The sequence below is a fragment of the Triticum dicoccoides genome, chromosome 2A (assembly GCF_002162155.2).
Source record: "Triticum dicoccoides isolate Atlit2015 ecotype Zavitan chromosome 2A, WEW_v2.0, whole genome shotgun sequence".
NCBI classification, from domain to species: domain Eukaryota; kingdom Viridiplantae; phylum Streptophyta; class Magnoliopsida; order Poales; family Poaceae; genus Triticum; species Triticum dicoccoides.
Window position 1 is genome coordinate 712,321,693 of NC_041382.1, and position 72,089 is coordinate 712,393,781.

The following is a 72,089-nucleotide window of genomic DNA, read 5'->3' on the forward strand; positions in this document are numbered from 1 at the left end:
GACAAGGGCTAGGGTTAGGGTTTCATGGTGGCGGGCTCTCGGTCGGGCCTTCGGGCGCTGTATAAAGGCCCCAGGCCAGGGAGTCCTGGCCGGGTACGGCCCGAAATCGGTTTCCGTTTTTTTTTATAAAACCGCTCGGAAGAAAAATAAAAAGAAATACTAAACGGACTCCAAAAATCATGAAATAAATTTTGCCGGGTTTCTAAAATCAAGCCCGATAAAGTGAACATTTATCTGGGCCCAAACTACAACTTTGAAAAACGCACATTTTTCCTAAATTCAAATAAAAATACCGAAAAACTGCGAAATAAAACTTATTTGATTTTTTATTAAATCCTCAATACTTCTATATTTTGGGAAAGTCATTTTATTCCTGCTCTCATATTTTTGTAATAGAAATAATTGGTGATAAAATAAATAAAATCAAATGATCCTGTTTACATAATTTGAGAAAACTCAAATACGTAAATAACGAAATCCCCAACTCTCTTCGTGGGTCCTTGAGTTGCTTAGGATTTTCTAGGATCAAAACCAAAAGCAAAATAAAATATGATATGCATGATGACCTAATGTATAACATTCCAAATTGAAAATTTGGGATGTTACAAACCTACCCCCCTTAAGATGAATCTCGCCCTCGAGATTCGGGTTGGCTAGAAAATAGGTGAGGGTGGTCTTTGAGCAAATCTTCCTCTTGCTCCCAGGTGGCTTCATCCTCCGTGTGGTGGCTCCACTGAACTTTGCAAAACTTGATAACCTTGCTACGAGTAACTCGGCTGGCAAACTCGAGGATCTTGACTGGTTTCTCCTCATAGGTCAAATTGTTATCCAACTGAATTGCTTCTAATGGTACTGTGTCTCTCAAAGGTATGTCAGCCATCTCCGCGTGACACTTCTTTAACTGAGAAACGTGGAATACATCATGCACTCCGTCCAATCCTTCTGGCAATTCCAACTTGTAGGCTACTTCTCCCATACGCTCCAGAACTCGATATGGCCCTACAAATCGTGGCGCTAACTTCCCCTTAACTCCAAAACGCTTAATCCCTCGAAATGGGGATACTCGAAGATAAGCTCTATCTCCGACTTCGTAAACTGTCTCCTTGCGTTTAGAATCTGCGTAGCTCTTCTGTCTGGACTGGGCTACCTTGAGCCTATCGCGAATCAACTTCACCTTCTGTTCAGACTCCTTAATCAGATCTGGTCCAAACAACTGGCGGTCTCCAACTTCGTCCCATGACAACGGTGTCCTGCACCTCCTTCCGTACAAAGCTTCGAAAGGTGCCATCTTCAAACTGGTCTGATAGCTATTATTGTAAGAAAACTCTGCATATGGCAAATTATCGTCCCAACTAGATCCATAATCTAGCGCACAAGCTCTCAGCATATCCTCCAAAATCTGATTGACTCTCTCAGTCTGTCCATCTGTCTGCGGGTGAAAAGCTGTACTAAATTCTAGTCTAGTACCCAAAGTCTCATGCAACTGCTTCCAGAACTTTGAGGTAAACTGGGTTCCTCTATCCGATACGATACTCCTCGGAACTCCATGCAAACATACAATCCTGGTCATGTATATCTTTGCCAACTTAGCACTGGTGTAAGTGGTCTTTACTGGGATGAAATGTGCTACCTTCGTCAATCGATCGACTACAACCCAAATCGAGTCATAGCCTGAACGAGTCCTTGGAAATCCCGTGATAAAATCCATGCCTAGCTTATCCCACTTCCATTCAGGTATCGGCAATGGTTGCAACAATCCTGCTGGCTTCTGATGCTCTGCTTTTACTCTCTGACATACATCACAAACTGCTACATAATCCGCAATATCCTTTTTCATTCCGGTCCACCAGAAAATATCCTTCAAATCCAAATACATCTTGGTATTTCCTGGGTGAATCGAATACGGTGAATCATGGGCCTCTTGCAGAATCAACTTTCTAATCTCCGGGTCATTGGGCACATAAACACGATCTTTAAACCATAGGGTGTCGTGCTCACCCTCTCGGAATCCTTTAGCTTTTCCTTTGCTCAGTTTCTCCTTTATAGCGGCAATCTCTTTGTCAGTTTTCTGAGCTTCTCTGATTCTATCCATCAAAGTTGACTAAATTTCCAATGCTGCTACATAGCCTCTCGGAACTACTTCCAAACATAGTTCACGAAGATTTTCTGCTAACTCCTTGGGTATTTCTCCCGTCATTAATCTATTGACATGGCTCTTACGGCTTAATGCATCAGCTACTACATTAGCTTTTCCGGGATGATAATGCAATTTCATATCATAATCCTTGATGAGCTCCAACCATCTCCTTTGTCTGAGGTTCAACTCCTTCTGCGTGAAAATGTACTTCAAACTCTTGTGATCCGCGTACACCTCACAATGATTTCTGATGAGGAAATGTCTCCATGTCTTCAATGCATGCACTACGGCTGCTAACTCCAAATCATGTGTAGCATAATTCAACTCATGGGGCTTCAGTTGTCGTGAAGCATATGAAACAACTCTTCCTTCCTGCATAAGCACTGCTCCCAGTCCTCGACGTGAAGCGTCGCAATACACCTCATAATCCTTGGTCTGATCTGGCAAAATCAACACTGGTGAGGTAACCAAACGTTTCTTCAACTCCTGGAAACTTGCCTCACACTCCTTTGTCCATTTGAACTTATTATCCTTCTTCAGCAACTCCGTCATAGGTTTTGCAATCTTTGAGAAATTCTCAATAAATCTCCGGTAGTATCCTGCGAGTCCAAGAAAACTCTGAATCTCTCCAACTGTTGTTGGTGCTTCCCACTTGGTCACGGTTTCAACTTTAGCGGGATCTACTGCTATACCTTCTCCAGATATAACGTGTCCAAGGAATCCTACTTCCTTCAACCAAAATTCACATTTGCTGAACTTGGCATATAATTGATGTTCTCTGAGCTTTCCAAGTACCAAACGCAAATGCTCCTTATGCTCCTCTTCATTCTTCGAATAAACCAGGATATCATCAATGAACACTACGACGAACTTATCCAAAAACTCCATAAACACTTTGTTCATCATGTTCATAAAATAGGCAGGCGCGTTAGTCAGTCCAAATGACATAACGGTATACTCATACAGTCCATATCTTGTGGTGAATGCTGTCTTAGGTATATCCTATTCTCGAATCTTCAACTGGTGGTAACCTGATCGCAAATCAATCTTGGAAAACACTTTAGCTCCTTGCAATCGATCAAACAGATCATTGATCATTGGTAGCGGGTACTTGTTCTTGATTGTTACTTCATTCAATCCTCGATAGTCAACAACCATCCTTAACGATCCATCCTTCTTCTCCACTAGAAGTACTGGTGATCCCCAAGGCGAAGAACTTGGGCGAATATATCCCTTATCCAGTAACTCCTTAATCTGCTTCTTAATTTCCACCAAATCTTTTGCTGGCATCCTATATGGTCTCTTTGATATTGGCCCAGTGCCTGGCAAAAGCTCAATCAAAAACTCAATGTCTCTATCCAATGGCATGCCTGGCAACTCTTCGGGAAATACATCAGGAAAATCCTTTACCACTGGTACTTCCTCCTGCACAACTCCTGTTAGGCAATTCACTTGTGTCCTTTTTGGTACATGCCGGGATACATACTTGATCCTTCTCCCTTCTGGTGTGGTAAGCAAAATTGACTTACTAGCACACTCAATATTCCCTTTATACTTTGATAACCAATCCATGCCTAATATCACATCCAATCCTTGAGATTCCAATACTATTAGGTCTGAGGGAAAAACATAGTTACCAATCCTTAATGGTAACCGATCACACCATAGACTTGCCACATACTCTGCTCCTGGCGAGATTACTAACATGGGTGACCTAAGGGCTTGGGTTGGTAGGTTATACTTATCCACAAATCCCCTTGAGATGTATGAATGCGATGCTCCAGTATCAAAAAGAATGAGTGCAGTAAATGACTTAACCAAAAACTTACCTATTACTGCATCGGGCTGAGCTTCAACCCCCTCCACGCTAACGTGGTTCACCAGTCCCCTGTTGAAAGGGTTCGGTTTCTTCCCAGAACTTCCATTGCCATTTTGGCCTTCAGGGCATTCGTTTGCAAAATGCCCTGGCTTCGAACACTTATAGCAAGTGACATGACTCAAGTCCTTCTTGGCTGGGGTCGATGGGGTGCTGCGGTTCTGTCCATTACTTCCTCCATTCCCATTACCATTCTTGGTGCCATTGTGTTGTGCGAGCTACCTACTCCATGGGTATGCTGAAAATGTCCTCCTGGTCTAGGGGTAAAACGAGGCTTCTGCTGAGCTCCTGAGCTATACTTTCCTTGTCCATACTTCCTCTTGCGGTTCTCAATTTGCTGCTGCTTCCCTTCAATCATAAGAGCACGATCTACCAACTCCTGGTAGTTGTTGAAGGTGGCTACCATCAACTGCATGCTCAACTCATCATTCAATCCTTCCAGGAATTTCTCCTGCTTAGCTGCATCCGTAGCAACGTTATCTGGGGCATAACGTGCTAGCTTACTAAACTCCTCCACATACTGGCCAACTGTCCGTCCTCCTTGGCGCAAGTTACGAAACTCACGCTTCTTCATGGCCATTGCTCCTGCTGAAACATGGGCAGTACGAAAAGCCTGCTGAAACTGGTCCCATGTGACAGTGTTGACTGGGAAAGTCGCTGTGAAATTCTCCCACCAAGATGCTGCGGGTCCTTCTAACTGATGTGCGGCAAACTTCACCTTCTCCACATCTGTGCATCCTGCTGTGGTCAACTCCCTAGCTATCTTGCGGAGCCAATCATCTGCTACTATCGGCTCGGTGCTACTGGAAAACACCGGCGGATTCAGCCTAAGAAAATGGGCTAAGTGGTCAACAGGTGGTGGTGGTGGTGGGTTGTTGTTGTTGTTCCCCTGATTCTGATTCTGAACTAGCAACTACATCAGGGTGTTCTGCTGCTGGATCAACTGGGTGAGCTCCGGCGGAAAGGCAAATCCGGGGTCACGTCTCGGAGGCATCTGAGGGTTTAGAAAAGATGAGATATAAGAATAGAGGGGGTCTAAAGTGAAAACACTACCCATATGCACATGAGGCAAAAGCACACAATTCACTTCAATCAATCAAACAAAGGCATACAATCGATCTAGCTATCGCAAAAGTGCTCGGACTACTATATTTACATGGTGGACTACTACTACTGATGAGGTGGTCTACTATAAATATTCTACGGTTGTAGACTCCATGATATCTGCTCCTGCTTCATCAACATAGTCATCGTCACTACTATCTTGTTCCGAGTCGGTGGCGTCAATGATGATGTAGTCTTCCGGGCTAATCTCCTTGGGTTCTTCATCTTCATCTATTGGTGTCGGGCCTCCCATAAGTATTCCAATCTTCTTTGTTAGGTCGGCATTCTTATCCACCAATACTTCAATTTCTTCTTCATAATCTTCACGTGTAGCCTTGAGTTCTTCCTCTAGTTCCTTGATTCTAGTCTTAGCCTTCTTCAGATCTATCATGTCGGTGCACATTTGATTCTCCTGTCGTCGAATGTGCTGGTTTAACTCCTGGATAAAAGTTGCTATTGATCTATCTTTCCTGGTGCTAATCATCTCCCAGTGTTCATCTCGGCGCCCACAAATCTGGTAGATAGTATCCTTGAGATCCTTGCGGTAGACTTCTCCAATGCGTCCCATGGCGATGTGAGCTGCCATGCTCTTTCCTAGACTCCAAGTTGGGGCATCAAAAGAAAACTCTATGGGCTCAGTGACTGGCATGAACGTCCTTCCTGGAACTTGAACTTGTCTCATCCAGCGCTCTTCTTCAGGTAAAGTGGCGTTGTAGGTTCCCGTGAAGCTTGGTATTCCTATGTTCAGGTATCTAGTGACTTCCTTCAAGTGGCGTCCAAAGGGTGTATCTTCATCTGGTTGGGTGAACTTGTTCCTTGCATCCGCCATCCTAAAGAGTAGAAAAGATGAGAAGTCAGACGAGAAGAGAGTGATCTAGTGATCTAGGTCTTTTAGGTTAGTGGTCGTGTCCTACAGTCAGCGTGTGCTCTGATACCATCTCTGTAGCGACCAGACCTCAAACAGTCTGATCTCTGTGCTCCGGTGTCATCCCTGGATCAGTAATGCTAACACCACACAGTACTCGGAGGATTTATAGCAGAGTAGCAATCACACACTTCTTCCATCGAGTGTCTCAAAAGAGAACTTATTACAATAAATATGGCTTAAGGCCATCTAGTGACGATAACAGCGGAAGGCTTGGAAGATAAGTGAGTCCATCAACTCCAATGGCATCACTGAGTATAGAACCACGACCTAAAACTCCTTAATCGTTGTTTGGAAAGTCTGCAACATTAACGTTGCAGCCCGAAAACGGGTCAACACATGGAATATGCTGGCAAGATAACACATAGAGAGTAATGGAATGCAACAACTATACTATATGCATATTTGGCTGGTGGAAGGCTCTATGGTTATTGTTTTTGCGTAAAGCCAATTTTTCCCTACTCCAAAGGAATAAAATTAATTACTATCATGGTGGTTGTGAAACATTGAGAATGGTTGACAGCATCCTCAATCCCAATTAAGTAACATCATTAAAACCCATCAAAATTAATTTAGGGTAACATGTTGAGATTCACATGAAAATCCAAGTACTAGATACTCAAAACGTCCATAACCGGGGACACGGCTAATCATGATTAGTTTATTACACTCTGCAGAGGTTTGCGCACTTTCCCCACAAGACTCGATCGCCTCCGTTTGGTTTCTCGCACTACAGGGTGTTTGAGAAACGGATGACCGAGACATAGTCTTTCAGAAGCGCTAGCACCTTACGATCGGGTAGACCGTACCACCTACATCCCCTACATCTGCTAGTCTACCACTGTAAGAGTTCGCACAACTTAGTCAACTATGCCAGAGCCCATAATGGCTTGTGGCTGCACACGGAAGTTTCTAGTATGAATAATCTCATGATCCCTTTGAGCCTGGGTGGCGGTCCAATAAAACAGGCAAGTCCTGGAATATCCAGGTGCCTCAATCCACCCAGATGTGTGTTTAAGTTGCCACCTTAGATAAACCATTAATTAACAAACTCACATCTGTCATGGATATCACTCACCCAATCCACGTCTACTAGCATAACATGGCATATTAAGCAAACGTAGAAGTAACTCTCAAAGGTTTGATAATAAACAGGTAATAGGTACTACCTCATCTACTTCCCATCCCACAATTTAATTAGATCCAAACCATGCAATGTGTGAGGATTGATCTAATGCAATAAAACTGGGTAGTAGGAAAAGGTATGATCAAAGTGTTACTTGCCTTGCTGATGATCCGCGAAACCTAGAGATTCAACGTAACAGGCGGCGCACTCCGGGTATTCTATCGCAGACAAACAACAAGCATACAACAAGTACTCATCTAATGCACAGGTAAAACTCAAATAGAAGATCTAACCAGAAAGTTCAACTTAAGAACCCTGGTTGGCAAAAATAATCAAATCGAACGAAGCAAAAGAAATCAAACGGCGAAAGAAAACAACTTCTTTCTAGTAATATGGATCTAGGGCAAATTTTACTGTAGCAAAAACATGTTTAATTTGATTATTCGGAAAGAGGGTTTCGAGACGAAACTCCAGGCGCTTGAATCGCCTGATTCCGATAAACGAGCGAAAAGTTATACTAAAATGAAAATCGGATCAGAAAATAACCGCGGAAAATCCGACGAAAAAGGAAAACGATGAACAGATTTTTTTTAAAAACTGCACGGAAAATGAGGCGGCGGCGGCGAACCTCGGGCGGCGCGGTCCGGCGACGGCGGCGGCGGCGGACAGGGGCTAGGGTTAGGGTGTCGTGGTGGCGGGCTCTCGGCCGGGCCTTCGGGCGCTATATAAAGGCCCCAGGCCGGGGAGTCCTGGCCGGGTACGGCCCGAAGTCGGTTTCCGTTTTTTTTATAAAACTGCTCGGAAGAAAAATAAAAAGAAATACTAAACGGACTCCAAAAATCACGAAATAAATTTTGCCGGGTTTTTAAAATCAAGCCCGATAAAGTGAACATTTATCTGGGCCCAAACTACAACTTTGAAAAACGCGCATTTTTCCTAAATTCAAATAAAATACCGAAAAACTCCGAAATAAAACTTATTTGATTTTTTTATTAAATCCTGAATATTTCTATATTTTAGGAAAGTCATTTTATTCCCGCTCTCATATTTTTGTAATAGAAATAATTGATGATAAAATAAATAAAATCAAATGATCCTGTTTACATAATTTGAGAAAACTCAAATACGTAAATAACGAAATCCCCAACTCTCTCCATGGGTCCTTGAGTTGTTTAGGATTTTCTAGGATCAAAACCAAAAGCAAAATAAAATATGATATGCATGATGACCTAATGTATAACATTCCAAATTGAAAATTTGGGATGTTACAGGTGCTTCCAGGACGTAATTCTTCTGTGCAGCAATGAGGATAATCCTCAAGTTACGGACCCAGTCCGTGTAATTGCTACCATCATCTTTCAACTTTGCTTTCTCAAGGAACGCATTAAAATTCAATGGAACAACAGCACGAGCCATCTATCTACAATCAAGCATAAACAAGCAAGATATTATCAGGTACTAAGTTTCATGATAAAATTAGGTTCAATTAATTTACTTAAAGAACTCCCACTTAGATAGATATCCCGCTAATCCTCTAAGTGATTATGTGATCTAAATCAACTAAACCATGTCCGATCATCACGTGAGATGGAGTAGTTTCATTGGTGAACATAACTATGTTGATCATATCTACTATATGATTCACGCTCGACCTTTCGGTCTCCGTGTTCCGAGACCATATCTGTATATGCTTGGCTCGTCAAGTATAACCTGAGTATTCCGCGTGTGCAACTGTTTTGCACCCGTTGTATTTGAACGTAGAGCCTATCACACCCGATCATCACGTGGTGGCTCAGCACGAAGAACTTTCGCAACGACGCATACTCAGGGAGAACACTTCTTGATAATTAGTGAGAGATCATCTTATAATGCTACCGTCAATCAAAGCAAGATAAGATGCATAAAAGATAAACATCACATGCAATCAATATAAGTGATATGATATGGCCATCATCATCTTGTGCTTGTGATCTCCATCTTCGAAGCACCGTCGTGATCACCATCGTCACCGGCGCGACACCTTGATCTCCATCGTAGCATCGTTGTCGTCTCGCCAATCTTATGCTTCCATGACTATCGCTACCGCTTAGTGATAAAGTAAAGCATTACAGCGCGATTGCATTGCATACAATAAAGCGACAACCATATGGCTCCTGCCAGTTGCTGATAACTCGGTTACAAAACATGATCATCTCATACAATAAAATTTAGCATCATGTCTTGACCATATCACATCACAACATGCCCTGCAAAAACAAGTTAGACGTCCTCTACTTTGTTGTTGCAAGTTTTACGTGGCTGCTACGGGCTTAAGCAAGAACCAATCTTACCTACGCATCAAAACCACAACGATAGTTTGTCAAGTTGGTGCTGTTTTAACCTTCGCAAGGACCGGGCGTAGCCACACTCGATTCAACTAAAGTTGGGGAAACTGTCACCCGCAAGCCACCTATGTGCAAAGCACGTCGGGAGAACCGGTCTCGTGTAAGCGTACGCGTAATGTCGGTCCGGGCCGCTTCGTCCAACAATACCGCCGAACCAAAGTATGACATGCTGGTAAGCAGTATGACTTATATCGCCCACAACTCACTTGTGTTCTACTCGTGCATATAACATCAACATATAAAACCTAGGCTCGGATGCCACTGTTGGGGAACGTAGTAATTTCAAAAAATTTCCTACGCACACGCAAGATCATGGTGATGCATAGCAACGAGAGGGGGAGAGTGTGATCTACGTACCCTTGTAGATCGACAACGGAAGCGTATGGTTGATGTAGTCGTACGTCTCCACGGCCCGACCGATCAAGCACCGAAACTACGGCACCTCCGAGTTCTAGCACACGTTCAGCTCGATGACGATCCCCGGACTCCGATCCAGCAAAGTGTCGGGGAAGAGTTCCGTCAGCACGACGGCATGGTAACGATCTTGATGTACTACCGTCGCAGGGCTTCGCCTAAGCACCGCTATAATATTATCGAGGACTATGGTGGAAGGGGGCACCGCACACGGCTAAGAATATGATCACGTCGATCAACTTGTGTGTCAAGGGGTGCCCCTGCCCCCGTATATAAAGGATCAAGGGGAGGAGGCCGGCCGGCCTCTATGGCGCGCCAAGGAGGAGTCCTCCTCCTAGTAGGAGTAGGACTCCTACTAGGAGGGGGAAAGAAGTGGGGAGGGAGAGGGAAAGGGGGGCGCCGCCCCCCTCTCCTAGTCCAATTCGGACCAGGGGGGAGGAGGCGCACGGCCCACCTTTGGCTGCCCCTCTCTCTCTCCACTAAGTCCCATATGGCCCATTACTTCTCCCGGGGGGGTTCCGGTAACCCTACAGCTCTCCGGTTTTCTCCAAAATCATCCGGAACACTTTCGGTGTCTGAATATAGCCGTCCAATATATCAATCTTTATGTCTCGACCATTTCGAGACTCCTCGTCATGTCCGTGATCACATCCGGGACTCCAAACTAACTTTGGTACATCAAAAATCATAAACTCATAATATAACTGTCATCGAAACCTTAAGCATGCGGACCCTACGGGTTCGAGAACAATGTAGACATGACCGAGACACATCTCCGGTCAATAACCAATAGCGGAACCTGGATGCTCATGTTGGCTCCTACATATTCTACGAAGATCTTTATTGGTCAGACCGCATAACAACATACGTTGTTCCCTTTGTCATCGGTATGTTACTTGCCCGAGATTCGATCATCGGTATCTCAATACCTAGTTCAATCTCGTTACTGGCAAGTCTCTTTACTTGTTCCGTAATACATCATCTCACAACTAACTCATTAGTTGCAATGCTTGCAAGGCTTATGTGATGTGTATTACCGAGAGGGCCTAGAGATACCTCTCCGACAATCGGAGTGACAAATCCTAATCTCGAAACACGCCAACCCAACATGTACCTTTGGAGACACCTGTAGAGCACCTTTATAATCACCCATTTACGTTGTGATGTTTGGTAGCACACAAAGTGTTCCTCCGGCAAACGGGAGTTGCATAATCTCATAGTCATAGGAACATGTATAAGTCATGAAGAAAGCAATAGCAACATACTAAACGATCGGGTGCTAAGCTAATGGAATGGGTCATGTCAATCAGATCATTCACCTAATGATGTGATCCCGTTAATCAAATAACAACTCCTTGTTCATGGTTAGGAAACATAACCATCTTTGATTAACGAGCTAGTCAAGTAGAGGCATACTAGTGACACTCTGTTTGTCTATGTATTCACACATGTATTATGTTTCCGGTTAATACAATTCTAGCATGAATAATAAACATTTATCATGATATAAGGAAATAAATAATAACTCTATTATTGCCTCTAGGGCATATTTCCTTCACACAGAACCCCACGCCGACGACTCCATCATGGCCGTCGGCGCTGGTTTCTCGAGCCAAGGAGAAGGTGATCTCCTCCCTCCGCCATCAATCCTAGCCTACCCGATCCCACAACATCTATCAGTCTTCGGGCACTGTATGCGGCGACGACACAGCACGAACATCACCTACCCCAGAAAATTGACATTGCCGGCCCGAGCGCACATGTACATCCTCGAGTGTCTGCCACCAGAAATCCACGTCACATCATCACCGAGCGTCCAATGACTGACGCCGATCTAATCAATCTCAGGTATGTCAATAGTACTATTCCATACAGTTTAAAGTAAAACTTTGTGCTTTGAGAAAGAAAGAATTTGATAAAAGTAGTTGCCATGAAGAAACTCTATAAGCTGTGGATGATTTTTTTTGCATGTTACATATCTGTTTGTTTTGGTTGATATGAATCACTTCATTGAAGAAAGGATATAACTCACTATGTTGAAAGATTGTTCAGATTCACGGTGCATGTGATTGTTGCATCAGCTAAAAGAAGCTTTTCAAATTTAAAATTATTGAAGAACCATTTGGGATAAACAATGAACTAAAAGAGCTTAAATGGTTAGGTAACATTATGCATCAATAACAAACTATTGGATGATATTGACATTCACACAATCACAAGTGATTTTTCATCGAAGAATCTTACAAGAAAATTTGAAGATATGCATATTATGTTTATAACAAGGGGCCCCAAATTATACTTTCGCCCCGGGCCCCCAAAATCTCAGGACCGGCCCTGATGGCATGGCAACTACTCGCATACAATAATGGACCCTAGTTTTTTAGTACCCGCGAGAACCCAAAGCTTGGCGTCGTCGATGATAGTCCGAAGGAGGACCGGGGGTGGTGCACTCTTGCGACGGAAGACCCGAGCGTTACGCTTGTTCCAGACTGTCTAAGAAACCAACAATGTAAGGGAGGCCAAGGCTCGTCGATCTTGGTTTTGCAAGCTGGTTCGCTTGTCCCACCATTCCAAAATGGATCCATCCAAGTGCCAAGAAGAGGTGTCCATGTGAGTAAGACCGAATTCAAGGATGACCGAGTTCCATAGCCGAATAGTGTAGCGGCATTTGAAGAAGAGGTGCGCGCCCGTCTCGCCTTCAGTCCTGCAGAGCGGGCAGAGTCCACAGTTTTCCCATCCGCGTCGCTCTAATTTGTCGGCAGTCCAAATCCGGTCTTGGATAGCCAACCAAGCAAATAATTTGATCTTGGGAGGGGCCCAAGCCTTCCAAATCATGAAGTCCATAGGCGAGAGCGTCAAGCCGAGGAACTGTGCCTTGTATGTAGTGGCCGCCGAGTAGATCCCGTTATTGGCATGTTTCCAGATAATGTCATCGTCAGCTTGTGTGTCCAGGTGTAGATCATGCACCAGCATCCATAACGTGAAGAATTGACGGATGTGGGCAACGGAAGCGATGATGTTGTGGCTGATTTTAAGAATCCAAGCATTTCCATCGAGGGCTTCACGCACTTTCCAATTCTTATGCGTGCAGGCATCATATATTAAAGGAGCAATGTCCTTCGGTTTCCGCCCAAGAAGCCATGGGGAGTCCCAAAAAGGTGTTTTGGCTCCATTGCCTAAAATGATGGTCGTTGAGGCATAGAAGAAGTCCATATCGTCCTCCGTGCAGGGGTTCCCAAGCCCCACCAAAGCTTGTTCGGCGCCTTCCATTCATACCAAGGCCATCTAAGACGTAAGGCCCGAGCAAACTTGTCAGTGTCTAGAACCCCAAGGCCTCCGTACTCCTTGGGGCGACAGACCACCTTCCAATTCACTTTACATTTGGCACCGATCGTCTTATCTGAACCAGACCAGAGAAAGGCCCTCTCCAATTTGTTGATGTTGTGAAGAGAGCGCGGTGGCACGATGAGAGGCGTGATGGTATACACTGCCTGGGAGGCAATGACTGATTTGACAAGTGTCGTGTGCCCGATGGTGGTGATGTTTTGTCCGTCCCAAGTGACAAGTTTGCCGGCCGCCTTGTCCTCAAGGTATTGGAAATCTACAGACTTGAGCTGCCAGACTAAGAGTGGGAGTCCCATGTATTTCATCGGGAAGGTGGCTCTGGACACCGGTACACCACGGAAGACATGATCCAAGTCAACGTTGGAGCATCAGATGGGCACAACCGAGCTTTTGTGAAAGTTGGTGCATAGACTGTTGGGTAACGTAGTAATTTCAAAAAAAATCCTACGCACACGCAAGATCATGGTGATGCATAGCAACGAGAGGGGAGAGTGTTGTCCACGTACCTTGGTAGACCGAAAGCGGAAGCGTTAGCACAATGCGGTTGATGTAGTAGTACATCTTCACGGCCCAACCGATCAAGCACTGAAACTATGGCACCTCCGAGTTCTAGTACACGTTCAGCTCGATGACGATCCCCGGACTCTGATCCAGTAGAATGTCGGGGAAGAGTTCTGTCAGCACGATGGCGTGGTGACGATCTTGATGTTCTACTGTCGCAGGGCTTCGCCTAAGCACCACTACAATATTTCAATGACTATGGTGGAGGGGGGCACCGCACACAGCTAAGAGATCAATAATCAACTATTGTGTCTAGAGGTGCCCCCTGCCCCTGTATATACAGGAGCAAGGGGAGAGGTGGCCGGCCTAGGAGGAGGGCGCGCCAAGGGGGGAGTCCTACTCCCACCGGGAGTAGGACTCCTCCTTCCCTTGTTGGAGTAGGAGAGAAGGAAAGAGGGGGAGAGGAACAAGGAAAAGTGGGCTGCACCCCTTGTCCAATTCGGACCAGAGGGGGGCGCGCGCCTCCTTCCTTTTGGCTTCTCTCCTCTATTCCCGTATGGCCCAATAAAGCCCATATACTCCCCGGCGAATTCCCGTAACTCTCCCGTACTCCGAAAAATACCCGAATCACTCGGAACCTTTCCGATGTCCGAATATAGTCGTCCAATATATCGATCTTTACGTCTCGACCATTTCAAGACTCCTCGTCATGTCCCCATTCTCATCCGGGACTCCGAACTCCTTCGGTACATCAAAACTCATAAACTCATAATATAACTGTCATCGAAACCTTAAGCGTGCGGACCCTATGGGTTCGAGAATAATGTAGACATGACCGAGACACGTCTCCTGTCAATAACCAATAGTGGAAACTAGATGCTCATATTGGCTCCCACATATTCTACGAAGATCTTTATCGGTCAGACCGCATAACAACATACGTTGTTCCCTTTGTCATCAGTATGTCACTTACCCGAGATTTGATCGTCGGCATCTCAATACCTAGTTCAATCTCGTTACCGGCAAGTCTCTTTACTCATTCCGTAATACATCATCCTGCAACTAACTCATTAGTTGCAATGCTTGCGAGGCTTATAGTGATGTGCATTACCGAGTGGGCCCATAGATACCTCTCCGACAATTGGAGTGACAAATCCTAATCTCGAAATACGCCAACCCAACAAGTACCTTCGGAGACACCTATAGAGCACCTTTATAATCACCCAGTTACGTTGTGACGTTTGGTGGCATACAAAGTGTTCCTCCGGTAAACGGGAGTTGCATAATCTCATAGTCATAGGAACATGTATAAGTCATGAAGAAAGCAATAGCAACAAACTGAACGATCAAGTGCTAAGCTAACGGAGTGGGTCATGTCAATCACATCATTCTCCTAATGATGTGACCCCGTTAATCAAATGACAACTCATGTCTATGGTTAGAAAACATAACCATCTTTGATTAACGAGCTAGTCAAGTAGAGGCATACTAGTAACACTCTGTTTGTCTATGTATTCACACATGTATTATGTTTCCAGTTAATACAATTCTAGCATGAATAATAAACATTTATCATGATATAAGGAAATAAATAATAACTTTATCATTGCCTCTAGGGCATATTTCCTTCAGTCTCCCACTTGCACTAGAGTCAATAATCTAGTTCACATCACCATGTGATTTAATACCAATAGTTCACATCACCATGTGATTGACACCCATAGTTCACATCGACATGTGACCAACACCCAAAGGGTTTACTAGAGTCAATAATCTAGTTCACATCGCTATGTGATTAACACCCAAAGAGTACTATGGTGTGATCATGTTTTGCTTGTGAGAGAAGTCTAGTCAACGGGTCTGCCATATTCAGATCCATATGCATTTTGCAAATTTCTATGTCAACAATGCTCTGCACGGAGCTACTCTAGATAATTGCTCCCACTTTCAATATGTATCCATATTGAGACTTAGAGTCATTTGGATTAGTGTCAAAACTTGCATCGACGTAACCCTTTACGCCGAACCTTTTGTCACCTCCATAATCGAGAAACATATCCTTATTCCACTAAGGATAATTTTGACCAATGTCCAGTGATCTACTCCTAGATCACTATTGTACTCCCTTGCCAAACTCAGGGCAGGGTATACAATAGGTCTGGTACACAGCATGGCATACTTTATATAACCTATGGCTGAGGCATAGGGAATGACTTCCATTCTCTCTCTATCTTCTGCCGTGGTCGGGCTTTGAGTCTTACTCAATTTCACACCTTGTAACACATGCAAGAACTCTTTCTTTGACTATTCCATTTTGAACTACTTGAAAAACTTGTCAAGGTGTGTACTCGTTGAAAACTTATCAAGCGTTTTGATCTATCTCTATAGATCTTGATGCTCAATATATAAGCAGCTTCACCGAGGTCTTTCTTTGAAAAACTCCTTTCAAACACTCCTTTATGATTTGCAGAATAATTCTACATTGTTTCCGATCAACAATATGTCATACACATATACTTATCAAAAATGCTGTAGTGCTCCCACTCACTTTCTTGTAAATACAGGCTTCACCGCAAGTCTGTATAAAACTATATGCTTTGATTAACTTATCAAAGCGTATATTCCAACTCCGAGATGCTTGCACCAGTCCATAGATGGATCGCTGGAGCTTGCATATTTTGTTAGTACCTTTAGGATTGACAAAACCTTCTGGTTGCATCATATACAACTCTTCTTTAATAAATCCATTAAGGAATGCAGTTTTGTTTATCCATTTGCCAGATTTCATAAAATGCGGCAATTGCTAACATGATTCGGACAGACTTAGGGATAGATACGAGTGAGAAACTCTCATCATAGTCAACACCTTGAACTTGTCGAAAACCTTTTGCGACAATTCTAGCTTTGTAGATAGTAACACTACTATCAGCGTCCGTCTTCCTCTTGAAGATCCATTTAATCTCAATGACTCGCCGATCATTGGCAAGTCAATCAAAGTCCATACTTTGTTCTCATACATGGATCTCATCTCAGATTTCATGGCCTCAAACCATTTCGCGGAATCTGGGCTCATCATCGCTTCCTCATAGTTCGCAAGTTCGTCATGGTCAAGTAACATGACCTCCAGAACAGGATTACCGTACCACTCTGGTGCAGGTCTCACTCGGGTTGATCTACGAAGTTCTGTAGTAACTTGATCTGAAGTTTTATGATCATCATCATTAACTTCCTCTCTTGTTGGTGTAGACATCACTGGAACTGATTTCTGTGATGAACTATTTTCCAATTCGGGAGAAGGTACAATTACCTTATCAAGATCCATTTTTCTCCCACTCACTTCTTTCGAGAGAAACTCCTTCTCTAGAAAGGATCCATTCTCAGCAACAAATATCTTGCCTTCGGATCTGTGATAGAAGGTGTACCCAACAGTTTCTTTTGGGTATCCTATGAAGATTTACTTCTCCGATTTGGGTTCGAGCTTATCATGTTGAGAACTTTTTCACATAAGCATCGCAGTCCCAAATTTTAAGAAACGACAGCTGATGTTTCTCGCCAAACCATAGTTCATATGGTGTCATCTCCACGGATTTAGATGGTGCCCTATTTAATGTGAATGTAGCCATCTCTAATGCATAACCCCAAAATGATAGTGAAGACATCATAGATCGCACTATATCTAATAAAGTACGATTATGACATTCGGACCCACCATTACACTGTGGTGTTCCAGGTGGCGTGAGTAGTGAAACTATTTCACATTGTTTTAACTGAAGGCCAAACTCGTAACTCAAATATTTTACTTCTGCGATCATATCGTAGAAACTTTTATTTTTGTTACGATGATTCAACACTTCACTCTGAAATTCTTTGAACTTTTCAAATGTTTTAGACTTGTGTTTCATCAAGTAGATATACTCATATCTGCTTAAATCATCTGTGAAGATCAGAAAATAATGATACCTGCCATGAGCCTCAATATTCATCGGACCACATACATCAGTATGTATGATTTCCAACAAATCTGTTGCTCGCTCCAATGTTCCGGAGAACGGAGTCTTAGTCATCTTGCCCATGAGGCATGGTTAGCAAGCATCAACTGATTCATAATCAAGTGATTCCAAAAGCCCATCAGCATGGATTTTCTTCATACGCTTTACACCGATATGACCTAAACGGCAGTGCCACAAATAAGTTGCACTATCATTATTAACTTTGCATCTTTTGGCTTCAATTTTATGAAAATGTGTATTACCACGATCGAGATCCAACAAACCATTTTTATTGGGTGTATGACCATAGAAGGTTTTATTCATGTAAACAGAACAACAATTATTCTCTAACTTACATGAATAACCGTATTGCAATAAACATGATCCAATCATATTCATGCTCAACGCAAACACTAAATAACATTTATTTTAGGTTTAACACTAATCCCGAAAGTATAGGGAGTGTGCGATGATGATCATATCAATCTTGGAACCATTTCCAATACACATCGTCACTTCACCCATAACTAGTCTATGTTCATTCTGCAACTCCCGTTTCGAGTTACTATTCTTAGCAACTGAACTAGTATCAAATACTGAGGGGTTGCTATAAACACTGGTAAAGTACACATCAATAACATGTATATCAAATATACCTATGTTCACTTTGCCATCCTTCTTATCCGCCAATTACTTGGGGTAGTTCCGCTTCCAATGACCAGTCCTTTTGCAGTAGAATCACTCAGTTTCAGGCTTAGGTCCAGACTTGGTTTTTTTTCACTTGAGCAGCAACTTGTTTGCCGTTCTTCTTGAAGTTCCCCTTTCTTCCCTTTGCCCTTTTCTTGAAACTAGTGGTCTTGTTAATCATCAACACTTGATGCTCTTTCTTGATTTCTACCTTCATTGATTTCATCATCATGAAAAGCTCGGGAATCATTTTCATCATCCCTTGCATACTATAGTTCATCACGAAGTTCTACTAACTTGGTGATGGTGACTAGAGAATTCTATCAATCACTATTTTATCTGGAAGATTAACTCCCACTTGATTCAAGCGATTGTAGTACCCAGACAATCTGAACACATGCTCACTGCTTGAGCTATTCTCCTCCATCTTTTAGCTATAGAACTTGTTGGAGAATTCATATCTCTCAACTCGGGTATTTGCTTGAAATATTAACTTCAACTCCTGGAACATCCATATGATCCATGACGTTCAAAACGTCTTTGAAGTCCCGATTCTAAGCCGTTAAGCATGGTGCACTAAACTATCAAGTAGTCATCATATTGAGCTAGCCAAACGTTCATGACGTCTGCATCTGCTCCTACAATAGGTCTGTCACCTAGCGGTGCATTAAGGACATAATTCTTCTGTGCAGCAATGAGGATAAACCTCAGATCACTGATCCAATCCGCATCATTGCTACTAACATCTTTCAACTTAGTTTTCTCTAGGAACATATCAAAAATAAAACAGGGGAGCTAAACGCGAGCTATTGATCTACAACATAGATATGCTAATACTACCAGGACTAAGTTCATGATAAATTTAAGTTCAATTAATCATATTACTTAAGAACTCCCACTTAGAAAGACATCCCTCTAATCTTCTAAGTGATCACGTGATCCAAATCAACTAAACCATAACCGATCATCACGTGAAATGGAGTAGTTTTCAATGGTGAACATCACTATGTTGATCATATCTACTATATGATTCACGCTCGACCTTTTAGTCTCAGTGTTCCGAGGCCATATCTGCATATGCTAGGCTCGTCAAGTTTAACTTGAGTATTCTGCGTGTGCAAAAATGGCTTGCACCCGTTGTAGATGGACGTAGATCTTATCACACCTGATCATCACGTGGTGTCTGGGCACGACGAATTTTGGCAACAGTGCATACTCAGGGAGAACACTTTTATCTTGAAATTTAGTGAGATATCATCTTATAAAGCTACCGTCAATTAAAGCAAGATAAGATGCATAAAAGATAAACATCACATGCAATCAAAATATGTGACATGATATGGCCATCATCATCTTGTGCCTTTGATCTCCATCTCCAAAACATCATCATGATTTCCATCGTCACCGGCATGACACCATGATCTCCATCATCTTGATCTATATCAATGTGACGTCACATGGTCGTCTCGCCAACTACTTCTCTTGCAACTATTGCTATCGCATAGCGATAATTGTAAAGCAATTATTTGGCGCTTGCATCTTATGCAATAAAGAGACAACCATAAAGCTTCTGCCAGTTGCCGATAACTTCAACAAAACATGATCATCTTATACAACAACTTATATCTCATCACGTCTTGACCATGTCACATCACAACATGCCCTACAAAAACAAGTTAGACGTCCTCTATTTTGTTGATGCAAGTTTTACGTGGCTGCTACGGGCTGAGCAAGAACCGTTCTTACCTACGCATCAAAACCACAACGATAGTTTGTCAAGTTGGTGTTGTTTTAACCTTCGCAAGGACCGGGCGTAGCCACACTCGGTTCAACTAAAGTTGGAGAAACTGACACCCGCTAGTCACCTGTGTGCATAGCACGGCGGTAAAACCAGTCTCGCGTAAGCGTACGCGTAATGTCGGCCCGGGACGCTTCATCCAACAATACCACCGAACCAAAGTGTGACATGCTGGTAAGCAGTATGACTTATATCGCCCACAACTCACTTGTGTTCTACTCGTGCATATTACATCAACGCATAAAACCAGGCTCAGATGCCACTGTTGGGTAACGTAGTAATTTCAAAAAAATTCCTACGCACACGCAAGATCATGGTGATGCATAGCAACGAGAGGGGAGAGTGTTGTCCACGTACCCTCGTAGACCGAAAGTGGAAGCGTTAGCACAACGCGGTTGATATAGTCGTACGTCTTCACGGCCCGACCGATCAAGCACCGAAACTACGGCACCTCTGAGTTGTAGCACACGTTCAGCTCGATGACGATCCCCGGACTCTGATCCGGCAGAATGTCGGGGAAGAGTTCCGTCAGCATGACGGCGTGGTGACAATCTTGATGTTCTACTGTCGCAGGGCTTCGCCTAAGCACCACTACAATATTATCAAGGACTATGGTGGAGGGGGGCACCACACACGGCTAAGAGATCAATGATCAACTGTTGTGTCTAGAGGTGCCCCCTGCCCCTGTATATAAAGGAGCAAGGGGAGAGGTGGCCGGCCTAGGAGGAGGGCGCGCCAAGGGGGGAGTCCTACTCCCACTGGGAGTAGGACTCCTGCTTCCCTTGTTGGAGTAGGAGAGAAGGAAAGAGGGGGAGAGGAACAAGGAAAAGTGGGTTGCACCCCTTGTCCAATTCTGACCAGAGGGGGGGCGCGCGCCTCCTTCCTTTTGGCCTCTCTCCTCTATTCCCGTATGGCCCAATAAGGCCCATATACTCCCCGGCAAATTCCCGTAACTCTTCGGTACTCCGAAAAATATGCGAATCACTCGGAACCTTTCCGATGTCCGAATATAGTCGTCCAATATATTGATCTTTACATCTCGACCATTTCAAGACTTCTCGTCATGTCCCCGATCTCATCCGGGACTCGGAACTCCTTCGGTACATCAAAACTCATAAACTCATAATATAACTGTCATCGAAACCTTAAGCGTGCGGACCCTACGGGTTCGAGAACAATGTAGACATGACCGAGACACGTCTCCTGTCAATAAGCAATAGCGGAACCTGGATGCTCATATTGGCTCCCACATATTCTACGAAGATCTTTATCGGTCAGACCGCATAACAACATACGTTGTTCCCTTTGTCATCGGAATGTTACTTGCCCGAGATTTGATCGTCGGTATCTCAATACCTAGTTCAATCTCGTTACCGACAAGTCTCTTTACTCGTTCCGTAATACATCATCCCGCAACTAACTCATTAGTTGCAATGCTTGCAAGGCTTATAGTGATGTGCATTACCGAGTGGGCCCATAGATACCTCTCCGACAATTGGAGTGACAAATCCTAATCTCGAAATACGCCAACCCAACAAGTACCTTCGGAGACACCTGTAGAGCACCTTTATAATCACCCAGTTATGTTGTGACGTTTGGTGGCACACAAAGTGTTCCTCCGATAAACGGGAGTTGCATAATCTCATAGTCATAGGAACATGTATAAGTCATGAAGAAAGCAATAGCAACAAACTGAACGATCAAGTGCTAAGCTAACGGAATGGGTCATGTAAATCACATCATTCTCCTAATGATGTGACCCCGTTAATCAAATGACAACTCATGTCTATGGTTAGGAAACATAACCATCTTTGATTAACGAGCTAGTCAAGTAGAGGCATACTAGTGACACTCTGTTTGTTTATGTATTCACACATGTATTATGTTTCCAGTTAATACAATTCTAGCATGAATAATAAATATTTATCATGATATAAGGAAATAAATAATAACTTTATCATTGCCTCTAGGGCATATTTCCTTCATAGACCCGTGACATCACTGAAGCCCTTCAAAATGGTGGAGAGGTTGTCGATGTCACTCTTGATAGGGGCCATAAAAATGGTCGCGTCATCCGGGTGTAAGGAGGTTCTCTTCATAGCACCTCGTCCCCGAATCTTATGAAGGAGGCCCTTCCTCGTTGCCAAGTCAAGCATTTGGTGAAGAGGATCAATTGCAAGGACAAATAGCAATGGCGAGATCGAGTCCCCTTGCCGAAAACCGCAACCATGTTTGATGGGAGGTCCGGGCAGACCATTGAGCAGGAAACGTGAGGAAGAGGTGCAAAGTACAACAGCAATCCAATCACGGAATTTGCAAGGGAAGCCCTTTCTGTTGGAAATATGCCCTAGAGGCAATAATAAATTGGTTATTATTATATTATATTTCATTGTTCATGATAATCGTTTATTATCCATGCTAGAATTGTATTGATAGGAAACTCAGATACATGTGTGGATACATAGACAACAACATGTCCCTAGTAAGCCTCTAGTTGACTAGCTCGTTGATCAATAGATGGTTACGGTTTCCTGACCATGGACATTGGATGTCGTTGATAACGGGATCACATCATTAGGAGAATGATGTGATGGACAAGACCCAATCCTAAGCCTAGCACAAAGATCGTGTAGTTCGTATGCTAAAGCTTTTCTAATGTCAAGTATCATTTCCTTAGACCATGAGATTGTGCAACTCCCGGATACCGTAGGAGTGCTTTGGGTGTGCCAAACGTCACAACATAACTGGGTGGCTATAAAGGTACACTACAGGTATCTCCGAAAGTATCTGTTGGGTTGGCACGAATCGAGACTGGGATTTATCACTCCGTGTAACGGAGAGGTATCTCTGGGCCCACTCGATAGGACATCATCATAATGTGCACAATGTGACCAAGGAGTTGATCACGGGATGATGTGTTACGGAACGAGTAAAGAGACTTGCCGGTAACGAGATTGAACAAGGTATCGGGATACCGACGATCGAATCTCGGGCAAGTATCGTACCGCTAGACAAAGGGAATTGTATACGGGATTGATTGAATCCTTGATATCGTGGTTCATCTGATGAGATCATCATGGAACATGTGGGAGCCAACATGGGTATCCAGATCCCGCTGTTGGTTATTGGCCGGAGAGTTGTCTCGGTCATGTCTGCATGGTTCCCGAACCCGTAGGGTCTACACACTTAAGGTTCAATGACGCTAGGGTTATAGGGAATAGATATACGTGGTTACCGAATGTTGTTCGGAGTCCCGGATGAGATCCCGGAAATGGTCCGGAGGTAAAGATTTATATATGGGAAGTCCTGTTTTGGTCACCGGAAAGGTTTCGGGTGCTATCTGTAACGTACCGGGACCACCGGGAGGGTCCCGGGGGTCCACCAGGTGGGGCTACCTGCCCTAGAGGGCTGCGTGGGCCAAGTGTGAGAGGGGACCAGCCCCAGGTGGGCTGGTGCGCCCCCCCACCAGGGCCCAAGGCAAAGAGAGAAGGAAAAAATGGGAAACCCTAGGCTCAGATGGGCCTAAGGCCCACCTAGTGGTGCGCCCCCCTCTCTCCCCCCTTGGCCGCCCCCCTAGATGGGATCTAGGGCTGGCCGCCACCCCTAGGGGTGGAAACCTAGGTGGGGGCGCAGCCCCTCCCCCCCCTATATATACTTGAGGTATGGGGCTGCCCAACACGCGTGATTTGCTCTCCCTGTTGGCGCAGCCCTACCTCTCTCCCTCCTCGTCTCTCGTAGTGCTTGGCGAAGCCCTGCTGGAGTCCCGCGCTCCTCCACCACCACCACGCCATCATGCTGCTGCTGGATGGAGTCTTCCCCAACCTCTCCTTCTCCCCTTGCTGGATCAAGGCGTAGGAGACGTCACCGGGCTGTACGTGTGTTGAACACGGAGGTGCCGTCCGTTCGGCACTAGGATCATCGGTGATTTGGATCACGACGAGTACGACTCCATCAACCCCGTTTACTTGAATGCTTCCGCTTAGCGATCTACAAGGGTATGTAGATGCACTCTCCTTCCCCTCGTTGCTAGATTACTCCATAGATTGATCTTGGTGATGCATAGAAAATTTTGAATTTCTGCTACGTTCCCCCAACAGTGGCATCATGAGCTATGTCTATGCGTAGTTTCTATGCACGACTAGAACACAAGTTGTTGTGGGCGTCGATTTTGTCAATTTTCTTGCTGTTACTAGTCTTATCTTGATTCGGCGGCATCGTGGGATGAAGCGGCCCGGACCGACCTTACACGTACTCTTACGTGAGACTGGTTCCACCGACTGACATGCACTAGTTGCATAAGGTGGCTAGCGGGTGTCTGTCTCTCCCACTTTAGTTGGATCGGATTCGATGAAAATGTTCCTTATGAAGGGTAAATAGAAATTGGCATATCACGTTGTGGTTTTGGCGTAGGTAAGAAACGTTCTTGCTAGAAACCTATAGCAGCCACGTAAAAACTTGCAACAATAATTAGAGGACGTCTAACTTGTTTTTGTAGCATATGCCTTGTGATGTGATATGGCCAAAAGGATGTGATGTATGAGATTGATCATGTTCTTGTAATAGGAATCATGACTTGCATGTCGATGAGTATGACAACCGGCAGGAGCCATAAGAGTTGTCTTTATTTATTTATGACCTGCGTGTCAACATAAACGTCATGTAATTACTTTACTTTATTGCTAAAGCGTTAGCCATAGTAGTAGAAGTAATAGATGACGAGACAACTTCAAGAAGACACGATGATGGAGATCATGGTGTCATGCCGGTGACAACGATGATCATGGAGCCCCGAAGATGGAGATCAAGAGGAGCAAAATGATATTGGCCATATCATGTCACTATTTGATTGCATGTGATGTTTATCATGTTTTACATCTTATTTGCTTAGAATGACGGTAGCTTAAATAAGATAATCCCTCACTAAAAGTTCAAGAAAGGTGTTCCCCCTAAATGTGCACCGTTGCGAAGGTTCGTTGTTTCGAAGCACCACGTGATGATCGGGTGTGATAGATTCTAACGTTCAAATACAACGGGTGTAAGCCAGATTTACACAGCAAAAACACTTAGGTTGACTTGACGAGCCTAGCATGTACAGACATGGCCTCGGAACACGGAAGACCGAAAGGTCGAGCATGAGTCGTATAGAAGATACGATCAACATGAAGATGTTCACCGATGTTGACTAGTCCGTCTCACGTGATGATCAGACACGGCCTAGTTGACTCGGATCATGTTTCACTTAGATGACTAGAGGGATGTCTATCTGAGTGGGAGTTCATTAAATGAACTCAATTATCATGAACATAGTCTAAATTGTCTTTGCAAATATGTTGTAGATAAATAGCTCACGTTGTAGCTCCCTGTTTCAATACGTTCCTAGAGAAAGACCAAGTTGAAAGATATTGTAAGCACTGATGCGGACTAGGTCCGTAGTCCGAGGAGTGTCCTCACTGCTACACAGAAGGCTTACGTCTTTGATGCACCGCTCGATGTGCAAACCCCTACAACGTCGTCTGTGGATGTTGTGAACACCTGATAGACACATCCTGATGACTACTTGATAGTTTAGTGCACCATACTTTACGGCTTAGAATCGGGATTCCAATGACGTTTTGAACGCCATAGAACATATGAGATGTTCCAAGAGCTGAAATTGGGATCTCAGGCTCATGCCCGTGTTGAGAGGTGTGAGACCTCTGACAAGTTCTTTTGCCAACAAGATGGAGGAGAATAGCTCAGCTAGTGAGCATGTGCTCAGAATGTCTGGGTGCTTCAATCACTTAAATCAAGTGGGAGTTAAACTTCCAGATAAGATAGTGATTGATAGAGTTCTCTAGCCACTATCACTAAGGTACTAGATCTTCGTGATGAACTATGACATGCAAGGGATGGAGTTGATCCCGGAGCTGTTCGCGGTGCTTAAGACCGCAAAAGGTAGAAATCAAGAAGGAGCATCAAGTGTTGATGGTTTAATAAGACCACTGGTTTCAAGAAGGGCAAGGGCTAGAAGGGAAACTTCATGGATGGCAAACCGGTTGCCGCTCCAGTGAAGGAACCCAAGGTTGAACCCAAACCCGAGACTGAGTGCTTCTATTGTAAGGGGAATGGTCACTGGTAGCGGAATTACCCCAAATGCATGATAGATAAGAAGGCTGGCAACTTCAACAAAGTATATACGTGTTATTAATGTGTACCTCACTAGTACTCCTGGTAGCACCTGGGTATTGGATACGAGTTCAGTTACTATTATTGGTGACTTGAAGCAAAAGCTACAGACTAAACGGAGACTAGCTAAGGGCGAGGTGACGGTGTGTATTGGAAGTGTTTCCAAAGTTGATGAGATCACCATCGCACGCTCCATATTCCTTTGGGATTAGTATTGAACCTAGATAAATGTTATCAGGTGTCTACGTTGAGCATGAATATGATTAGATCATGTTCATTGCAATACGGTCATTCATTTAAGTTAGAGAATAATGGTTATTCTGTTTACATGAATGATACCTTTCATGGTCATGCACCCTATGTGAATGGTTCATTGAATCTCGGTCGTGGTAATACACATGTTCACGCAAAAGGTGTAGAGTTAATAATGATAGTACCACTTTCTCGTGACACTGCCGCTTAGATCATATTGGCGTAAGATGCATGAAGAAACTCCATGTCGATGGATGTTTGGAGTCACTTGATTTTGAATCACTTGACACATGCGAGCCATGCCTCATGGGCAGGATGACTAAGACCCCGTTTTCAGGTACAATGAAACGGGCAAGTGACTTGTTGGAAATCATGCATGCTGATGCGTGTGATCCAATGAGAATTGAAGCGTGCGGTGGATATCGCTATTTTCTCATCTTCACTGACAATTTGGGTAGATATAGGTACATCTACCTAATGAAGCACAAGTCTGAAACGTTTGAAAAGTTCAAGCGATTTCAGAGTGAAGTTAAGAATCATCATAACAAAGAAGATCATGTTCCTACGATCTGATCAAAAGGGGATTTTCTGAATTTGGCAATCACTTAAGACATTGTGGAATTGTTTCGCAGTTGAAGCCACCTGGAACACCACAAGGTAATGGTGTGTCCGGACATCGTAATCGAACCTTATGAGATATGGTGCGATCTATGACGTCTCTTACCAATCTACCGCTATTATTTTGAGGTTATGCATTAGAGACAGCTGCATTCACTTTAGATAGGACACCATATAAGTCCGTTGAGATGACGTCGTATGAACATTGATTTGGCAAGAAACCAAAGTTGTCGTTTCTTAATGTTTGGGGCTGCGATGCTTAAGGCTTCAGCCGGAGAAGCTCAAACCCAAAGCGGATAAACACATCTTCATAGGATACCCAAAGGTGATAGTTGGGTATACCTTCTATCTCAGATCCGAGGGCAAATAGTTTGTCGCTAAGAACGGGTCCTTTCTCGAGAAAGAGTTTCTCTCGAAAGAATTGAGTGGGAGGAAGATAGAACTTGATGAGGTTGTCGAACCTTTATTTCAACCAGAGAGTGATGCAACACACAAAGATGTTTTCTGTGGAGCCTACATCTGTTGAATAGGAAGTTAATTATAGTGATCATGAAGCTTCGGATCAAGTTGCTATCGAACCCCGTAGGTCGACGAGGATATGTACTACTCCTAAGTGGTACGGTAATCCTATCTTGGATATCATGTTGTTAGACAACAATGAACCTACGATCTATGGAGAAGCGATGGTGGGCCCGTATTCCGACAAATGGTTAGAAGCCATGAAATCCGAGATAGGATCCATATATCAGAACAAAGTATGGACTTTGGTGGACTTGCCCGATGATCGGAAAGCCATTGAGATAAATGGGTCTTTAAGAAGAAGACGGACGTGGGCGGTAATGTTACCGTCTATGAAGCTCGACTTGTGGGAAAGAGTCTTTTCACAAGTTCAAGGAGTTGACTACGATGAGAATTTCTCACCCGTAGCGATGCTTAAGTCCGTCGGAATCATGTTAGCATTAGCTGTATTTTTCGATTATGAAATCTTACAGATGGATGTCAAAACAAGTTTTCTTACCAGTTTTCGTAAGAAAAGTTGTATGTGATACAATAAAAGGTTTTGACGATCCTAAGAATGCTAAAAGGTATGCTAGCTCCAGCAATCCTTCTGTGGACTAGAGCAGGCATCTCGGAATCGAAATATATGTTTTGATGGAGTGATCAAAGCTTTTAGGTTTATACAATGTTTGCTAGAAACTTGTATTTACAAGAAAGTGAGTGGGAGCACTACAATATTTCTGATAAGTATATGTGGATGACATATTGTTGATCTGAAATAATGTAGAATTTATGGAAAGCATAAACGGTTGTTTGAAGAGTGATTTTCAAAGGAAGACCTGGATAAAGCTGCTTACATATTGGGCATCAAGATCTATAGAAATAGATCAAGACGCCTGATGATACTTTCAAAGAACGCACACCTTGACATGTTTTTGAAAGAGTTCAAAATAGATCAGTCAAAGAAGGGGTTCTCACCTGAGTTGTAAGGTGTGAAGTTGAGTAAGACTCAAAGATTGACCACGGCAGAAGAAAGAGGAAGGACGAAGGTCATCCCCTATGCTCTTGTCATAGGCTCTATACGGTATGCCATGCTAAGTACCACACCTGATGTGTGCCTTGCCACATGTCTGGCAAGAGGGTACAAAGGTGATCTAGGAGTAGATCACCAGATAGCGGTCAAAATTATCCATAGAGGAATAAGGAAATGTTTCTCGGTTATGGAGGTGATAAAGAGTTCGACGTAAAGGGTTACGTCGGTGCAAGCTTAACACCTATCCGGATAGCTCTGAGTAGAGATACCGGATACGTATAATGGAGCAACAATTTGGAATAGCTCCAAGTGGAACGTGGTAGCAACATCTACGATATGACATAAAGTTTTGCGAAATACACAGGGATCTGAATATGGCAAGACCGTTGACTACAACCTCTCTCAAAAGCATAACATGATCAAACCCAGAACTCTTTGAGTGTTTATCACATAGCGATGTGAACTAGATCATTGAGTCTAGTAGACTCTTGGATGTTGGTCACATGGCGATGTGACCTGTGAGTGTTAATCACACGGCGATGTGAACTAGATTATTAACTCTAGTGCAAGTGGGAGACTGTTGGAAATAAGCCCTAGAGGCAATAATAAATTGGTTATTATTATATTATATTTCATTGTTCATGATAATCGTTTATTATCCATGCTAGAATTGTATTGATAGGAAACTCAGATACATGTGTGGATACATAGACAACAACATGTCCCTAGTAAGCCTCTAGTTGACTAGCTCGTTGATCAATAGATGGTTACGGTTTCCTGACCATGGACATTGGATGTCGTTGATAACGGGATCACATCATTAGGAGAATGATGTGATGGACAAGACCCAATCCTAAGCCTAGCATAAAGATCGTGTAGTTCGTATGCTAAAGCTTTTCTAATGTCAAGTATCATTTCCTTAGACCATGAGATTGTGCAACTCCCGGATACCGTAAGAGTGCTTTGGGTGTGCCAAACGTCACAACGTAACTGGGTGGCTATAAAGGTACACTACAGGTATCTCCGAAAGTATCTGTTGGGTTGGCACAAATCGAGACTGGGATTTGTCATTCCGTGTAATGGAGAGGTATCTCTGGGCCCACTCGGTAGGACATCATCATAATGTGCACAATGTGACCAAGGAGTTGATCACGGGATGATGTGTTACGGAACGAGTAAAGAGACTTGCCGGTAACGAGATTGAACAAGGTATCGGGATACCGACGATCGAATCTCGGGCAAGTATCGTACCGCTAGACAAAGGGAATTGTATACGGGATTGATTGAATCCTTGATATCGTGGTTCATCTGATGAGATCATCGTGGAACATGTGGGAGCCAACATGGGTATCCAGATCCCGCTGTTGGTTATTGGCCAGAGAGTTGTCTCGGTCATGTCTGCACGGTTCCCGAACCCGTAGGGTCTACACACTTAAGGTTCGATGATGCTAGGGTTATAGGGAATAGATATACGTGGTTACCGAATGTTGTTCGGAGTCCCGGATGAGATCCCGGACGACATGAGGAGTTCCGGAGGTACAGATTGTTATATGGGAAGTCCTGTTTTGGTCAGCTGAAAGGTTTCGGGTGCTATCGGTAACGTACCGGGACCACCGGGAGGGTCCCGGGGGTCCACCAGGTGGGGCTACCTGCCCCAGAGGGCTGCGTGGGCCAAGTGTAAGAGGGGACCAGCCCCAGGTGGGCTGGTGCGCCCCCCCACCAGGGCCAAGGCAAAGAGAGAAGGAAAAAATGGGAAACCCTAGACTCAGATGGGCCTAAGGCCCACCTAGTGGTGCACCCCCCTCTCTCCCCCCTTGGCCGCCCCCCTAGATGGGATCTAGGGCTGGCCGCCACCCCTAGGGGTGGAAACCTAGGTGGGGGCGCAGCCCCTCCCCTCCCCCTATATATACTTGAGGTATGGGGCTGCCCAACACGCGTGATTTGCTCTCCCTGTTGGTGCAGCCCTACCTCTCTCCCTCCTCGTCTCTCGTAGTGCTTGGCGAAGCCCTGCTGGAGTCCCGCGCTCCTCCACCACCACCACGCCATCGTGCTGCTGTTGGATGGAGTCTTCCCCAACCTCTCCTTCTCCCCTTGCTGGATCAAGGCGTAGGAGACGTCACCGGGCTGTACGTGTGTTGAACACGGAGGTGTCGTCCGTTCGGCACTAGGATCATCGGTGATTTGGATCACGACGAGTACGACTCCATCAACCCCGTTCACTTGAACGCTTCCGCTTAGCGATCTACAAGGGTATGTAGATGCACTCTCCTTCCCCTCGTTTCTAGATTACTCCATAGATTGATCTTGGTGATGCGTAGAAAATTTTGAATTTCTGCTACGTTCCCCAACAGTGGCATCATGAGCTAGGTCTATGCGTAGTTTCTATGCACGAGTAGAACACAAGTTGTTGTGGGTGTCGATTTTGTCAATTTGCTTGCCGTTACTAGTCTTATCTTGATTCGGCGGCATCGTGGGATGAAGCGGCCCGGACCGACCTTACACGTACTCTTACGTGAGACTGGTTCCACCGACTGACATGCACTAGTTGCATAAGGTGGCTAGCGGGTGTCTGTCTCTCCCACTTTAGTTGGATCGGATTCGATGAAAATGGTCCTTATGAAGGGTAAATAGAAATTGGCATATCACGTTGTGGTTTTGGCGTAGGTAAGAAACGTTCTTGCTAGAAACCTATAGCAGCCACGTAAAAACTTGCAACAATAATTAGAGGACGTCTAACTTGTTTTTGTAGCATATGCCTTGTGATGTGATATGGCCAAAAGGATGTGATGTATGAGATTGATCATGTTCTTGTAATAGGAATCATGACTTGCATGTCGATGAGTATGACAACCGGCAGGAGCCATAAGAGTTGTCTTTATTTATTTATGACCTGCGTGTCAACATAAACGTCATGTAATTACTTTACTTTATTGCTAAAGCGTTAGCCATAGTAGTAGAAGTAATAGATGACGAGACAACTTCAAGAAGACACGATGATGGAGATCATAATGATGGAGATCATGGTGTCATGCCGGTGACAACGATGATCATGGAGCCCCGAAGATGGAGATCAAGAGGAGCAAAATGATATTGGCCATATCATGTCACTATTTGATTGCATGTGATGTTTATCATGTTTTACATCTTATTTGCTTAGAATGACGGTAGCTTAAATAAGATAATCCCTCACTAAAATTTCAAGAAAGGTGTTCCCCCTAACTGTGCACCATTGCGAAGGTTCGTTGTTTCGAAGCACCACGTGATGATCGGGTGTGATAGATTCTAACGTTCGAATACAACGGGTGTAAGCCAGATTTACACAGCAAAAACACTTAGGTTGACTTGACGAGCCTAGCATGTACAGACATGGCCTCGGAACACGGAAGACCGAAAGGTCGAGCATGAGTCGTATAGAAGATACGATCAACATGAAGATGTTCACCGATGTTGACTAGTCCGTCCACGTGATGATCGGACACGGCCTAGTTGACTCGGATCATGTTTCACTTAGATGACTAGAGGGATGTCTATCTGAGTGGGAGTTCATTAAATGAACTCAATTATCATGAACATAGTCTAAATTGTCTTTGCAAATATGTTGTAGATAAATAGCTCACGTTGTAGCTCCCTGTTTCAATAAGTTCCTAGAGAAAGACCAAGTTGAAAGATATTGTAAGCACTAATGCGGACTAGGTCCGTAGTCCGAGGAGTGTCCTCACTGCTACATAGAAGGCTTACGTCTTTGATGCACCGCTCGATGTGTAAACCCCTACAACATCGTCTGTGGATGTTGTGAACACCTGATAGACACATCCTGATGACTACTTGATAGTTTAGTGCACCATACTTTACGGCTTAGAATCGGGATTCCAATGACGTTTTGAACGCCATAGAACATATGAGATGTTCCAAGAGCTGAAATTGGGATTTCAGGCTCATGCCCGTGTTGAGAGGTGTGAGACCTCTGACAAGTTCTTTTGCCAACAAGATGGAGGAGAATAGCTCAGCTAGTGAGCATGTGCTCAGAATGTCTGGGTGCTACAATCACTTAAATCAAGTGAGAGTTAAACTTCCAGATAAGATAGTGATTGATAGAGTTCTCTAGCCACTATCACTAAGCTACTAGATCTTCGTGATGAACTATGACATGCAAGGGATGGAGTTGATCCCGGAGCTGTTCGCGGTGCTTAAGACCTTAAAAGGTAGAAATCAAGAAGGAGCATCAAGTGTTGATGGTTTAATAAGACCACTGGTTTCAAGAAGGGCAAGGGCTAGAAGGGAAACTTCATGGATGGCAAACCAGTTGCCACTCCAGTGAAGGAACCCAAGGTTGAACCCAAACCCGAGACTGAGTGCTTCTATTGTAAGGGGAATGGTCACTGGTAGCGGAATTACCCCAAATGCATGGTAGATAAGAAGGCTGGCAACTTCAACAAAGTATATACATGTTATTAATGTGTACCTCACTAGTACTCCTGGTAGCACCTGGGTATTGGATACGAGTTCAGTTACTATTATTGGTGACTTGAAGCAAAAGCTACGGACTAAACGGAGACTAGCTAAGGGCGAGGTGACGGTGTGTATTGGAAGTGTTTCCAAAGTTGATGAGATCACCATCGCACGCTCCATCTGCCTTCGGGATTAGTATTGAACCTAGATAAATGTTATCAGGTGTCTACGTTGAGCATGAATATGATTAGATCATGTTCATTGCAATACGGTCATTCATTTAAGTTAGAGAATAATGGTTATTCTGTTTACATGAATGATACCTTTCATGGTCATGCACCCTATGTGAATGGTTCATTGAATCTCGGTCGTGGTAATACACATGTTCACGCAAAAGGTGTAGAGTTAATAATGATAGTACCACTTTCTCGTGACACTGCCGCTTAGGTCATATTGGCGTAAGATGCATGAAGAAACTCCATGTCGATGGATGTTTGGATCACTTGATTTCGAATCACTTGACACATGCGAGCCATGCCTCATGGTAAGGATGACTAAGACCCCGTTTTCAGGTACAATGAAACGGGCAAGTGACTTGTTGGAAATCATGCATGCTGATGCATGTGATCCAATGAGAATTGAAGCGTGCGGTGGATATCGCTATTTTCTCATCTTCACTGACAATTTGGGTAGATATAGGTACATCTACCTAATGAAGCACAAGTCTGAAACGTTTGAAAAGTTCAAGCGATTTCAGAGTGAAGTTAAGAATCATCATAACAAAGAAGATCATGTTCCTACGATCTGATCAAAAGGGGATTTTTTGAGTTTGGCAATCACTTAAGACATCGTGGAATTGTTTCGCAGTTGAAGCCACCTGGAACACCACAAGGTAATGGTGTGTCCGGACGTCGTAATCGAACCTTATGAGATATGGTGCGATCTATGATGTCTCTTACCAATCTACCGCTATTATTTTGAGGTTATGCATTAGAGACAGCTGCATTCACTTTAGAAAGGACACCATATAAGTCCGTTGAGACGACGTCGTATGAACATTGGTTTGGCAAGAAACCAAAGTTGTCGTTTCTTAATGTTTGGGGCTGCGATGCTTAAGGCTTCAGCCGGAGAAGCTCGAACCCAAAGCGGATAAACACATCTTCATAGGATACCCAAAGGTGACAGTTGGGTATTGTTGGGGAACGTAGCATAAATTCAAAATTTTCGTACGTGTCACCAAGATCTATCTATGGAGTCATCTAGCAACGAGGGAGGAGTGGATCTACATACCCTTGTAGATCGCGCGCGGAAGCGTTCAAGAGAACGGGGTTGATGGAGTCGTACTCGTCGTGATCCAAATCATCGATGATCCTAGCGCCGAACGGACGGCACCTCCGCGTTCAACACACGTACGGAGCAGCAACGTCTCCTCCTTCTTGATCCAGCAAGGGGGGAGTAGAGGTTGATGGAGATCCAACAGCACGACGGCGTGGTGGTGGAAGTAGCGGGATTCCAACAGGGCTTCGCCAAGCGCTGCGGGAGGAGGGAGATGTGTCATGGGAGGGAGAGGGAGGCGCCAGGGCTCAGGTTGGTTTGCCATCCCTTCCCCCCACTATATATAGGGCCAAGGGAGAGGGGGAGGGCGCAGCCTTGCCCCTTCCTCCAAGGAAGGGTGCGGCCAAGGGGGGTAGGAGTCCATCCTCCCCAAGGCACCTCGGAGGTGCCTTCCCCCTTTAGGACTCTCCCCTCCTCTTGTCCCTTTGGTGCATGGGCCTCTAGGTGCTGGTGCCCTTGGCCCATGTAGGCCTAGGCGCACCCCCTACAGCCCATGTGCCCCCCCGGGTCAGGTGGCCCCACCCAGTGGACCCCCGGGGCCCTTCCGGTGGTCCCGGTACAATACCGGTGACCCCGAAACTTGTCCCGATGGCCGAAACAGCACTTCCTATATATAATTCTTTACCTCCGGACCATTCCGGAACTCCTCATGACATCCGGGATCTCATCCGGGACTCTGAACAACTTTGGGGTTACCGCATACTAATATCTCTATAACCCTAGCGTCACCGAACCTTAAGTGTGTAGACCCTACGGGTTCGGGAGACATGCAGACATGACCGAGATGACTCTCCGGTCAATAACCAACAACGGGATCTGGATACCCATGTTGGCTCCCACATGTTCCACGATGATCTCATCGGATGAACCACGATGTCAAGGATTTAATCAATCCCGTATACAATTCCCTTTGTCTAGCGGTACGATACTTGCCCGAGATTCGATCGTCGGTATCCCGATACCTTGTTCAATCTCGTTACCGGCAAGTCTCTTTACTCGTTCCGTAACACATCATCCCGTGATCAACTCCTTGATCAAATTGTGCACATTATGATGATGTCCTACCGAGTGGGCCCAGAGATACCTCTCCGTTTACACGGAGTGACAAATCCCAGTCTCGATTTGTGCCAACCCAACAGACACTTTCGGAGATACCCGTAGTGTACCTTTATAGCCACCCAGTTACGTTGTGACGTTTGGCACACCCAAAGCACTCCTACGGTATCCGGGAGTTGCACAATCTCATGGTCTAAGGAAATGATACTTGACATTAGAAAAGCTTTAGCATACGAACTACATGATCTAGTGCTATGCTTAGGATTGGGTCTTGTCCATCACATCATTCTCCTAATGATGTGATCCCGTTATCAACGACATCCAATGTCCATGGTCAGGAAACCGTGACCATCTATTGATCAACGAGCTAGTCAACTAGAGGCTTACTAGGGACATGGTGTTGTCTATGTATCCACACATGTATCTGAGTTTCCTATCAATACAATTCTAGCATGGATAATAAACGATTATCATGAACAAGGAAATATAATAATAACTAATTTATTATTGCCTCTAGGGCATATTTCCAACAGTCTCCCACTTGCACTAGAGTCAATAATCCAGTTCACATCGATATGTGATTAACACTCAAGGTCACATCCCCATGTGACTAACACCCAAAGAGTTTACTAGAATCAATAATCTAGTTCACATTACCATGTGATTAACACTCGATGAGTTCTGGGTTTGATCATGTTATGCTTGTTAGAGATGTTATAGTCAACGGGTCTGAATTTTTCAGATCCGTGTGTACTTCGCAAATCTCTATGTCATCTTGAAGATGTAGCTACTACGCTATATTTGGAGCCATTTCAAATAACTGTTCTACTTGGAGCTATTCTAAATTGTTGCTCCATTATACGTATCCGGTATCTCTAATCAGAGCTATCCAGATAGGTGTTAAGCTTGCATCGGCGTAACCCTTTACGACGAACTCTTTTACCACCTCCATAGTCGAGAAAATTCCTTAGTCCACTAGTTACTAAGGATAACTTTGACTGCTGTCTGTGATCCATTCTTGGATCACTCTTGTACCCCTTGACTAACTCATGGCAAGGCACACTTCAGGTGTGGTACACAGCATAGCATACTGTAGAGAGCCTATGATAAAAGCATAGGGGACGACCTTCGTCCTTCCTCTTTCTTCTGCCGTGGTCGAGCTTCAAGTCTTAACTTCATACCTTACAACTCAGGCAAGAACTCCTTCTTTGACTGATCCATCTTGAACACCTTCAAGATCATGTTAAGGTATGTGCTCATTTGAAAGTACCATTAAGCATTTTGATCTGTCCTTATAGATCTTGAGGCTCAATGTTCAAGTAGCTTGATCCAGGCTTTCCATTGAAAAACACTTTCCAAATAACCCTATATGCTTTCCAGAAATTCTACATCATTTCTGATCCATAATATGTCAACAACATATACTCATCAGAAATTCTATAGTGCTCCCACTCACCTTTTTGGAAATACAAGTTTCTCATAAACTTTGTATAAACCCAAAATCTTTGATCATCTCATCAAAGCGTACATTCCAACTCCGAGATGCTTACTCCAGTCCTTAGAAGGATAGCTGGAGCTTTGCATACTTATTAGCATCTTTCAGGATTGACAAAACCTTTCGGTTGTATCACATACAACCTTTCCTCAAGAAAAATCATCGAGGAAACAATGTTTTGACATCCTATCTGCAAGATTTCATAAATAACGCAGTAATCGCTAATATAATTCCAACAGACTCTTAGCATCGCTACGAGTGAGAAAGTCTCACCATAGTCAACTCCTTGAACTTGTCGGAAAACATCTTAACGACAAGTCAAGCTTTCTTAATGGTGATACTTACCATCATTGTCCGTCTTCCTTTTAAAATCCATCTGTACTCAACAGCCTTACGACCATCGAGCTGTTCTGCCAAAGTCTACACTTTGTTTTCATACATGGATCCTCTCTCGGATTTTATGGCCTCGAGCCATTTATCGGAATCCGGGCCCACCATCGCTTCTCCATGGCTCGTAGGTTCATTGTTGTCTAGCAACATGACTTCCAAGACAGGATTACGTACCACTCTGAAGTAGTACGCATCCTTGTCATCCTACGAGGTTTGGGAGTGACTTGATCCGAAGTCTCATGATTAATATCATAAGCTTCCACTTCAATTGGTGTAGGTGCCACAGGAACAACTCTTTGTGCCCTGCTATACACTAGTTGAAGTGACGGTTCAATAACCTCATCAAGTCTCCACCATCCTCCCACTCAATTCCTTCGAGAGAAACTTTTTCTCGAGAAAGAACCCGATTCTAGAAACAATCCCTTATTGCTTTCGGATCTGAGACAGGAGGTATACCCAACTGTTTTGGGTGTCCTATGAAGATGCATTTATTCTCTTTGGGTTCGAGCTTATCAGCCTGAAACTTTTTCACATAAGGGTCGCAGCCCCACACTTTTAAGAAATGACAGCTTAGGTTTCTTTAAACCATAGTTCATACGGTGTCATCTCATCGGAATTATGTGGTGCCCTATTAAAGTGAATGTGGTTGTCTCTAATGTCTAACCCATAAATTATTGTGGTAATTCGATAAGAGACATCATGGTATGCATTATATCCAATATGGTGCAGTTATGATGTTCGGACACACCATCACACTATGGTGTTCCAGGCTGTATCAGTTGTGAAACAATTTCCACAATGTCTTAATTCTGTGCCAAACTCGTAATTCAGATATTCATCTCTATGATCATATCATAGATCTTTTATCCTCTTGTCACCACGATCTTTCAACTTCACAATGAAATTACTTGAACCTATCAATAATTCGGACTCATGATTCATCAAGTAAATATACTCAACATCTACTCAAATCATCTGTGAAGCAAGAACATAATGATATCCACTACTTGCCTTAGCACTCATTGGACTGCACACATCAAAATGTATTACTTCCAGCAAGTTGCTTTCTGGTTCCATTTTACTGAAACCGAGGCTTTCAGTCATCTTGCCCATGTGGTATGATTTGCATGTCTCAAGTGATTCAAAATCAAGTGAGTCCAAATGGTCCATTTGCATGGAGTTTCTTTATGCATATACACCAATAGACATGGTTCGCATGTCTCAAACTTTTCAAAAATGAGTGAGTCCAAAGATCCATCAACATGGAGCTTCTTCATGCGTTTTATACCGATATGACTTAAGTGGCAGTGCCACAAGTAGGTGGTACTATCATTACTATCTTTTGGCATGAAAATGTGTATCACTACGATCGAGATTCAATAAACCATTCATTTTAGGTGTAAGACCATTGAAGGTATTATTCAAATAAACAGAGTAACCATTATTCTCCTTAAATGAATAACCGTATTGCGATAGACATAATCCAATCACGTCTATGCTCAACGCAAACACCAAATAACAATTATTTAGGTTTAACACCAATCTCGATGGCAGAGGGAGTGTGCGATGCTTGATCATATCAACATTGGAAACACTTCCAACACATATCGTCAGCTCACCTTTAGCTAGTCTCCGTTTATTCCGTAGCTTTTATTTCGAGTTACTAACACTTAGCAACCGAACCGGTATCTAATACCCTGGTGCTACTAGGAGTACTAGTAAAGTACACATCAACACAATGTATATCCAATATACTTCTATCGACCTTGCCAACCTTCTAATCTACCAAGTATCTAGGGTAATTCTGCTCTAGTGGCTGTTTCCCTTATTACAGAAGCACTTAGTCTCGGGTTTGGGTTCAACCTTGGGTTTCTTCACTAGAGCAGCAGCTGAATTGCCGTTTCATGAAGTATCCTTCTTGCCCTTGCCCTTCTTGAAACTAGTGGTTTCACCAACCATCAACAATTGATGCTCCTTCTTGATTTCTACTTTTGTGGTGTCAAACATCGCGAATATCTCAAGGATCATCATATATGTCCCTGATATATTATAGTTCATCACGAAGCTCTAGCAGCTTGGTGGTAATGACTTTGGAGAAACATCACTATCTTATCTGGAAGATCAACTCCCACTTGATTCAAATGATTGTTGTACTCAGACAATCTGAGCACAAGCTCAACAATTGAGCTTTTCTCCCTTAGTTTGCAGGCTAAGAAAATCATCGGAGGTCTTATACCTCTTGACGTGGGCACGAGCCTGAAATCCCAATTTCAGCCCTCGAAACATCTCATATGTTTCGCGACGTTTCAAAACGTCTTCGGTGCCTCAATTCTAAACCATTTAGCATTACGCACTGAACTATCATGTAGTCATCAAAACGTGTATGTCAGATGTTCATAACATCCACAGACGACGTTCGAGGTTCAGCACACTGAGCGGTGCATTAAGGACATAAGCCTTCTATGAAGCAATGAGGACAATCCTCAGTTTACGGACCTAGTCCGCATAATTGCTACTATCAACTTTCAACTAAATTTTCTCTAGGAACATATCTAAACAGTAGAACTAAAGCGCGAGCTATGACATAATTTGCAAAATCCTTTTGACTATGTTCAGGATAAACAAGTTCATCTTGTGAACTCCCACTCAGGTAGACATCCCTCTAGTCATCTAAGTGATTACATGATCCGAGTCAACTAGGCCGTGTCCGATCATCACGTGAGACGGACTAGTCAACATCGGTGAACATCTTCATGTTGATCGTATCTACCATACGACTCATGCTCGACCTTTCGGTCTTCTGTGTTCCGAGGCCATGTCTGTACATGCTAGGCTCGTCAAGTCAACCTAAGTGTTTGCATGTGTTCCGAGGCCATGTCTGTACATGCTAGGCTCGTCAACACCCGTTGTATGTGAACGTAAGAATCTATACACCCGATCATCACGTGGTGCTTCGAAACTACGAACTTTCGCAACGGTGCACAGTTAGGGGGAACACTTTCTTGAAATTTTAATGAGAGATCATCTTATTTACTACCGTCGTTCTAAGCAGATAAGATGTATAAACATGATAAACATCACATGCAATCAAATAGTGACATGATATGGCCAATATCATATTGCTCCTTTTGATCTCCATCTTCGGGGCTCCATGATCATCATCGTCACCGGCATGACACCATGATCTCCATCATCATGATCTCCACCATTGTGTCTCCATGAAGTTGTCTCGCCAACTATTACTTCTACTACTACAGCTAACGGTTAGCAATAAAGTAAAGTAATTACATGACGTTTATGTTGACACGCAGGTCATAAATAAATTAAGACAACTCCTATGGCTCCTGCCGGTTGTCATACTCATCGACATGCAAGTCGTGATTCCTATTACAAGAACATGATCAATCTCATACATCACATATATCATTCATCACATCCTTTGGCCATATCACATCACATAGCATACCCTGCAAAAACAAGTTAGACGTCCTCTAATTGTTGTTTGCATGTTTTACGTGGCTGCTATGGGTTTCTAGCAAGAACGTTTCTTACCTACGCAAAACCACAACGTGATATGCCAATTTCTATTTACCCTTCATAAGGACCCTTTTCATCGAATCCGATCCGACTAAAGTGGGAGAGACAGACACCCGCCAGCCACCTAATGCAACTAGTGCATGTTAGTCGGTGGAACCAGTCTCACGTAAGAGTACGTGTAAGGTCGGTCCGGGCCGCTTCATCCCACGATGCCACCGAATCAAGATAAGACTAGTAACGGCAAGCATATTGAACAAAATCAACGCCCACAACTACTTTGTGTTCTACTCGTGCATAGAAACTACGCATAGACCTAGCTCATGATGCCACTGTTGGGGAACGTAGCATAAATTCAAAATTTTCGTACGTGTCACCAAGATCTATCTGTGGAGTCATATAGCAATGAGGGAGGAGTGGATCTACATACCCTTGTAGATCGCGCGCGGAAGCATTCAAGAGAACGGGGTTGATGGAGTCGTACTCGTCGTGATCCAAATCACCGATGATCCTAGCGCCGAACGGACGGCACCTCCGCGTTCAACACACGTACGGAGCAGCGACGTCTCCTCCTTCTTGATCCAGAAAGGGGGGAGGAGAGGTTGATGGAGATCCAACAGCACGACGGCGTGGTGGTGGAAGTAGCGGGATTCCAACAGGGCTTCGCCAAGCGCTGCGGGAGGAGGGAGATGTGTCATGGGAGGGAGAGGGAGGCGCCAGGGCTCAGGTTGGTTTGCCATCCCTTCCCCCCACTATATATAGGGCCAAGGGAGAGGGGGAGGGTGCAGCCTTGCCCCTTCCTCCAAGGAAGGGTGCGGCCAAGGGGGAGGAGTCCATCCTCCCCAAGGCACCTCGGAGGTGCCTTCCCCCTTTAGGACTCTCCCCTCCACTTGTCCCTTTGGCGCATGGGCCTCTAGGGGCTGGTGCCCTTGGCCCATGTAGGCCTAGGTGCACCCCCTACAGCCCATGTGGCCCCCCCGGGTCAGGTGGCCCCACCCGGTGGACCCCCGGGACCCTTCCGGTGGTCCCGGTACAATACCGGTGACCCCGAAACTTGTCCCGATGGCCGAAACAGCACTTCCTATATATAATTCTTTACCTCCAGACCATTCCGGAACTCCTCGTGACATCCGGGATCTCATCCGGGACTCCGAACAACTTTCGGGTTACCGCATACTAATATCTCTATAACCCTAGCGTCACCGAACCTTAAGTGTGTTGACCCTACGGGTTCGGGAGACATGCAGACATGACCGAGATGACTCTTCGGTCAATAACCAACAGCGGGATCTGGATACCCATGTTGGCTCCCACATGTTCCACGATGATCTCATCGGATGAACCACGATGTCAAGGATTTAATCAATCCCGTATACAATTCCCTTTGTCTAGCGGTACGATACTTGCCCGAGATTCGATCGTCGGTATCCCGATACCTTGTTCAATCTCGTTACCGGAAAGTCTCTTTACTCGTTCCGTAACACATCATCCCGTGATCAACTCCTTGATCACATTGTGCACATTATGATGATGTCCTACCGAGTGGGCCCAGAGATACCTCACCGTTTACACGGAGTGACAAATCCCAGTCTCGATTCGTGCCAACCCAACAGACACTTTCGGAGATACCCGTAGTGTACCTTTATAGCCACCTAGTTACGTTGTGACGTTTGGCACACCCAAAGCACTCCTACGGTATCCGGGAGTTGCACAATCTCATGGTCTAAGGAAATGATACTTGACATTAGAAAAGTTTTAGCATACGAACTACACGATCTAGTGCTATGCTTAGGATTGGGTCTTGTCCATCACATCATTCTCCTAATGATGTGATCCCGTTATCAACGACATCCAATGTCCATGGTCAGGAAACCATGACCATCTATTGATCAACGAGCTAGTCAACTAGAGACTTACTAGGGACATGGTGTTGTCTATGTATCCACACATGTATCTGAGTTTCCTATCAATACAATTCTAGCATGGATAATAAACGATTATCATGAACAAGGAAATATAATAATAACTAATTTATTATTGCCTCTAGGGCATATTTCCAACAGGTATACCTTCTATCTCAGATCCGAGGGCAAATAGTTTGTCGCTAAGAACGGGTCCTTTCTCGAGAAAGAGTTTCTCTCGAAAGAATTGAGTGGGAGGAAGATAGAACTTGATGAGGTTGTCGAACCTTTATTTCAACCAGAGAATGATGCAACACACAAAGATGTTTTCTGTGGAGCCTACATCTGTCGAATAGGAAGTTAATTATAGTGATCATGAAGCTTCGGATCAAGTTGCTATCGAACCCCGTAGGTCGACAAGGATATGTACTAATCCTAAGTGGTACGGTAATCCTATCTTGGATATCATGTTGTTAGACAACAATGAACCTACGATCTTTGGAGAAGCGATGGTGGGCCCGTATTCCGACAAATGGTTAGAAGCCATGAAATCCGAGATAGGATCCATATATCAGAACAAAGTATGGACTTTGGTGGACTTGCCTGATGATCGTAAAGCCATTGAGATAAATGGGTCTTTAAGAAGAAGACGGACGTGGGCGGTAATGTTACCGTCTATGAAGCTCGACTTGTGGGAAAGAGTCTTTTCACAAGTTCAAGGAGTTGACTACTATGAGAATTTCTCACCCGTAGCGATGCTTAAGTCCGTCGGAATCATGTTAGCGTTAGCTGTATTTTTCGATTATGAAATCTTACAGATGGATGTCAAAACAAGTTTTCTTACCAGTTTTCATAAGAAAAGTTGTATGTGATACAATAAAAGGTTTTGACGATCCTAAGAATGCTAAAAGGTATGCTAGCTCCAGCAATCCTTCTATGGACTAGAGCAGGCATCTCGGAATTGGAATATATGTTTTGATGGAGTGATCAAAGCTTTTAAGTTTATACAATGTTTGCTAGAAACTTGTATTTACAAGAAAGTGAGTGGGAGCACTACAATATTTCTGATAAGTATATGTGGATGACATATTGTTGATCTGAAATAATGTAGAATTTATGGAAAGCATAAACGGTTGTTTGAAGAGTGATTTTCAAAGGAAGACCTGGATAAAGCTGCTTACATATTGGGCATCAAGATCTATAGAAATAGATCAAGACGCCTGATGATACTTTCAAAGAACGCACACCTTGACATGTTTTTGAAAGAGTTCAAAATAGATCAGTCAAAGAAGAGGTTCTCACCTGAGTTGTAAGGTGTGAAGTCGAGTAAGACTCAAAGATTGACCACGGCAGAAGAAAGAGGAAGGACGAAGGTCGTCCCCTATGCTCTTGTCATAGGCTCTATACGGTATGCCATGCTGAGTACCACACCTGATGTGTGCCTTGCCACATGTCTGGCAAGAGGGTACAAAGGTGATCTAGGAGTAGATCACCAGATAGCGGTCAAAATTATCCATAGAGGAATAAGGAAATGTTTCTCGGTTATGGAGGTGATAAAGAGTTCGACGTAAAGAGTTACGTCGATGCAAGCTTAACTCCTATCCGGATAGCTCTGAGTAGAGATACCGGATACGTATTATGGAGCAACAATTTGGAATAGCTCCAAGTGGAATGTGGTAGCAGCATCTACGATATGACATAAAGTTTTGCGAAATACATAGGGATCTGAATATGGCAAGACCCGTTGATTACAACCTCTCTCAAAAGCATAACATGATCAAACCCAGAACTCTTTGAGTGTTTATCACATAGTGATGTGAACTAGATCATTGAGTCTAGTAGACTCTTGGATGTTGGTCACATGGCGATGTGACCTGTGAGTGTTAATCACATGGCGATGTGAACTAGATTATTGACTCTAGTGCAAGTGGGAGACTGTTGGAAATATGCCCTAGAGGCAATAATAAATTGGTTATTATTATATTATATTTCATTGTTCATGATAATCGTTTATTATCCATGCTAGAATTGTATTGATAGGAAACTCAGATACATGTGTGGATACATAGACAACAACATGTTCCTAGTAAGCCTCTAGTTGACTAGCTCGTTGATCAATAGATGGTTACGGTTTCCTGACCATGGACATTGGATGTCGTTGATAACGGGATCACATCATTAGGAGAATGATGTGATGGACAAGACCCAATCCTAAGCCTAGCACAAAGATCGTGTAGTTCGTATGCTAAAGCTTTTCTAATGTCAAGTATCATTTCCTTAGACCATGAGATTGTGCAACTCCCGGATACCGTAAGAGTGCTTTGGGTGTGCCAAACGTCACAACGTAACTGGGTGGCTATAAAGGTACACTACAGGTATCTCCGAAAGTATCTGTTGGGTTGGCAAGAATCGAGACTGGGATTTGTCACTCCGTGTAACGGAGAGGTATCTCTGGGCCCACTCGGTAGGACATCATCATAATGTGCACAATGTGACCAAGGAGTTGATCACGGGATGATGTGTTACGGAACGAGTAAAGAGACTTGCCGGTAACGAGATTGAACAAGGTATCGGGATACCGACGATCGAATCTCGGGCAAGTATCGTACCGCTAGACAAAGGGAATTGTATACGGGATTGATTGAATCCTTGACATCGTGGTTCGTCCGATGAGATCATCGTAACATGTGGGAGCCAACATGGGTATCCAGATCCCGCTGTTGGTTATTGGCCGGAGAGTTGTCCCGGTCATGTCTGCATGGTTCCCGAACCCGTAGGGTCTACACACTTAAGGTTCGATGATGCTAGGGTTATAGGGAATAGATATACGTGGTAACCGAATGTTGTTCGGAGTCCCGGATGAGATCCCGGACGTCACGAGGAGTTCTGGAATGGTCCGGAGGTAAAGATTTGTATATGGGAAGTCCTGTTTTGGTCACCGGAAAGGTTTCGGGTGCTATCGGTAACGTACCGGGACCACCGGGAGGGTCCCGGGGGTCCACCAGGTGGGGCTACCTGCCCCAGAGGGCTGCGTGAGCCAAGTGTGAGAGGGGACCAGCCCCAGGTGGGCTGGTGCGCCCCCCCACCAGGGCCCAAGGCAAAGAGAGAAGGAAAAAAAAGGGGAAACCCTAGGCTCAGATGGGCCTAAGGCCCACCTAGTGGTGCGCCCCCCCTCTCTCCCCCCTTGGCCGCCCCCTAGATGGGATCTAGGGCTGGCCGCCACCCCTAGGGGTGGAAACCTAGGTGGGGGCGCAGCCCCTCCCCCCCTATATATACTTGAGGTATGGGGCTGCCCAACACGCGTGATTTGCTCTCCCTGTTGGCGCAGCCCTACCTCTCTCCCTCCTCGTCTCTCGTAGTGCTTGGCGAAGCCCTGCTGGAGTCCCGCGCTCCTCCACCACCACCACGCCATCGTGCTGCTGCTGGATGGAGTCTTCCCCAACCTCTCCTTCTCCCCTTGCTGGATCAAGGCGTAGGAGACGTCACCGGGCTGTACGTGTGTTGAACACGGAGGTGCCGTCCGTTCGGCACTAGGATCATCGGTGATTTGGATCATGACGAGTACGACTCCATCAACCCCGTTCACTTGAACGCTTCCGCTTAGCGATCTACAAGGGTATGTAGATGCACTCTCCTTCCCCTCGTTGCTAGATTACTCCATAGATTGATCTTAGTGATGCGTAGAAAATTTTGAATTTCTGCTACGTTCCCCAACACTTTCGTTGCAAGAGGTCGAGGATGAATTCCCATCTGACAGAGTCGAAGGCTTTTCTTATGTCCAGCTTGAAAAGAAGGGCGAGGGTCTTGCGTTTGTGAAGGAGTCGAGCAAAGTTCTGCACATACATGAAGTTGTCCTGAATGCTTCTCTTTTTAATGAAGGCGCTTTGGGTGTTGGAGACGAGGGCATCCATATGAGGGGCGAGCCACAAAGAGAGGACCTTAGTAAGGATTTTGGCGATGGCATGAATGAGGCTTATGGGCCTATAGTCAGAGATGCCCTCTGCACCATCCTTTTTGGGCAAGAGCACAATGTTGGCGGAGTTCAACCATTGAAGGTTGGATGTGTGGAGGGAGTCAAAACGATGGATGACTCTCATGACATCATTTTTGATGACGTCCCAACATTTCTTGAAAAAGATGCCCGTGAAGCCGTCTGGGCCGGTGCCTTGTCACTTGGCATCACCTTAATGGCCTCCCAAAGCTCCTCTTCGGTAATAGTGTCATCTAGGGTGTGCAGATCGACCGGCTGCATGTTGAGCTCCGCCCAATTGAAGTCAAGATTGCTCGTGTCTCCCTTCCCCATGACCACAGAGAAGTGGTCGTGGATGATCTTTTCTTTTTTGCCATGGTTCTTCCTTCTCCGGCCATTTATACGACGATGGAAGAACTTTGTGTTTGCATCACCCTCTTTAAGGTTGGCAATCCGAGCGCATTGGCTCTTTCTGGCCCTCTGGAGCACAGCCAAGCTGATCACCCTATGTTTTAGCCTGGCACGGAGGTCGAGCTCCTCCGGCGATAGGAGGCGCGCCTCCTACGCAATGTCTAGCCTCAGGATCACGAGAAGGGCCGCATGGAAGTGAATATTGGCTGCTGAGAAAAGGCTTCTACTCCATGCCGTAAGACGAAGCGCGGTCTTCTTGAGCTTGTGATGCAGAATGAGATAAGGCTCCGTGTGTGGCACGCCTTCAGTCAATGCCTTTTGGACGACTTCGTGGAAGCCCGGAAGGGAGGTCCAGAAATTCTCAAACTTGAAAGACTGTGGCCTTTTGGGCCCTTTGTCGCCAGCAAGCAAAAGGGGGCAATGGTCGGAGAGGGATGAGGACAAGGAGTGCAACACGTGGGTGTTGAAGGTGGTGTCCCACTCAGCGCTGCAGAAGAATGAGTCAAGCTTGCATAGGGTGGGATTTGTCCTCTCATTGCTCCAGGTGAAACGCCTATTCTACAGATGGATCTCCTTGAGCTCGCAAGATTGCAAAGCGGCATGAAAGCGGTTGATTCTGCTGCGGTTAACATTGTGCTTGTTTTTGCCCCTGGCATGATAAATTTGGTTGAAGTCACCAGTGGCGAGCCATCCCACGCCCAAGGGTGGCTTCTGGCTAAGCAGCACGCAAATAAGGCATCTTTGGAGGCGTTGTCAGTGGGGCCGTAGACAGACGTGATTTTGAAGGAGGAGTCGGAAGCACGAATCCGCACCATGGCAGAGAGACAAAAGGTCGAGGTGGCGATGTCGGTAATCTCAAGAAGGCTGTCATCCAATAGCAGAAGAATTCCACCTCTGGTTCCGGAGGCCGGGCGTTGCTCGAAACCCTGAAACCTATTTCCGCCAAGAGAAGCAGCAATGAAACTGTCAACATTGTGATGACCCACAAGTATAGGGGATCTATCATAGTCCTTTCGATAAGTAAGAGTGTCGAACCCAACAAGGAGCAGAAGGAAATGATAAGCGGTTTTCAGCAAGGTATTCTCTGCAAGTACTGAAATAAGTGGCAATAGATAGTTTTGTGATAAGATAAGTTGTAACGAGCAACAAGTAGCAAAAGTAAATAAAGTGAAGCAAGGTGGACCAATCCTTTTTGTAGCAAAGGACAAGCCAGAACAAACTCTTATATAAGGAAAAGCGCTCCCGAGGACACATGGGAATATCGTCAAGCTAGTTTTCATCACGTTCATATGATTCGCGTTCGATACTTAGATAATTTGATATGTGGGTGGACCGGTGCTTGAGTGTTGTTCTTACTTGAACAAGCATCCCACTTATGATTAACCTCTATTGCAAGCATCCGCAACTACAACAAAAGTATTAAGGTAAACCTAACCATAGCATGAAACATATGGATCCAAATCAGCCCCTTACGAAGCAACGCATAAACTAGGGTTTAAGCTTCTGTCACTCTAGCAACCCATCATCTACTGATTACTTCCCAATGCCTTCCTCTAGGCCCAAATAATGATGAAGTGTTATGTAGTCGACGTTCACATAACACCACTAGAGGCTAGACAACATACATCTTATCAAAATATCAAACGAATACCAAATTCACATGACTGCTAATAGCAAGACTTCTCCCTTGTCCTCAGGAACAAACGTAATTACTCACAAAGCATGTTCATGTTCATAATCGGAGGGGTAATAATATGCATATAGGATCTGAACATATGATATTTCACCAAATAAACCAACTAGCATCAACTACAAGGAGTAATCAACACTACTAGCACCAATCCCGGACCTTGAGACAAGAATTGGATACAAGAGATGAACTAGGGTTTGGAGATGAGATGGTGCTGGTGAAGATGTTGACGGATAATGCCCTCTCCCGATGAGAGGAGCGTTGGTGATGACGATGGTGATGATTTCCCCCTCCTGGAGGGAAGTATCCCCGACAGAACAGCTCTGCCGGAGCTCTAGATTGGTTCCGCCAAGGTTCCGCCTCGTGGCAGCGGAGTCTCATCCCGAAAAGTTCCTTCTTATTTTTTTCTCATCGAAAGACTTCATATAGGAGAAGATGGACGTCGGAGAGCCACCAGGGGGCCCACGAGGTAGGGGGCGCGCCCTAGGGGGGGCGCCCCCACCCTCGTGAGCAGGGTGTGGGCCCCCTAGCCTTCATCTTTGGCAAGGAGTTATCTTTATATATTTTAAGATGTTCCGTGGAGTTTCAAGACTTTTGGAGTTGCGCAGAATAGGTCTCTAATATTTGCTCCTTTTCCAGCCTAGAATTCCAGCTGCCGGCATTCTCCCTCCTTATGTAAACCTTGTAAAATAAGAGAGAATAGCCATAAGTATTGTGACATAAAGTGAAATAACAGTCCATAATGCAATAAATATCGATATAAAAGCATGATGCAAAATGGACGTATCAACTCCCCCAAGCTTAGACCTCGCTTGTCCTCAAGCGAAAAGCCGATAACAATAAATATGTCCTCATGTTTAGAGGTAGAGGCGTCGATAAAAAAATACGGACATGAAGGCATCATGATTATTCTCATAACAGAAACATATATAGATTTTGTCATATGATTACTTATGTTCAAGTGATGATCTATTCACAATGCAAGAGTATAAATCATAAACCTTATTGGGCTCCGACAAACTATAATCTCAGTCATTGAAGCAATTACAATTTATCATAACATCGGAAAGAGTCTATGTCAGAGCTAAAAAGCAAGTCCACATACTCAACTATCATTTAGTCCTCCATGATTGCTAACACTCACGCAATACTTGTGGTTACAGAGTTTTAATCGGACACAAAGAAAGATAGGGGCTTATAGTTTTGCCCCACAACCTTTTACCTCAAGGGTAATGTCAACAATAATGGTTCATGCTCCCCTACATCCAATTAGATATATATATCATGTTCTTTCCAACATGCTGAGCTTGCCAAAGGATAAAATGAAAAAGAAAAGGTGAAGATCACCGTGACTCTTGCATAAGGTAGAAGATAATAATAAAGGATAGGCCCTTCGCAGAGGGAAGCAGAGGTTGCCATGCGCTTTTATGGTTGGATGCATAAAATCTCAATGCGAAAGAACGTCACTTTATATTGCCCCTTGTGATATGAACCTTTATTATGCAGTCCGTCGCTTTTATTACTTCCACATCACAAGATCGTATAAAGCTTATTTCTCCCACACCAATCAATCATACATATTTAGAGCAATTTTTATTGCTTTGCATCGATGACAACTTACTTGAATGATCTTACTCAATCCATAGGTAGATATGGTGGACTCTCATGGCAAAACTGGTTTAAGGGTATTTGGAAGCACAAGTAGTATTTCTACTTGGTGCTGAGAATTTGGATAGTATGAGGGGGAAAGGCAAGCTCAACAAGTTAGAGGATCCATGACAACATACTTTATCTCAGATATAAGAAAGACATAACTCATTACGTTGTCTTCCTTGTCCAACATCAACCCTTTAGCATGTCATATTTTAATGAGTGCTCCCAATCATAAAAGATGTCAATGATAATATATGTATATGTGAAAACCTTTCTTACCTTATTACTTCCTATTAATTGCAACAATGACCAAAGCTATGTCTGCCAACTCCCAACAACTTTTAATCATCATACTCTTTCTATGTGAAGTCATTACTCTCAATAAGATCAATATGAACTTTTTGTTTCTTTTTCTCTTTTCTTTTATTCACCCAAGATCATGGCAAAATAATCAAGCCCTTGACTCAACACTAATCTTTATTATATATAACTCACGAACTCGATTACATAGAGAGATCAAAAAGCAAAACTCAAAACTAGATCATGCCATAAACTTTATTCTACTAGATCAAGATACTACTAATAGGATCGAACTAAGAAAAACGATAAAGATAGGAGTTGTGATTGTGATACGATACCGGGGCACCTCCCCCAAGCTTGGCAGTTGCCAAGGGGAGTGCCCATACCCATGTGATTATATCTCCTTCTTTGTTGTCAGTGTAATATTCTTGGCGATGATTCCCATCAGGACGCGGTTCTGCTCCTTGAGCTTATTGACTTGCTGTTGAGGTCCATTATTTCCTTACAAAGCTTTCCTGTGACAGCTAAAGCTCCTTGCACCCAAGGATGTTGCATAGCTGCGGGAGAACAAGTGACACTCCTCTTCATATTTTCATAAGAAAGAAATCTAACATTAGAAGGGATAACCGAATTTGGAATAGCTGAGCTCTGTAGTTCCCCCATCGTGAACCCAACTCGGAGGCGAGAGGTGACTTCTTGATCCTCCATGGCATCTACTCTCATCAAGTCAGCCTCCATCTCTTCCTCCGTTGCTGGCCCAAAGTGGTAAGCGTCGCTGTTTGCCCTTGGTTCCGGTGCCGGATTAGATACCCGGCTCTCCCCGATTGACTCTTGAGAAGACATCTTGCTCTAATTTGCAGCAACAACAGCTCGAAAACAAAAACATAGGAGATTTGCGTGATACGGGAGTCAAAACCTTCGGGAGAATATATAATAAATTTTTACCGACCAAAATACATATCGTGCAAGAAAACGGAGTCCGGAAGGCACACAAGGTGCTCACGAGGTAGGGGGCGCGGCCAGGGGGGTAGGGCGCGCCCACCACCCTCGTGGGGCCCTCGTGTCCTTCCCGGACTGCTACTTATTTTTCTGTTTTTCTAAATATTCCAAAACGGAGAAATATTGCCTTAAAATTGTTTTGGAGTCGGTTTACTTACGTACCACATACCTATTCCTTTTCGGGGTCTAAAACGTTCCGGAAAGTGTCCCTTATGTATTCCTCCGGGGTTATGGTTTCAATAATATTGGTTTCAACATTTATGGGATTACCTGAGATATAATGTTTAATTCTTTGACCATTTACCACCTTCGGATTTGTGCCTTCAAAGTTATTGATCTTTATGGCACCAGAACGACAGACCTCTTCGATAACATAGGGGCCTTCCCATTTAGAGAGAAGTTTTCCTGTGAAAAATCTTAAACGAGAGTTGTATAGCAATACATAATCACCTACATTAAACTCACGCTTTTGTATCCTTTTGTCATGCCATCTTTTAACTTTTTCTTTAAACAACTTGGCATTTTCATAAGCTTGGGTTCTCCATTCATCAAGTGAGCTAATATCAAATAACCTCTTCTCACCGGCAAGTTTAAAATCATAGTTGATCTCTTTAATAGCCCAATACGCCTTATGTTCTAGTTCGAGAGGTAAGTGACATGCTTTTCCATAAACCATTTTATACGGAGACATACCCATAGGATTTTTGTATGCAGTCCTATAAGCCCATAATGCATCATCAAGTTTCTTGGACCAATTCTTTCTAGACCTATTAACAGTCTTTTGCAAAATTAATTTGAGCTCTCTATTGCTCAACTCTACTTGATCACTAGACTGTGGGTGATAAGGAGATGCAATTCTATGATTAACATCATACTCAGCAAGCATTTTACAGAAAGCACCATGAATAAAGTGTGAACCACCATCAGTCATTAAATATCTAGGGACTCCAAACCTCGGAAAAATAACTTCCTTAAGCATTTGAATAGAAGTGTTATGATCAGCACTACTAGTTGGAATAGCTTCTACCCACTTAGTAACGTAATCAACAGCAACTAAAATATGTGTGTATCCATTGGAGGCAGGAAAAGGTCCCATATAATCAAAGCCCCAAACATCAAACGGTTCAATAACAAGAGAATAATTCATAGGCATTTCTTGACGTCTACTAATATTACCAATTCTTTGACATTCATCACAAGACAAGACAACCTTACGGGCATCCTTGAAGAGAGTAGGCCAATAAAAACCAGATTGCAATACCTTATGTGCAGTTCTATCTCTAGCGTGGTGTCCTCCATAAGCCTCGAAATGACTCTTGCGTAGGATCTGTTCCTGTTCATGCTCAGGTACACAATGTCTAATAACACCATCTACTCCTTCTTTATAAAGATGTGGGTCATCCCAAAAGTAATGTCTCAAGTCATAGAAAAACTATTTCTTTTGTTTGTATGTGAAGCTAGGTGGTATAAATTTAGCAACAATATAATTAGCATAATCAGCATACCAAGGAGTACTATGAGAGGTACTTATAACATTTAATTCTTCATCACGAAAGCTATCATCAATAGGTAGTGGGTCATCAAGAATATTTTCTAACCTAGACAAGTTGTCTGCAACGGGGTTCTCAGCTCCCTTTCTATCAACAATATGCAAATCAAATTCTTGTAGCAAGAGAACCCATCTAATAAGTCTCGGTTTAGCATCTTTCTTTTCCATAAGGTATTTAATAGCAGCATGATCAGTGTGAATAGTTACTTTAGAGTCAACAATATAAGGTCTGAACTTATCACAAGCAAATACAACTGCTAAAAGCTCTTTTTCGGTAGTGGCATAATTTCTCTGAGCATTGTCTAGAGTCTTACTAGCATAATGAATAACATTTAGTTTCTTATCAACTCTTTGCCCTAGAACAACACCTACAGCATAATCACTAGCATCCCACATAATTTCAAAGGGTAAATTCCAATCAGGTGGCTGAACAACAGGTGCAGAGACTAATGCTTTCTTAAGTATTTCAAATGCTTCTACACAATCATCATCAAAGACAAATGGTATATCTTTTTGCAATAAATTAGTCAGAGGCTGAGAAATTTTTGAGAAGTCCTTAATGAACCTCCTATAAAATCCGGCGTGACCAAGGAAACTTCTTATACCTTTGATGTCCTTGGGACATGGCATCTTTTCAATAGCATCTACCTTGGCCTTATCAACTTCAATACCTCTTTCAGAAACTTTATGCCCCAAGACAATACCTTTATTAACCATAAAGTGGCACTTTTCCTAATTCAAGACAAGATTAGTTTCTTCACATCTATGCAAAACTCGATCAAGATCGCTCAAGCAATCATCAAAAGAGGAACCATAGACGGAAAAATCATCCATGAAAACCTCACAAATATTTTCACAAAAGTCAGAGAATATAGCCATCATGCATCTTTGAAAGGTAGCAGGTGCATTACATAAGCCAAAAGGCATACGTCTATAAGCAAAAGTACCAAAAGGGCATGTAAAAGTAGTCTTCAATTGATCTCTAGCCGACACAGGTATTTGAGAGAAACCAGAATAACCATCTAGAAAGCAATAGTGTGTATGTTTGCATAATCTTTCTAGCATTTGATCAATAAAAGGTAAGGGGTAATGATCTTTCTTAGTAGCTTTATTTAATTTGCGGAAATCAATTACCATCCTATAACCTGTGATAATTCTTTGTGGAATCAATTCATCTTTATCATTAGGAACAACAGTAATACCTCCCTTCTTAGGGACACAATGGACAAGACTTACCCACTGACTATCAGCAACGGGATAAATTATACCTGCCTCCAGAAGCTTGAGTATTTCTTTTCTTACCACTTCTTTCATTTTAGGATTCAAACGTCGTTGAGGATCACGAACTGGTTTGGCATCTGCTTCCAAATTTATTTTATGTTGACATAGAGTGGGATTAATGCCCTTAAGATCATCAAGAGTATATCCAATAGCAGTACGGTGCTTCTTCAGAGTTTTCAATAATCTTTCTTCTTCATGCTCTGAAAGGTTAGCACTAATAATAACAGGATATATCTTCTTTTCATCAAGATAAGCATATTTAAGATTATCAGGCAAAGGTTTAAGCTCAAACACGGGATCACCCTTGGGTGGAGGAGGATCCCCTAAAATTTCAACTGGCAAATTGTGTTGCAGAATAGGTTCTTGTTTAAAGAACACTTCATCTATTTCCCTTCTTTCATTCATGAACATATCATTTTCATGGTCTAGCAAATAGTGTTCTAAAGGATCACTAGGAGGTACGGCAATAGAAACAAGACCAATAATTTCATCCTTACTAGGTAATTCTTCCTCACGATGTTGTTTACTAAATTTAGAGAAATTAAACTCATGAACCATATCACCTAAGCCAATAGTAACAACATTATTTTTGCAAATCTATCCTAGCATTAACAGTGTTCAAGAAGGGTCTACCAAATATAATGGGACAAAAGCTATCTTGCGAAGAAGTAAGAACAAGAAAATCAGCAGGATATTTATTTTTCCCACCCAAGACTTCAACATCTCTAACAATTCCAATTGGTGAAATAGTATCTCTATTGGCAAGTTTAATTGTGACATCAATACCTTCTAACTCAGCAGGTGCAATTTCATTCTTAATTTCTTCGTATAAAGTATGCGGTATAACACTAGCACTCGCACCCATATCACATAAGCCACGATAACAATGATCTCCTATTTTAACAGAAATAACAGGCACGCCTACCACAGGTCTATGTTTATCTTTAGCACAAGGTTTAGCAATTCTAGCAGTTTCACCTTCGAGCTGAATAACATGCCCATCAATATTATCAGACAAGAGATCTTTAACAATAGCAATATTAGGTTCTACTTTAACTTGCTCAGGAGGTGTATAAGTTCTAATATTGCTTTTACGAACAACAGTTGAAGCTTTAGCATGATCCTTTACTCTAACAGGGAAAGGTGGTTTCTCAACATAAGAAGTAGGAACAATAAGATCATTATAAGTGACAGTCTTTTCTTCAACTTTAATAGGTGCAGCTACTTTTACTTCTATGGGAGGATGATATTTAAACCACTTCTCCTTAGGGATATCAACATAAGTAGCAAAAGATTCACAGAAAGAAGCTACTATCTCAGAGTCAAGTCCATATTTAGTGCTAAACTTACGGAAAATATCGGTGTCCATAAAATATTTAACACAATCAAACTTAGGTGTCATACCTGACTCCTTACCTTCGTCGAGGTCCCAATCTTTAGAGTTGCGTTTAATTCTATCCAATAAATTCCATCTGAGTTCAATAGTCTTCATCATAAAAGAGCCAGCACAAGAAGTATCGAGCATGGTGCGATTGTTTTCAGAAAGCCGAGCATAAAAACTTTGCATAATTATTTCTATCGAGAGCTCATGATTGGGGCATGAATATAACATTAATTTAAGCCTCCCCCAAGCTTGAGCGATGCTTTCTCCTTCGCGAGGCCAGAAATTTTATATATATATATATATATATATATATATATATATATATATATATATAATTGCGATCACGATGAACAAGATGCATAGGGTAATACTTTTGATGAAATTCCAACTTCAATCTTTTATAGTTCCATGATCTCATATCATCACATAGCCTATACCATATCAATGTGTCTCCCTTCAAAGATAAAGGGAAGACCTTCTTCTTAGCAACATCATCGGGTATACCTGCAAGCTTAAATAATCCACAAACTTCATCCACATATATTAAGTGCTCATCAGGATGCTTTGTTCCATCTCCTGTAAAAGGGTTAGCTAGCAGTTTTTCCATCATACCCGAAGGAAATTCAAAAGGAGTTTCATTTTCAATAGGTTCAGTAGGTTGAGGAGCAACTCTTTGGTCTACTGGACGAGGTGAAGATACCCCGAACAAGCCCCTCAGAGAATTACTTTCCATAGTAACAAGTGACAGTAAATTTCAGCACACTATATAAATTTTTCCTTACCAAATTCCACCTACCAAAGGCGCTACACTCCCCGGCAATGGCGCCAGAAAAGAGTCTTGATGACCCACAAATATAGGGGATCTATCGTAGTCCTTTCGATAAGTAAGAGTGTCGAACCCAACGAGGAGCAGAAGGAAATGATAAGCGGTTTTCAGTAAGGTATTCTCTGCAAGTACTGAAATAAGTGGTAACAGATAGTTTTGTGATAAGATAAATTATAACGAGCAACAAGTAACAAAAGTAAATAAAGTGCAACAAAGTGGCCCAATCCTTTTTGTAGCAAAGGACAAGCCGGAACAAACTCTTATATAAGGAAAAGCACTCCCGAGAACACATGGGAATATCGTCAAGCTAGTTTTCATCACGTTCATATGATTCGCATTTGATACTTTGATAATTTGATATGTGGGTGGACCGGTGCTTGGGTGCTGTTCTTACTTGAACAAGCATCCCACTTATGATTAACCTCTATTGCAAGCATCCGCAACTACAACAAAAGTATTAAGGTAAACCTAACCATAGCATGAAACATATGGATCCAAATCAGCCCCTTACGAAGCAACGCATAAATTAGGGTTTAAGCTTATGTCACTCTAGCAACCCATCATCTACTTATTACTTCCCAATGCCTTCCTATAGGCCCAAATAATGGTGAAGTGTTATGTAGTCGACGTTCACATAACACCACTAGAGGCTAGACAACATACATCTTATCAAAACATCAAACGAATACCAAATTCACATGAGTGCTAATAGCAAGACTTCTCCCTTGTCCTCAGGAACAAACGTAATTACTCACAAAGCATATGCATGTTCATAATCAGAGGGGTAATAATATGCATATAGGATCTGAACATATGATCTTTAACCAAATAAACCAACTAGCATCAACTACAAGGAGTAATCAACACTACTAGCAACCTACTAGCACCAATCCCGGACCTTGAGACAAGAATTGGATACAAGAGATGAACTAGGGTTTGGAGATGAGATGGTGCTGGTGAAGATGTTGATGGAGATTGCCCTCTCCCGATGAGAGGAGCGTTGGTGATGACGATGGTGATAATTTCCCCATCCCGGAGGGAAGTATCCCCGGCAGAACAGCTCTGCCGAAGCTCTAGATTGGTTCCGCCAAGGTTCCGCCTCGTGGCGGGGGAGTCTCGTCCCGAAAAGTTCCTTCTTATCTTTTTCTCATCGAAAGACTTCATATAGGAGAAGATGGATGTCGGAGAGCCACCAGGGGGCCCACGAGGTAGGGGGCGCGCCCTGGGAGGGGGGGGGCGCCCCCACCCTCGTGAGCAGGGTGTGGGCCCCCTGGCCTTCATCTTTGGCGAGGATTTTTCTTTATTTATTTTAAGATGTTCCGTGGAGTTTCAGGACTTTTGGAGTTGCGCAGAATACGTCTCTAATATTTGCTCCTTTTCCAGCCCAGAATTTCACCTGCCGGCATTCTCCCTCCTTATGCAAACCTTGTAAAATAAGAGAGAATAGTCATAAGTATTGTGACATAAAGTGAAATAACAGTCCATAATGCAATAAATATCGATATAAAAGCATGATGCAAAATGGACGTATCACGTTGCTCAACTTAGTCTCCTGGAGACAGACCAAATGGCAAGAGGTGCTAGTGAGGGTAGCCTTGACAGTTGCTCTACGGTTCGGGCAATTAAGCCCTCTCACATTCCAGTTGAGGGTATTGATAGATTGCACTGTCATGGGTGCACAGGGGTTGCCCTTGGACTAACATGGGATAAAACATCAACACAAACAAGGTGGGATCGCAGACCCCAGTACATGGCCCGTGGCCAAATTTGAAGTACGAACACACACCCGTGTGGGACACAGCCCGAGTTACATAACCCATGGAGTGTAGTGAAGAGGTACAAACTAGACACATACAAACTAGTAGTAGCAACATAACCCTTGTAAGCATCAGATTGGTTTACTAACATGACAACCATGGAAGCTCTTACACAGGTACTACAAGTAGTATCCACTCAAGCGATCACAGGCTGCGATCCCTGGCCGTCTTGCTCCAGCCCCACAGTGTCTAATGCGGCAGCACCACCATGGTCTATCAGCGCATCCTCAGCAACAATAATAGAACTGTCATCAAGCTTGAAGGAGTCCCTCATGGCCACAATCAGTTCAGGAGGGAGCTGCTCCTTGAATTTCTCCATGAACGCCTCCAGGATCGAAGCAGTTACATCTTTGACCATCTTTGGTTATGCCCAGGCTGCGGCAAACCAGGCGCTCGGCCACCTTTGCCACCGGAGCAGCCGGCGTGCGGTTGGAAGGTCGCCGGATCCGTTGCAGAGAGATGCCACCCTCCTTGGAGATTCTCATGCCCGCCAAAGTCTTTCGACGGGCCGCTGGAGGGCTTGGCCTTGGAGATGCCAAGGGCGCCTTAGGGGGAGGTTGCGTGGTTGCAGATGGCAGGAGCGCCGGCTGCCTTGGGCAGAAGAGTGTTGCCGGAAGCTCGAGGCAGGGCACAATGAGCTCAGCCAGGCCCACCGGCAGGTCGTGCCCAGCATCATGGGGGCGAGCACGGGGTGGCGTAGGGGTTCGCTGTAGGTTGCCATTGCATTGGAGAGGTGGGGTTGGGGAGGCTTCAAAGCCTGAAGGCAGCAGCGGGGAGATGTCAAGGAGCGGGCGCTGCATCTTGGCCGGCGAACATAGCTCGATGAGCGCCGGGCTGAGGACCTGGGATGCCGCTGCTGCTGCATGTGCTTCGTCACGTTTCGACGCTGGCGGGGTTCGGAGCATCGTTGTAGGAGACAGTGATGGCGACGCCAGGGGAGTGCGTGCTTCCCTGGATATGCGCCTTGCAGAGGCCGGGCGGGGCTGCCTGAACGGACTGCGGCCACGCGCGAAACAGCCTAAGTCCCATTTCTTGCCAGAGTTCGATAACCGATGTGCTCTGCGTCAGCCTCTTGCCGCGTATGCAGAGCAGAAGGGCTGGCACGGTGCAAATCAAGACCAGCAAGGCCGAGCCTACCACAACTGCTTGCATCAACCACGATGACGCGATCTTCCCGCGGAACACAACAGGCTTTTTCTTCCTCGTGGTCATCGCTCTACGGTCATATCTTCCCCCACTAGGTTGCTCTAGGAGGCTAATTGCAAGTTTGTATTCTTCGAACGCGGAAGCGAGATCAGATAAAAACCTGGCTCTGCAGTTCATTGGTGGTCTGTAGCGAGAATCCCGAGTCTCTCAAGGATAATACACACCCAATAGTCGTCGAAACTGATTCCGCCCATGGTGGTTCCCATTGCAAGTGTGGCATCGTCACAAGAGATCACATCGGAGAGATCCCAGTCGCTGCAGTTGAATACGGCGGCGTGAGATGCGAGGCAGAAAATGGAGGATAGCACGAGCAGGATATGGATTCTTGCGTTGTAGGAAGCCATGGTGTGTAGTGTGTTCTTGTTGCTGGGGTGGCTCCGTTGGCCAGAGCAAGCTTATTGATAAGAGGAGGTCAGGTCACGACAGGAACTCTCCAAGAAAACGTTCTTTGGTTTACACGCTCTGTTTTATCTGTATCCGTAAACTCATGGATCGGGAGAATATATCAAGGCGGAGACTATGCTATGTAGAGACCATGCACATCTTCTTTAAGACTAGTGAGCTCTTTTAGCAACGTTCCAATACAAGGCATATATCAATGTTCTAGCCTGCTGCGATGTTTCTTGATGAGTATCCCGATTGTTTTCGTTCTGTTTCTTACCCCAGCCTGCGTGCATGTGTGAGGGGTTTTAGAAAGATTTATATCAGCATAATATCTACTCCCTCTATAAACAAATATAAGAGCGTTTAGATCACTAAGAAATATGAAAAAGTTTACATCAGTGATCTAAATGTTTTTATATTTTTTTTACAGAGGGAGTAGTTGTAAGGGAGTCATCTGGCGCAGCTATTTTGGCACGGCCTGAGCGCTGTGAACAGTTTGGTTGTTCTGTTTGCCTCGTTTTTCAATAAAAATGAGGTGGGGGCGACCCCTTTGGTTAAACAAGAAGGTCGTTCGTCTTGTAATATAGACCGTATGATTTATATCTGACGGATAAAAGCAAATTATGACAATTTTATAAAAAAGATATCCGCACCTCTCTTCACATTTGTTGATTAAGCCTTTCCTCGTTCATCCTTATTCCCAACAACCTCATTGTTGAGCAATTAAAGAAGAAAGCCTCTCGAACAATCTGGCATGATGGCCACCTACCAGCGTCATCCAACCAATCACCACCGCACCCCACTCCTCCTCACCTTATCTCTCCTCTTTCTCAATAAATCTTTAGTTTTTACATAGGATTACTCCGCATGGGTCAATCACAACAGGTGTTTTGTAAAAAAAAAATGCATTTTGATGTTTTGTGCAATGCACGGGCATCTTGCTAGTATATCAATGATATACCAGATATTTTCGGTATTCAAAGGACGGGCCCCATCTAATAAATTTTGAAACTACATCAATTAACTTTAAAAATGGTTTCTTAACACAATCCAAGATTCGAAGGATTCAAAGAATTTCCCGGCAAAAGAAAGACTTGAAATAATTTGTAATAATTTTCAAATTTTGTTACAAACTTAATTCTAAAAAATTGAAATGCAAGTTTTACAGCTTTTAAAATGCAACTAAAATTATAGAGATTAGTATTAAATAATAAAAATAATTGTGTGAAATGTCTTTGGAATGTTCCAGAAATGATTAACATATGACTAAGCAATAAAAATGTGTACAACGTAATAATTATATCTGCAAGTTGTTCTGAAACAATAATAATTTTGGTACCTGCATGACATGTTTATAAAATTGATTGACACATGACTGTAATAATTGAAATCCGGTGGAAATATATGTTAACTTGTTGTACTTAAAGTATGTTCATTAATTAATTTATAAGGTCTTTCAAAAATCAAAAAATATGTAAAATATTAGAATAAAATATATCTTTTGTAATGTCACTGAAATAATTGAGAATTTAGGAATCAAAAAGTGTCACAAAGATATCAAATTTCTTTTGAAACTTTTTTGAAAATTACTTTTACATGTTTGAATGATTTTGGGTCTGGTAGAAGTTTATTGATAATATATTTGGAATCTACGACCTTCCACAAAAGACATTCTAAAAGTATATAAATCTATTAATTTTTTTTAAAAAATATTGATAGAATGCAGGATTCAAATACTTTAACTACTTTCGCCGCAAAAATGAAGACTTAAAATAAGTGAAGATAATTTCAAATTTTGTATTCAAATTAATTTACAAAATGCAAGTTTCATGATTATTTTTTAAATGACTAAAACTATTGAAATATGTTAGAAAGAACTAAAATTTGTGTGAAATGCCTATGGAACATCCCAAACATTGATTAAAATGTGACTGGGCAACTAAAATATATAGGGAAATGTATTTATCATATTTACAAATTATTCTTAAACAATGCTTTTTTGTATGTGTATGAAATGTTTTTGAAATTGATCAAAACATGGCTGTAATAATTGAAACATGACGGAAATGTATCCAATTGTTTTGTACTCATATCAATGTTTATGAATTAGTTTGTAAAGTCATTTTGAAACAATAAAAGGTGAGAAAATAATTGATAATCTTTGAATAATAATATTTTTAAATGTCACGAATGTTTGGAGGATTTTTAAGAGGTAAATACACCAGTGGTACTAGAACTTGCTATGAATGTTCATTTTAGTGCCTGAAGTTGAAAAATATGCCAAACAAGTTCTAAAACTTGGCACGGCAGTGCAAATACGGTGCTAATCTCATCTATAAATGTAAAGTGCGCTGACTTGACAGTGTATGTGGCTGATGTGGCATGGAGCCCACTTATAAATAAGAAACAAAATTACTATAATACTTTATATGTCTCTATGACTAATGGGTCCCGGCTGTCAGGGAACTTAAAATAAAAAATCGCTCAGGCAGGACTTGAACCTGAAACCTTGAGCTATCAAGCAGCCTGTGCTGGCCACCAAGCGCCCGCTAGAAAATATTGTCATGGAGTCTCCTAAATTTTGATGTAGTGTTGTCAAGCAGCCTGTGCTGGCCATATGCCTACTAACAGCATGTTAATTGTTCTTAAAAAAATGTAAAAAGTCTGTAAATTATAACGGCAGCAATACAAATACAGTTCAACTATTCATGTTATAAATACTCTACAGAAAACTAAAGTAACAATCTTAAAAACAAATTAAAATTTTAAACTGTTCACATATTATTTAAATATAAGGCATGCCTGTAAAAAATATTATTCACTAAACATTTTGTTATTTAGTACACTTTTAAAATTTTAATCCATCACAATATATTTTAAATTCTTGTACTAAGTAAAAAAATTATAAACATTCATGGATTATATTTAAAATATTGTTTTTCTAAAAAAATATGTGAATATTTTAAAAAATGCAGGAACATTTTTTTAGGAAGATATTTTATTGCACGCCGTTATTTTGTGTGTGTGTGTGTGTGTGTGTGTGTGTGTGTGTGTGTGTGCACGAATATTTGTGTACCACGAGCTTATTATTTATGTACCACAAATATTCGTAACCGGCAGTGTGGCCTTGCTTATGGACTTTTTTTACAAATAATAGAGGCAGACATTAGCTTTAGGTAACCCGATCAATTCCTATCTGGCACCATTTTTTATTTTAGTTTCCCTGATAGACAGGGCCCACTAGCCATGCAAACACTTAACGTATACGGATGGAATTAGCATCGTATTTTTATGTTTGTGTCAAGTTTTATAAATAGTTTGGCGTATTTTCAAATTCGAGCACTAAACTAAACATCCATGGCAAGTTCAAACACCACTGGTATATTACCGTAATGAAAAAAATGCTAAAAATATATCAAGCTTCTTTTGAAAATTACTTTTTTAATATAAAAATATCACTTCTAGATGCAGTAACATGCGTAGACAGACCATACTCAACCTAAAGTGACATATGCATCCAATGAACACACATTAGTTCATAAATACTCTGCATCCAAACAAATCTCGCACATTTCACCAAGACGAAACCAACATGAATGTCAGCACAAGAAAACCATGTGGCTAGCAAAAAGAGAAAAATTTGATTACTAAGAGCATCTCTAGCCGATCCCCTAAACAATAGAAAAGTAAACAGCTAAATAAAGTTAGTGAAGTAAAATTTACTTCTTTATAGGTTGCCGGACCTAGCCGATTCCCTAAATATAGTGAAGTGAAAAAATTAGCATAAGTTTTTCTATCCTAGCCACAGGAACTTTGAACACTTACACAATATATCATCAAGCACTCAAATTTTTGAAGATAAACATGCACAACATATAAACCATTCACAAGCATAAAGTCATCACTTCACCGATCAAGTTTGATCCAAAATCATCACAACATAGCATGTTTTATGTTGCGGATCGAAGCTAACCAATGGCATGCACGAACATGAACTCAAACACCTTTCTTACCAAAGAAACCACCACCATACACATGCTCACCATCATCATCACCACCATCCTATCAACTCACATCACCACCACCATCCTCCCGGCCACCACCCTCTCGGCCGTTGCAACCACCACCACCACCATTCCGAAGAAAGACCTCCATTGAGGTAAAGATCTCCCCACGAGTGAGCTCTCAATACTTTCTTGCGGTATCATCCATTGTGGTTGGGTCCACGAACATGATAGCAAGACTTCGGCTTTCTTGGGATCATGAAGTATCTCCTCAAGTGCAAGTTTAGGCTCCTACGTCTTCAACTTTCTCTCCTCGGCCACCAACTTAGATTTTCATCTCTCTTCCTCCAACATCTTGAACTCATCCCACGCCGAATCATAATTGAGATAATCAAGCCCGAGACACCTCTAAATACGCCGATTTGGTCGTGTTCATCTCCGCACTAGGGCAACAACAACAATAAAACTCCATCATCATCGGCCACCAACAATCACCGCAAAAAACATCGGCTGAAATGATTTTTTTACCTCGTAGGCATTTCCGTGAGCACTTGGCAGTCGCAACCCTTATTGTCGGCTGCGGTAGCTGGACACGATGAAGCACTAGCTGTATAGGTGGCCGGAGATGCCATACGAGCCACCGGACAGGGAAGAGGGGCCGGAGTGGCCTTCTTCTTTGTGGCCTCCTCGGCGAGGGCCAACGCAGCGGTTGTCAGTTTCCTAGGTCGCTTGCCGCCGACGGGAGCTGTGGAAGGGCGGCCTACCGTCCTTCGAGAGGTAGTGGCCACCCTCCCGGTCTTGGTACCAGCGGTGGTTGATGCGTCTCCAACGTATCTATAATTTTTGATTGTTCCATGCTATTATATTATCTGTTTTGGATGTTTAATGGGCTTTAATACACACTTTTATATTATTTTTTGGACTAACCTATTAACCGGAGGCCCAGTGCCAGTTTCTATTTTTTTTTTGCCTATTTTAGTGTTTCGCAGAAAAGGAATATCAAACAGAATCCAAATGGAACAAAACCTTCACAAGGATCTTTCTTGGAACAAACACAACCCATGAGACTTGGAGTACAAGTCCGGAAGCCCGCGAAGCTTCCATGAGGCAGGGGGCACAGCCCTCACCCTCGTGGGCCCCATGGAGCTCCACCGACGTACTTCTTTCACCTATGTGTACTCTTATGCCCTAAAAACATCCAAGGGAGCCACGAAACCACTTTTCCACTGCCACAACCTTCTGTACCCGTGAGATCCCATCTGGGGGCCTTTTCCGGCGATCTGCAGGAGGGGGATTCGATCACGGAGGGCTTCTACATCAACACCATAGCCTCTCCGATGATGTGTGAGTAGTTTGCCACAGACCTTCGGGTCCATAGTTATTAGCTAGATGGCTTCTTCTCTCTCTTTGGTTCTCAATACAAAGTTCTCCTTGATGTTCTTGGAGATCTATTCGATGTAATATTCTTTTGCGGTGTGTTTACCGAGATCCGATGAATTGTGGATTTATGATCAAGTTTATCTATGAACAATATTTGGTTCTTCTCTGAATTCTTATATGCATGATTTGATATCTTTGCAAGTCTCTTCGAATTATCGGTTTAGTTTGGCCTACTAGATTGATCTTTCTTGCAATGGGAGAAGTGCTTAGCTTTGGGTTCAATCTTGCGGTGTCCTTTCCCAGTGACAGTAGGGGCAGCAAGGCACGTATTGTATTGTTGCCATCGAGAATAAAAAGATGGGGTTTATATCATATTGCTTGAGTTTATCCCTCTACATCATGTCATCTTGCCTAAAGCATTACTCTGTTCTTACGAACTTAATACTCTAGATGCATGATGGATAGGGGTCGATGTGTGGAGTAATAGTTGTAGATGCAGAATCGTTTCGGTCTACTTAACACGGACGTGATGCCTATGTTCATGATCATGCCTAGATATTCTCACAACTATGCGCTTTTCTATCAATTGCTCGGCGGCAATTTGTTTACCCATCGTAATACATGCTATCATGAGAGAAGCCACTAGTGAAACCTATGGCCCTCGGGTCTATTTTATATCATATAAGTTTTGGATCTACAATTCTAGTTTACTATTTATTTTATTTTGCAATCTTTACTTTTCAATCTATACAATAAAAATACCAAAAATATTAATCTTATTTTCTTTATCAGATCTCTTTTTTGCAGGTGGCCATCAAGGGATTGACAACCCCTTTATCACGTTGGTTACAAGGTTCTTGATTGATTGTGCAAGTGTAAGTGCATCTAGTGCCCCTTAGTGATTTTGGTGTATTGAAGACTTATAGGTTAAGGGACTAATGCGTTTGTGAGTGTACACGGGTCTATAAGTCTATGAGGAGTTTGATATTTATAGAGAAAGTTGACCCCTAAAAATGAAGTTCTTCGACTGAAGACTTTGGATTTCTGAAGACTTTTTGAAGACTTTGAAAGTGAAGAAATTGGTGTGACCCTGAAGACTTGGTATTCATTTGAGGAACATGAAGCGTGAAGATTTTTGTTTTCGTAATTTCATTTTCTATTTCTTGAGTCATAGGAAACACCATACGTTTAAAAGGGGTCGAGGAAATACTAAAGAAAAATTTCCATGTGATGCTCAACTCAAAATCCTACACCTAGCAATCCCTTCGAGTGAAGCCATTGGAAATCCCATACAGTCCAGTCATATTCTTTTGTGACAGAGACGAAGTTCTTCTGGTCTCTGAGGAATTTGTTCTGACTGAGGAGTTAGGAATTCGCCAGTGCAGATTGCCTACACAGTGAGGAACATGATAGCCCTGAGGATTTTGCTACTCAAAATTCCGCCCGTTGCTGTGCTACGCGCCAGCTGTCCCAAAATATCTATCCACCTAACAGTCATATCATTGAAGGGCATTTATGTCTTGTCATGTCGGGCTGCTCCGTAGGCTATAAATAGCCGCCCGGCCCCTACAACCACTAGTTGGTTGGCTGCTCCGAGAGAAACTGACACTTGTCATTTGAGAGCAAGCCATCCTCCGAGGACTTTGAGCGAAAATCATCAAGTGAGGAAAACCCAAACCCAAACACCTACAAACCCCAAGTGATTGAGCATCACTGAAGAGATCGATCCTGCGTGGATCCGACGCTTGTTACCTTTGAAGACTGTGCTTCTTCTAGACGGTTAGGCGTCAAGGTCTAGAGCATCCAAGAGGAATTGTGGATCGCCGAGTGACCAAGTTTGTGAAGGTTCGGAAGTCACCTGAAGACTTACCATGAGTGATTGCGCGAGGTCTGTGTGACCTTAGCTCAAGGGGAATACGGTAAGGACTGAGTGTCCTGAGCTGCGTGTTCAGGACTGGGTGTTCGGGACTGTGTGTCCTCAGGTTTAAATACCTAGCCGCCCTAACCAGACATACAACTGAGATAACAGTTGGAGCTGGTCTACCAAACCTTTGTCATCACCAAGCTTACTGGTTCTATTTCCTCAACTCTTTCATTTCCTCATAACTGTGTTGAGTGCTTGTTCATATCTGTGCTTGAAGACTTTGACTGAAGATTTTCTCAAATTCCTCAGTTCAATTTCTTCAGTCTGTTTGTCTTCATCCTGTGTTATCCTGTGCTTACGCTTCCTGTACTCTATGCTTGTCTTCATTTCTTCATGATGACTATGCTTGTGTTCTGTTATGTTTACTTTTGAGTACTTATTCCGCTGCTAGTAGTTCTTCGCTAAGGAATTTCCTCACCTGTAAATTCCTCAGTGAAGAATTCATAAAAATCACCTATTCATCCCCTCTAGTCGATATAACGCACTTTCAATTGGTATCAGAGCAAGGTACTCCCTTGTTCTGTGTGATTTTGGTTTAACCGCCTGGAGTTTAGTTATGTCGACCGCAGGTATGAAGAAAGTGGCATGCCCCATCTTTGACGGTCACGAGTATCCCAAGTGGAAGGCCATGATGAAGAAGCGCCTCATGGCGATGAACAGCGAGCTGTGGACCGTCACTAAGATTGGTCTGACCGATCTGTGCAAGATGGCAGAAGCTGATGACATTCGCAAGTACACTCTTCTCAACCTCACGGCGAAGGATGTCATCTGCTCCTGTCTGTCTCAAAATCAGTTCAGGAGTATCATGCATCTCGATCATGCGAAGCTTATCTGGGACCGTCTCTCTGAGGTCTATGAAGGTCATCGAACATGTCATGATCCTTGGTTTGAGGACTTCAAGGAATCTCTTAAAGCGATGAAATTCGAACCAGAATCATCATCTTCTGCATCGTGCCTTATGGCAAAAGATGCTAAGGTAACTGAATGCTACCTATCCGAGTCTAGTGATGATGAATCTGGTGATGAGTTTGGACCCAGCTATGTCAAACTTGCTTCCCTTGCCACTAAACAACAAAGAGCTTTGGAAAAAGTTCAATACATGCTAAATAAGAGCGATGATATGTTGGGTGAAGAAATGGATCAGTCAAAAGCTTTGGCTGAAAGTCTTCAGAGACTTCATACTAAGTATGACACCCTTCAAGATCAACATAACACTCTTTTATCTGATCATGAGAAGCTTTCTTATGAATTTCTTCAAAGAAAGCAAGATCTTGAAAAGCTAAGAGTGAGTTACAAAGATCTTCAGAAGGAGCGCGATTCATTACTTGCTCAACAAATCAACGCTTTTCAAGAAGAATTTGTTCCTCCATGCTTAAAGTGCATTGAACGTGAAACTGCTAATTCTTCACCAGAATATTCAAATGCTGCTAATGTTTCAAATTCTTCACATGCCTCTACTATCACTAATTCCTCATCTGAGGACACTACTAGTATCACTGACGATGCAGGGCTGAAGGAATTGTACATGAGAGGCATGTACAAAAGCCTCAAAGGGCATCAGACTCTTTGTGATGTGCTTAAAAAGCAGATCCTTAACAAGAACCCTAGGAAAGAGGGTATTGCCTTTGAGAGGAAACTTAATGCTGATGGTACATATTGGAAGCCTAAGAAGTACCCCAAAACTACATGGGTTGCTGCAAAGGGACCTCCAGTTGATCCATCTAACTTATCTGGATTTGCATGTGAATCTCCTCGTTCTGATGATGAGTCATTTGACTCCAACTATAAACTGTTCAAAAATCAGAATGGTGAAGTATTTGCTAGATATGTTGGCACTAACTGCAGGAACGGTTCCCCTATGAAGAAAATCTAGGTTCCCAAAAAGTGCCTTGAAAACCTTCAGGTGAATGTCCTCAGGACACCTCCTATGTAGAATAGGAACCCCAGAGCAAATTCTTCATATGTACCAAATTCGTCATATAGATCCAAGTCCTCATACGGACCAAACTCCACATGAGGATCAAATTCCTCAAAAGGATTAAAATCCTCATACGAATATCATCATGCTAACAACTCTGTTTCGTAGGGAAGAGCTAAGGGCTATGAATATGAGCGTTATTCTTCTAATCATCATGTTCATAAGTCCTCGAAGAATTTCTCTGCTTATTCATATGCTTATCCTAACTCCTCTTATGTGAAACGAAATGGACTGGCTTCTATGCCACCTTTCTCGTATGGAGCTCATAGAGTGATGAACTCTTTGCCACCCCTTCAGATGTGGGTGGTGAAGAAAAGGAACTAACCCTTTCTGCAGGGTCAGGTCTCCAAACGTACGTAATCGTCTGAAAAATTTGCTGGAGACCTGAGTATGCCTGAAAGGACGCTGGCTAATCATGAAGAAATGAACTTTCATTTCTCACGTCCTCATACTGCTTTATCTGTTCTATTGCTTGATGAAATTAATTTGATAAATTGATGTCATATTCTTCACTTGTAACGCCCTCGATGCGGCTATATCTCCCACGTGTCGAAGCACGACTTAGAGGCATAACCGCATTGAAAGCAATGTCGCAAGTAAGGTAATCTTCACAACATCCCATGTAAATAAATAAAGGGGAAAGGATACATAGTTGGCTTACACTCGCCACGTCACACAAATACATAAATAAGTCATTACATTCATCCAATACACTCAAGGTCCGACTACGGAACCAAAATAAAGATCAACCCCCAAATGCGACAAAGTCCCCGATCGCCCCAACTAGGCATCACTACTGATCATCTGGGAAAGACACGTAGTAACGACAAGAGTCTTCGTTGAACTCCCACTTGAGCTCGGTCATAACATCTGGAGCGGTATCATCGGTCCCTACAAAGTTCTCAGAGTTGACTTGATCCTCGTAAGCGTACTCAACGGGCTCCTCGTTCACGTACTCGTCTCCCGGCTCTACCCAAGCAAGAACAACAAACAAAAGGAACACAATCAACCACGTGCAATGCTCAAGCAACATGATGCAAACATGGTATGATATGCGGGATGCGATATGTGATGCATATGCATGATTTGGAAAGGAATGATTGAACTGTTGGGGAACGTTGCAGAAAACAAAAAAATTCCTATGGTTTCACCAAGATCCATCTATGAGTTCATCTAGCAACGAGTGATCGGATGTATCTACATACCTTTGTAGATCGCGAGCGGAAGCGTTCAAAGAACGGGGATGAGGTAGTCGAACACGACGTGATCCAAATCACCGGAGATCCTAGCACCGAACGGACGGCACCTCCGTGTTCAACACACGTACAGTTAGCGTAAAGTCTCCTTCTTCTTGATCCAGCAAGAGGGAAGAAGAGGTTGAGGAAGATGCCTCCAGCAGCAGCACGACGGCGTGGTGATGGTGGAGCTGCAGTACTCCGTCAGGGCTTCGCCAAGCACTATGGAGGAGGAGGAGGTGTTGGAGAGGGAGAAGGAGGCAACCAAAGGCGTGGATCAAAAAGCCCTCCTTCCCCCACTATATATAGGAGGGCCAAGGGGGGGGGGCGCCGGCCTAGGAGATCCAATCTCCTAGGGGGCGGCGGCCAAGGGAGGTTTCCCTCCCGCCCAAGTCACCTAGGAGGTGCCTTCCCCTCCTAGGACTCTTCCTCCTTGAAACCCTAGGCGCATGGGCCTCTTGGGGCTGGTTCCCTTGGCCCATGTAGGCCAAGGCGCACCCCATACAGCCCATGTGGCCCCCCGGGACAGGTGGCCCCACCCGGTGGACCCCCGGGACCCTTCCGGTTGTCCCGGTACAATACCGATAACCCCGAAACTTGTCCCGATGGCCGAAATAGCACTTCCTATATATAATTCTTTACCTCCAGACCATTCCGGAACTCCTCGTGACGTCCGGGATCTCATCCGGGACTCCGAACAACATTCGGGTTACTGCATACACATATCCCTACAACCCTAGCATCACCGAACCTTAAGTGTGTAGACCCTACGGGTTCGGGAGACATGCAGACATGACCGAGACGACTCTCCGGTCAATAACCAACAGCGGGATCTGGATACCCATGTTGGCTCCCACATGCTCCACGATGATCTCATCGGATGAACCACGATGTCGAGGATTCATGCAACCCCGTATGCAATTCCCTTTGTCAATCGATACGTTACTTGCCCGAGATCTGATCGTCGGTATCCCAATACCTCGTTCAATCTCGTTACCGGCAAGTCACTTTACTCGTACCGTAATGCTGCATGATCCTGTGACCAGACACTTGGTCACTTTGAGCTCATTATGATGATGCATTACC